Source organism: Gorilla gorilla, chromosome 6 (genome assembly GCF_029281585.2).
Source record: "Gorilla gorilla gorilla isolate KB3781 chromosome 6, NHGRI_mGorGor1-v2.1_pri, whole genome shotgun sequence".
Taxonomy (NCBI): Eukaryota; Metazoa; Chordata; class Mammalia; order Primates; family Hominidae; genus Gorilla; species Gorilla gorilla.
This window is the reverse complement of record NC_073230.2, coordinates 19,658,225-19,730,313: the sequence shown is the minus strand read 5'-3', so window position 1 is coordinate 19,730,313 and position 72,089 is coordinate 19,658,225. Positions and strand designations below refer to the sequence as shown.

Sequence of the window (72,089 nt, the reverse complement as noted above, 5' to 3'; positions counted from 1 at the left end):
TCTCCTTTACTGATTGATTGATTGAGATGGAGTTTTGCTCTTGTTGCCCAGGCTGGAGTGCAATGGTGCCATCTCGGCTCAACGCAATCTCTGCCTCCTGAGTTCAAGCAATTCTGCTTCAGCCCCCCTGAGTAGCTGGGATTACAGGCATGCACCACCATGCCTGGCTAATTTTGTATTTTTTAAGTAGAGACAGGGTTTCTCCAGGTTGGTCAGGCTGGTCTTGAACTCCCGACCTCAGGTGAGCCACCCACCTCAGCCTCCCAAAGTGCTGGGATTACAGGTGTGAGCCACCACACCCAGCCTCTCCTTTATTAATTAATAGATGTCAGTTTATCAGGACTACAATCATGATAATTCTGAGTTTACAGAATGCTCTCTCTCTATTTAAAGGGGGAAGAGGGGAATAAGAAAGTGTTAGAGAGGTGTAAAAGGACCATAAACTAGGACCTTCCCCTTCAAGTAAACAAAAAGATACTATGTGATTCGTTTTGCAATAAAATTATTATCACTATGGTTTTGAGGATTTATTGTCCTGTGAAATCATCTTCTTAAATACAATATATCCTGTATCAGTTACTTGTATTGTGAAAGTCACTCTAGTTTAATTGATATCATTGTAGGATAGAAAGTCTTTCCCTGAGATATTAAGAGGTTGGGTAGAGTACCATAGAGAGGAGTTACATTTCATTAAGGCCTTAAACTTCTCATAGTCTAATAAAACAGAAAATGTGGAAAGAGTTCAAAAGTGAGGAGGAAAAGGACTTACTTCACAACTTTGCCTTTGAACCTGCTAGAAAATGCAAGATAAGGTAAACAGCAATTTCCATTTTCAAATTTACAAAACTGTTTTCTTCCATAGATAGTTAATATAGTCTCATATTAAACTTGATTTTAGGAATTTACTTAACTGAGGTGTACCAGATAGATAGATGTACACATGCATGCATATATGCATGTGTGTTATGAATTTATTTTCTGAGAAAATAAGTCCAACTTGAAATGGTTATTAGGGGAGAAACAAACCCTATCACTGATGTGCTAGACAGTTTCTGTTTGCCCAACCAGAAACATTATTTATTTCCATCCTACACTGTGTTCTGGAAGACTGAACTTACATGAATTCCATCAACAAGCTCCCTTTCCTTTGGCATCCTGTTCATTTGGACCAAAAGGTAATCTCCAGCAGGAGAATAAACGAAGGGAAAAAAATGAGGTCTGAATGTGTTTTTTCGTTTCTGGCATGCTTTTCGTGGAAGAATGAATCTCCTGACGAAATATCTCAGTTCCTGTCAGGAATTCCTCTTAAAACAGCCCTCTCTATTTTTGTGCCACTTTTTACTAAGGGTGGTATTAGTGCTGTAATTTATTAGTCCAAGTATAGCACTAACTCTTGTAGTTTTTCGACACCATGTCTACCTACTTGTAAATAGCCCTTGTGTTAAACACTTCTCTAATTACCTAATTTAAATGTATCATTTTTTCTTTTTTCCTGGTAGGTCCCTGACTAGCTCGAACAATCTTATTAAGAACTTCATTGGTTTGGGATCAAGTATTCAGCATGTAGAATTAATCTTTCATAAGGAAACCTAGTTTTTAAAATGCTGCTTACTATAAATACCTTATACATCAGAGAAAACAGATATTCTGCACTATCATTAAAAAACTGTATTCTAGGTGGGCATGGTGGCTCATGCCTGTAATCCCAGCACTTTGAGAGGCTGAAATGGATAAATTTTATGAGCTCAGGAGTTCAAGACCAACCTGGGCAACATGGTGAAACCCCATCTCTACCAAAACATGCAAAAATTAGCCAGGTATGGTGGCATTTGCCTATAGTACCAGCTACTCAGGAGGCTGAGGTGGGAGGATCGCTTGAGCCTAAGAGGTGGAGGTTGCAGTGAGCCAAGATGACACCACCACACTCCGGCCTGGCCAAAACACAGAAACCCCGTTTTCAAAAAAAAAAAAAAAAAAGAATTAAAAAAAAGAAAGAAGGAATTAAAAAAAAAAACTGTTCTTATTTTCAATTCCATTTTATCTTACAGTCTTTTGGGAAAAAAGTTATAGAATAAAACAAAAAATTGCAAAAGTAGATAAAATATTCTACTGGTTAAAATACATATTAAAATACAATTTTTCTTGTAAAAATTACTTTAAAAATTTTAGGGTTGATTCTGGTTGTTTTGAAGTAGCTGGAAACAGATTTAAACTCGCTCACGTTGGGATACAATACAAGCTGGAAAAATATTTTAAATTTAAAAAGCAATAATTTGCAGGCACTAAGAGGCCACCATACAGAGTTATAATTCTTGAGATAAGGGAAGATGTGGTAAGTATCCACATTCACTGACTTTCTTGCTCAGGTGTTTTCTGTATAAAAACCGAGGAAAATAGAGCCCAATCAGATAGTGCAGTCTCAAGGAAATGAAGCCTACCAGAGAGTGCAGTTTCACTAGGTAAAAGAAAAAAAAAATCAAAGATCAGAGTTTAGAATTACATAGAAAACATTACTGACAGAGGTTAAAGACCTAATAAGCAGAGATACAGATGATATCCTGGATAGGAAGAAAATATTTTAACAGGTGAATCTTCCCTAAATTGGTCTATAGATTCAATATCATTTAAAAATTCTGCATTTTTTTAAGTGGAAATCAAGATTATTCTAAAATGTGTGTGAAGAGTAAAATGTATGCAGGGGAATAAGAAGAGTCCAGTAATGTTGAAGAAGAACACAGCTGTAAAAACACTAACAGATACAAAGACCTATTATAAAGAGACAGTAATTAAGACTGTAATATTGGTGCACGGAGAGTCAAATAAACCAATGAAAAGGATACATAGTTCAAGCCCGGTGCGGTGGCTCATGCCTGTAATCCCAGCACTTTGGGAGGCTGAGTTAGGAGTTCGAGACTAGCCTGGCCAACATGGTGAAACCCCGTCTCTACTAAAAATATAAAAATTAGCCAGGAATGGTGGTGGGCACCTGTAATCTCAGCTACTTGGGAGGCTGAGGCAGGAGAATTGCTTGAACTCGGGAGGTGGAGGTTGCAGTGAGCCAAGATGGTGCCACTGTACTCCAGCCTGGGTGACAGAGTGAGACTCCGTCTCAAAAAAAAAACAAACAAAAAAAAAACGTGTAGGTAGTCCAAAAATAGACCAATATAATAACATCTGCACCTGATTTATTTAGTCCAAAAGTAGACCAATATAATAACATGGGCACTCAATTGCAAGTCAAGGGAGACATAACCATCTTCTCAGTAATGGTGTTGGGTCATTTGTATTATGCATTTTTTTAAGGACATGGGCCTTTATACCACATAAAACTACTTTGAAGATGGGGCAAAGACTTGTATTTGAAAGCTAAAGTAGTCAACATTCTCCAAGAAAACGATAAAACATATCTGTATAATAACCATTAAACTATTGACTTTTATTTACATAAGACTTTTTGTTCATTAAATTATTCAGACAATGAAAGGTGAGTGCAAACTGAGAGAAAATATTTGCAGTGCATATATACCCAATAATGGGTTTATAGAGAACATATAATGAAGTACTTATATTAAATTTAAAAATTCATTTAAAAGGGGGTAAAAGATTTAAACACTTTCCAAAAGAGAATAGAAAAACAGCCAATGAATATATAAAAAGATCCTCAGAATATTAGTTATCAGATAAATGCCAGTTAAAGTCACTCCTTACCCATCAGAATGGCTAAAATGAAAATGACCAAAAGTATTAAGAATGAGTGAGGATGTGGAATAACTAGAACTTTTACTTTATTAATTTAGAAAAATAATTGATATTCATTACTAACGCTAAACCTACTTATACACGTCAACCTACCAATTCCTGCACAGCAGTGAGAAAGAACTGATTATTGATACACACAACAACATGCATGAATCTTACAGAGTTAATGTTGAGTGAAATAAGTGAGACACAACATAGTACCTGATGTAAGACTCTATTTACAGGAGGTTCCAAAAGAAACAAGACTAATATGGTGATATGGTTTGGCTCCATGTCCCCACCAAAATCTCACTTGAATTGTAATCCCCATAAGGGTGGGGCCAGGTGGAGGTAACTGGATCATGGTGTTGGTTTCTCCCATGCTGTTTTCATGATAGTGAGTCTCACAAGATCTGATGGTTTCGTAAGCATCTGGCATTTCCCCAGCTTGCACTCACTGTGTCTCCTGCCACCCTGTGAAAGGCGCCTTCCAACATAATTGTAAGTTTCCTGAGGCACCCCTAGCCATAAGGAACTGTGAGTCAATTAAACCTCTTTTCTTTATAAATTACCCAGTCTCGGGTATTTCTTCATAGCAGCGTGAGAATGGACCAATACATATGGTGACCAAAGTCAGAATTGTGTGGTGGGGTGGAGAGTATTGTCTGGATAAGGGCACAAGGGAATCTTCAAGGAAGGGGTCTGGAATGTCTTGTACTTTGATTTGGGAAGTGGTTACATGAATAAGTCAACATGTAAAAAATAATCGAGATATATATTTATGATTTAAACACTTTAAGTTACATTTGAATTTTTGAAAAGATACCTTTCTCATGCAAATAAAATCAATGTAGGTTTTATTTTCTCTAACATAATCCACTTTTAGTTGTGTTGCACAGACAAAATAGAAACGCATCAAAATATAATTTGTATTTGCTTAAAATTGTTAATGTAATTTTTATAACCATTTTTTCATTGTTCACATTTTTAAAAACTCAGTCAGACTTCTGCCGTGTATATACAAGACCATTTATACTCTAATGTTCTAGTCAAACACTGAGAAGTGGTGTTTTGATTGGTGATCCTGATCACAGATCTAAAACACCCATAATTTTAGGGTTGAATGAAGACTTCTCATGAATATTTCCCTCAAATGAAATGTATTATTCAGTGGTCCTTTCATTGTTTAGCCAAGGAGTCCTTAAATTAAGAGCTAAGGACCATAACTATTCAGTTAACCATTTATACATAGTTTTCCCTAGGTTTGCAGAATATTGGCTTAGTCAGTCAATTCCAGGTAAGCCATTAAGCAATAATCAAATAGCAAGCAATAATTAGCAATTCTTATATAACAAACCAGGAATGTAGAGAAGTGGGACTGGGGAATGTTTACATTAGTTCAACAGAAATAGTTGGAGAGCCATAGGTATTATTAAGTAGCTTTTTGGGTATTTTGTCTTAATGATGGATCCATTATTTGTGGCAGACTACAGCAAAAACTCCTTAAATTAGAAATCTAGTGCCATGCTAATTAATTATGGGGCCTCGGCTGAGGCTCTGGGTCTCAACTTTCTTACACATATAAAATGAATGGTTATTTCTAAAATTCTTCCATTCTATTGCCTAAGATAAAGTTCTACAACAATTTTTTAATATACTTCAATATAGGTTTCTACATAATAGCCACTTATCTATTCATACTTCTGATTACAAATTTAATCATTTTTCCATTTTATATATAGATCAGTGCTTTGCTCACAATGGAAAAAGAAGCACTTTAATATATGTTTCTTAAAGTACGATTTCAAGAAAACTTCATAGTCTGCATAATATTCCTCCATCTCTGATTCCCCTTTTGCATGGTAGCATGAAAATAAAAATATACTCGTTATAATCAGTAATTTTCTCTCACCCTTATACCAAATCTTATACCCAGGAAAGCCATGAGTGCGTCTTACATAATCAGATCCAGCCTGTCTAAATATAAAAAAGGAATAAAAAAGATAAACTGTTAAAAGTTTGTACATTTATACAAATGAATACAGCTTTATAAGAAAAAAGTTTTTAAAATATGTGTAAAGGAAGAGTAACATGAATAGCATAATTTCTGAATTTTGTTTCTGCCATAAACAGTGTGGGGGCAAGGTAGCTCAGTCAGGGAAGGGGAGAAATTTCTTGGTGGCTTTGAGGTTTGTCTTTACCTCACCCAGTCCATGCCTGGAATCCTCTGTCCACTTAGTGACCTCAGGCCCTATGTCCCAGGCTTTTCTTTAAACATCTTAGAAGGAGGCCGAGGCTAGGCTGGAAGGCAAGATTCTCATTTAGAATTTTCAGACCCTTTGGTCTGCAACTGAATGTGATGGTGGAAGCTGGTCCCCTACCTCTAGCTGTCTTCACTCCATCATCCACTTTTCTTCTGCTGCTTCTGACCATCCCAGCAGCATCCTGCATTTGAGGGGCTTCCAGTGCCCTCAGGACACCCTCACAACAAAGAACCATGGACATCTCTGCTAACGGCTGTTTCTTTTTTTTTTTTTTTTAATTATACTTTAAGCTTTAGGGTACATGTGCACAACGTGCAGGTTAGTTATATATGTATACATGTGCCATGTTGGTGTGCTACACCCATTAACTCATCATTTAACATTACGTATATCTCCTAATGCTATCCCTCCCCCCTCCCCCCCACCCCACCCAAAGGACTATAAATCATGCTGCTATAAAGACACATGCACATGTATGTTTATTGTGGCACTATTCACAATAGCAAAGACTTGGAACCAAGCCAAATGTCCAACAATGATAGACTGGATTAAGAAAATGTGGCACACATACACCATGGAATACTATGCAGCGATAAAAAATGATGAGTTCATGTCCTTTGTAGGGACATGGATGAAGCTGGAAACCATCATTCTCAGCAAACTCACAAGGACAAAAAACCAAACACTGCATGTTCTCACTCATAGGTGGGAATTGAACAATGAGAACACACGGCTGTTTCTTGACACCATTGTGGTTCACCCTGGACACACCCTGCCGGCAACTCAGCAGAAAGCGATACTTCAGGAAGGAGCCCCACAGAGCTGGGAAGTGGGCTTGGGGCTTTTGGAACAGCCATCCAGAGTCCCAGGTACCCATGTCATGGTCTACAAGGTGGAGCACAGGCTCTGAGTGGCCACATGTCCTTGGCCCTGTGGGGAGTATGTGGTGAAAGGCAGCTTTAGCAGCTGCTGAGGCACAGCCCCTTCTTGTCCAGGTCTGAGTTCTATTGATAACAATGCTACTGGAGGGACAAAATTTAGGGTGTTTGACACATAAAATACAATTAACTGTGCATGAAAGTTCTGGACCTTGACCCAGAATACTGAGAATAATATTCAGTAAATGGAAAATATGATCTTGGTACTGGAGGCATGTGACTTTGCTGCTTATTGCCAATCTCGTCTGCTCCTAGGAAGAATGGGAAGCATGTGGATTTAGTATTGATGTCTTCCCACCTCCCAACATCCCCTGTCCTGTCTCAGGAAGTGAAATCTGCTGAAAACTTGGTACAGAATTGTCACACCCAGAATTACTCTCCTTATGAAGAGATGACTGATTATTTTTTCTCTCCTCTCACCCTTACAAACTCCCTTTGTCTTGAGGAAAATGGTGTCAGCTAGGTAGAAGAAAAAAGGCGAGGGTGAGAAGAGCAGTCTCCTCAGTAGAATTCTTTCAGGGGATTTTCCATTTTAAAGGTTGATATTTTCTGACAAAAATGACTCTTTCATTGATGGAGATCCAGGTATTACACCAAAGTTTGTTGAAGAGATTTCTTGTGTCATTGTATCCTATGCTTAGCTACCTCAGTTGAAATTCAGGACAGTATAACAATTACAGTTGTGTGTTTTGGAAAATATGATAAACATATATAGGGTTGTGAGGATTTATTTTTAAACTAGGACATTAAAGTACTATCATAGCACAGAGATGCTATGGAGGAGAGGATAGAAAGGCAAGATGAAAGATACATAAAAATGTATAAAATTTTTATGAAGTTATAACTTAGACAGTGAAAGAATCATTAAAATTTCTTCAGTGTAAAAAATGCATCTAAAAACTTAGATGTCTCTTCCATAGGAAAAAAAATAGCAAGTGTTTTTTCAAACTCTTTATAGACATTTATATCTTAAGTATCTATTCCAGATTCTCATTTGCCTTCTTTACAATCGAGGAATGACTTTTTAGAGGTGCAATTAATGACCCCATTCTCTTTCACTAATATAAGAGTATAATTATTTCATTGGAAACCACTACTATATATTATATTTTATTTCTTTCATATTTTTGTTCATGTATTAGTCTCATACAGTGCCTGCCTTATAAGATATTGTAAGAAATTATCAAGATAAATTTAATGCAGAAATAACAATGGTATATAATGTCCCTACTTATTCATTTATGCTTACATAACATTGGAGGTGCTCAAAAGTTTCCACGAGTATTGAGTCATTAAAGCTTAGTACCCCTGTGAGGTATACTTGGTTATTATCATTATAGTTTATTAGACAGATCAAGCTTCCCCTGGAGTCCTGAAAGCTCTTACAGAAAGTGTTGGCTTTTTAATATTCTGCATCTGAGAAATACAACTCAGGTTTATGAAATTAACTCATTTTTCTTAGGATTGTCTCTTTTGAGTTATATGGTTTCACCTTCTTGTAGCATAGCAGAAATAGTGCACACCCAGCTTTTAGAAAACCTGTAGTTGAAAGGCTATTTCATCTCCTTCCAGAGATACAAAGAAGAGGCAAAATGTTTGAGGGATTATAAGTAACCAGTGGGTGACATGAAAATTATTGATATATTTGCTAATATTTATTGAAAAATATACAATGTGCCAAGATTGCGCTAAATCCATTCCAGAGACAAGAGGCTTTGAAAGTCTGCATAGTTTGCAAGTGTACAGCTCCGTAAGTGGAAGAGCTAGTCCAGAACTAGCCTTTTGACTTCTAGCCCGATGCCATAGCCTCCATCCCTGAATTTCCCCAAATTTGATATGCTTGTTACCAGTGAGATAGAACTTGATTTTTCTCTGTACACAAGTATACTTTAATAGTTATATATTTCACTGCATTTTAAAATAATATTATTTCCCCACTAAACTGTGGTGTGATAGATATCACTCCCTAGGAGAAAGCTAAATCAGGTAGAATTTGGGTTTAGTAAGTAAGTAGAAATGACAAAAATCACAAAGGTGGAACATTAAACTTTAAAGTCTGGAAGACCTACTATGTATCATATCACAGACTGAAGTGTATGAGGTAGTGTGAAGTGAGTGTAGTTTGAATAACAAGAAGAAAGAAATAGGCTTTTAGCTCTAGCTCTAGTTTCTGTTTATTTTTGAGGAGATGAAACTGTTGAAAAATGTTTTCTTGCTTTTGCTTCTGGATATGTAAAAACTATTAAGGAAAAAAAACTTTAAAATAAGCAGCTTATCCATCATGGGGCCTTTAGATTCAAACTGATTGGTTCTGAAACCACAGTACATCCACTTACTAGTTGTGTGACCTTAGGAAAGTTAATTAACCTCTCTGAACTTCAGATTCTTTATTTATGAATGGTGATGAATGGTGTGAATGGTGATGTTATTTGTGAATGAACAAACACAATGTCTACAGAGTGCTTAACTTGTATTAGAAGGCATTCAGCAAAATGTATCTACTGTTGTCATTTCTAGCACATTATTACCTCTTCTTTGAAACTTGCATCTTTGAAAGTATCATCAGTTACATCAGTCACTATAACTTTTAGCCCCTGACTCACTGTCATTCTCTTCTTTATTTCAGGTTTTGATGAGAACATGAATAGTCCTTGTAAAATGTGGGCGCCTCTGTTTCTTGAACTCCTCTCTTCCCCAAAGCTTGTCTTCCACCGTAATTCAACCACTCAGTCCCATGGTCACATCCTAGACCTTGACATTGTCAGTACCTGGCATCCTCCCCAACTATAATCTCATTATCTAGTCTCCTCATCACAAAAATTTCAACATCACCTTTTTCACGAATCTGTTTTTACTGACCCTTACCTTCTTGTTGTTCCATCTCCTTCGTTACTAGTCTGCTCAAGCTGCCATAACAAAGTGTGGTGGCTTAAATAACAGAAATGTATTTTCTCATGGTCCCAGTGGCTGGGAAGTCCAAGATCAAGAGCGCCAGCCAATTCAGGTTTTGGTGACAGCTGTCTCTTCCTGGATTGCAGGCAGCTGCCTTCTTGCTGTGTCCTCATGTGATCTTTCCTCAGTGCAAAGATCTTTTCTGGGTGCACTGATATTTTTGTTTTTTTTTTTTTGTTTTTTTTTTGGTTAAAGAGAGGAGAGGTCTCTCTCATACTCTATTTATAAGGCCACTAATCTCATCATGAGGGACCCACTTACATGACCCCATCTAGCTCTAATTATCTCCCTTAGGCCTTACCTCTAAATTCCATTGCACTGGGGGTTAGAGCTTCAACAAATGAATTGCGGCAGGATATATTCACTCTGTAACACTTCTGCCTCCTAACCCAGCTTAAATTTACCAATTATAACCTCTCCAGTGCACACACCCTTGACTCATATCTCTCTTCCTTCATCATTTTCACTTTCACTTCCAGCCACATTTGGCCTCATTTAAGCCCAGAGTAGTTGGAACAAAACACACAAATATTCTGATTAGTTTCACTTTTAGTTAACAACAATGAACTCCAGTAGATGTTTAATGCTGTTACGCACTCAGTACTTTCCTGATTCACTCAACTTTCTCATTTCTCATAGAACTTTGCTACTCCATGTGTAGCCCATGGGCCAACACTATTGATATTACCTAGATATTCTGAGAAATACAGATCTCAGACCCCATCCTAGACCTACTGAATACGAACCTGAGTTTTATCAAGATACTAGGAGATTCTTCTGCATAGTGTATTTAAGTTTGGGAAGCATCCCCTTAAAAGACTCTCTTCTCAAATCTCCAAATCTCCTCTATCATCACTCTTAGCCAATGGCCTTGCTTCCTATATTTCTTAAAAACCATAGCAATACATAAGTGGCATAGTCTTCCACCACGACTTGTACTCACTTACCACCATTCCCACTCACAACTTCTGCCTTCCCACTTGGGCCTATAAATGAGCCATCCATGTTCCCATTTGAAGCGATTGCTCCTCTGGGCTCTATATCACATCCCTCCCAGTTGGTCTAGGCTCTGCGTTAGCAATATTTCCTTCTCTTCCTTGATCATACCTACGGTCATGCAACAATGCTTTTATTTTTTTCTTTTAAAATACCTTCTAATCCCATTTCCTCTGTTGCTTTCTCCTTTTATTTATCACTTTTGCAACAAAATTATTTAAATGACTTGTGTAGATCCTCTTCTCCAAATCCTTTCTTCCCATTCTCTGTTAAACCTACTTCAAATGTGTTTTGGCTCCTTTCATGTCTCCTTTTTTTGTCAATAGTTATTAAAAACTGTTCTTTTCAAAGCAAGCAATGATCTTCACATTACTAGATCCAGTGGTTGGTTCTCAGTATTCATTATACTTGATACCATCAACTACATTAGAATAAGCTGATCACTTCCTCCTCTTTGACATGCTGCCAATATCAGATATATATTGAGCACATGTGTATTTTAAAAATTATTAATCTTCTTTGAAAGAAAATTTAGGATTCTATCAGATTCAGCTGCATATAACAGAAATGTCAAACATAATATTTGCTTAAATGTGATAGAAGTTTCTCTTTCTTAAAAAATGTCTGAAGCTAAGAAATCTAAAATCAGTAGAGAGGCTTCACTGTGTCACAAAGACTGGGAATTCTATCATGTGCTTCATCACTTTCAGTGTTGTTTCCAAGTTTATAATTACTTCACAGTCTGAAAAACCTGTTAGAGATCCCATCATTAAGTCTGGGTTCGAGGCAACAGAAAAGATGATTGACATAAGAGCAGGCCCTTTTTCTTTCATCACTACTCATGAATCTCATATTATGCTTCCGCCTGCATATTATTGACCTAGATTTAATCATATGCCATATCTAGCCACAAGATGAGCCGCTAAAGGTAAGCTTTGATTGGCAATAGGCCCACCTAAAACACAGGGTTCTAAGAAAGAAAAGGAGAATAGATGTTGTGAGACAACTAGAAGTTTCCATCCAAGGAAGTCATGACATTATCTTCATGAGGAAATGTGTTATTAGAATCATAAGAGAGTCCCAAATAGATGACTAATACATAAAGAAGCCATCACACGAAGGGCAGCTGATTTGTTAGTCATATAGCTGCTTTGTTCTTTGAGATCACATAAATCCAAACACTATATTTACCTTTAAAGTGTCAGTACAATTCACCTACATTACATTGTTGGTATATAATTCACAAATGATATATTTGTTTGAATGAGCATACTTCATGTAAAGATTAACAAAGCAATATCAACTTGATTTCCATAATCGTCAATCATCTAGCCAATATATGTAAGACTCTTATTCCATAAAAATCATTTACTACTATGGAGAATAAAACATTAAACTGTCTTCATATTAAAAATAGATATCATAATAGGAATGTTGTATTGTTATATTGCATTGAATAAAAGAAAACTGATTGTGGAACCTAACCTTTAAATGACTTATTAAATATCTCTATGCAAAACAAACATAGACTGCTTACATGATAAATATAGAAGTGAACATCACCAAGGCCTAAGCTGACACTGGGGTTAAGTTTTGAATTCAAAGATTGAAATTTTGATTTAAACTCAGATGAGATTTTATACCTGAAAAGATTGTTTTTAAAAATGAAAGGGCTTTTCACTTACTGATTTTTGTTTTAAAGAATACAACTCTTTGTCACATATGTTGCTAGTATTTTTTTCTCGGTTATTATTGCTACTTGATGTGATTTCACTTACGATACAGGTGAAATTACATGTGCAAGCAATAGAAACAAAGTACAAAGCAAAAAGCAAGGATGGGGGTGGTAAGTATAGGCACAGCTGACTTCTGATAAGGCTGAAACTAGAGAAGTGAACATTACCAGGACTACTTTTCCCCATATAACTCATACTAGATTGAAGCCTTTCAAGCATGTGTATTTTCTTTTAAGGCATAGCACAGTCTCGTACTTAGGAACACTAAAGAGCACTTGAGCATCATGCCTAGGGGGCATTTTTTAAATTATACTTTAAGTTCTAGGATACATGTGCAGAACGTGCAGGTTTGTTACATAGGTATATATGTGTCATGGTGGTTTGCTGCACTTATCAACCTGTCATTTACATTAGGTATTTCTACTAATGCTATCCCTCCCCTAGCACCCCACCCCCAACAGGCCCCAGTGTGTGGTGTTCCCCTCCCTTTGTCCATGTGTTCTCATTTTTCAGCTCCCACTTATGAATGAGAACATGTGCTGTTTGGTTTTCTGTTCCTGTGTTAGTTTGCTGAGAATGATGGTTTCCAGCCTCATCCATGTCCCTGCAAAGGACATGAACTCATTCTTTTTTATGGCTGCATAGTATTCCATGGTGTATATGTGCCACATTTTCTTTATCCAGTCTATCATTGATGGGCATTAGGGTTTGTTCCAAGACTTTCCTATTGTGAATAGTGCTTCAATAAACATACGTGTGCATGTATTTTTATAGTAGAATGATTTATAATCCTTTGGGTATACACCCAGTAATGGGATTGCTGGGTCAAATGGCATTTCTCTGGTTCTAGATCCTTGAGGAATCACCACACTGTCTTCCACGATGGTTGAACTAATTTACACTCCCACCAACAGTGTAAAAGCGTTCCTATTTCTCCGCATCCTCTCCAGCATCTGTTGTTTCCTGATTTTTTAATGATCGCCATTCTAACTGGTGTGAGATGGTATCACTTGTGGTTTTGACTTGCATTTCTCTAATGACCAGTGATGATGGGATTTTTTTCATATGTTTGTTGGCTGCATAAATGTCTTCTTTTGAGAAGTGTCTGTTCATATCCTTTGTCCCCTTTTTGATGTTGTTTTTTTTCTTGCAAATTTGTTTAAGTTCGTTATAGATTCTGGATATTAGCCCTTTGTCAGATAGATAGATGGCAAAAGTTTTCTCCCATTCTGCAGGTTGCCTGTTCACTCTGATGATAGTTTATTTTGCTGTGCAGAAGCTCTTTAGTTTAATTGGATCCCATTTGTCAATTTTGGCTTTTGTTGCCATTGCTTTGAGTGTTTGAGTCATGAAGTCTTTGCCCATGCCTATGTCCTGAATGGTATTGCCTAGGTTTTCTTCTAGGATTTTTATGGTTTTAGGTCTAACGTTTAAGTCTTTAATCCATCTTGAGTTAATTTTTGTATAAGGTGTAAGGAAGGGGTCCAGTTTCAGTTTTCTGCATATGGCTAGCCACTTTTCCCAACACCATATATTAAATAGATAATCCTTTCTCCATTGCTTGTTTTTGTCAGGTTTGTCAAAGATCAGATGGTTGTAGATGTGTGGCATTATTTCTGAGGCCTCGGTTCTGTTCCATTGGTCTATATATCTGTTTAGGTACCAGTACCGTGCTGTTTTGGTTACTGTAGCTTTGTAGTACAGTTTGAAGTCAGGTAGCATGATGCCTCCAGCTTTGTTCTTTTTGCTAAGCATTGTCTTGGCTATATGGGCTCTTTTTTGGTTCTATATGAAATTTAAATTAGTTTTTTCCAATTGTGTAAAGAAAGTCAGTGGTAGTTTAATGGGGATAGCATTGAATCTATAAATTACTTTGGGCAGTATGGCCACTTTCATGATATTGATTCTTCCTATCCATGAGTATGGAATATTTTTCCATTTGTTTATGTCCTATCTTATTTCCTTGAGTAGTGGTTTGTAGTTCTTCTTGAAGGGGTCCTTCACATCACTTGTAAGTTGTATTCCTAGGTATTTTATTCTCTTTGTAGCAATTGTGAATGGGAGTTCACTCATGATTTGGCTCTCTTTTTGTCTATTATTGGTGTATAGGAACACTTGTGATTTTTGCACATTTATTTTGTATCCTGAGACTTTGCTGAAGTTGCTTATCAGCTTAAGGAGATTTTGGGCTGAGATGATGGGGTTTTCTAAATATACAATCATGTCATCTGCAAACAGAGACAATTTGTCTCCCTCTCTTCCTACTTGAGTACCCTTTATTTCTTTCTCTTGCCTGATTGCCCTGGCCAGAACTTCCAATATTATTTTGAATAGGAATGGTGAGAGAGGGCATCCTTGTCTTGTGCCAGTTTTCAAAGGGAATGCTTCCAGCATTTGGCCATTCAGTATGATATTTGCTGTGGGTTTGTCATGAATAGGTCTAGTTATTTTGAGATACGTTCCATCAATACCTAGTTTATTGAGAATTTTTAGCATGAAGGGGTGTTTATTTTATCAAAGGCCTTTTCTGCATCTATTGAGATAATCATGTGGTTTTTGTCATTGGTTCTGTTTATGTGATGGGTTATGTTTACTGATTTGCATATGTTGAACCAGCTTTGTATCCCAGGGATGAGGCTTACTTGATTGTGGTGGATAAGCTTTTTGATGTGCTGCTGGATATGGTTTGCCAGAATTTTATTGAGGATTTTCACATCGATGTTCATCAGGGATATTGGCCCGAAATTTTCTTTTTTTGTTGTGTCTCTGCCAGGTTTTGGAATCAGGATGAAGCTGACCTCATAAAATGAGTTAGGGAGGAGTCCCTATTTTTCTATTGTTTGGAATACTTTCAGAAGGAATGGTACCAACTCCTCTTTGAATCTCTAGTAGAATTCAGCTGTGAATTTGTCTAGTCCTGGGCTTTTTTTAGTTGGTAGCCTATAAATTAGTGCCTCAATGTCAGAACTTGTTATTGGTCTATTCAGGGACTCGACTTCTTCCTGGTTTAGTCTTGGGAGGGTGTATGTGTCCAGGAACTTATCCATTTCTTCTAGATTTTCTAGTTTATTTGAGTAGAGGTGTTTATAATATTCTCTGATGGTAGTTTGTGTTTCCATGGAATCAGTGGTGATATCCCCTTTATCACTTTTTATTGTGGCTATTTGATTTTTCTCTGTTTTCTTCTTTATTATTCTGGCTAGCGATCTATTTTGTTAATCTTTTCAAAAAAACAGCTCCTGCATTCATTGATTTTTTGAAGGGTTTTTCATGTCTCTATCTCTTTCAGTTCTGCTCTGATCTTAGTTATTTCTTGTCTTCTGCCAGTTTTTGAATTTGTTTGCTCTTGCTTCTCTGGTTCTTTCAATTGTGATGTTATGGTGTCCATTTTAGATCTTTATTGCTTTCTCCTGTGGGCATTTAGTGCTATAAATTTCCCTCTAAACACTGCTTTAGCTGTGTCCCGGAGATTCTGGTACATTATGTCTTTGTTCTCATTGGTTTCGAAGAACTTATTTATTTCTGCCTTAAGTTTGTTATTTACCCAGAAGTCATTCAGGAGCAGGTTGTTCAGTTTCCATGTAGTTGTGCGGTTTTGAGTGAGTTTCTTAATCCTGAGTTCTAATTTGATTGCCCTGTGGTCTGAGAGACAATTTGTTATGAGTTCCGTTCTTTTGCATTTGCTAAGGAGTGTTTTACTTCCAATTATGTTTAGAATAAGTGCAATGTGGTGCTGAGAAGAATGTATCTTCTGTTGATTTGGGGTGGAGAGTTCTGTGGATGTCTATTAGGTCTGCTTGTTCCAGAGCTGAGTTCAAGTCCTGAATATCCTTCTTAATTTTCTGTCTTGTTGATCTGTCTAATATTGACAGTGGGGTGTTAAAGTCTCCCACTATTATTGTGTGGGAGTCTAAGTCTCTTTGTAGGTCTCTAAGAACTTACTCTATTAATCTGAGTTCTCCTGTATTGGTTGCATATATATTTAGGATATTTAGCTCTTCTTGTTCCATTGATCCCTTTACCATTATGTAATGCCCTTCTTTGTCTTTTTTGATCTTTGTTGATTTAAAGCCTGTTTTATCAGAGACTATGATTGCAAGCCCTGTGTTTTGGTTTTTTTTTTTTGCTTTCCATTTGCTTGGTAAATATTCCTCCATCCCTTTATTTTGAGCCTATGTGTGTCTTTGCATGTGAGATGGGTCTCCTGAATACAGCACACCAATGAATCTTTACTCTTTATCCAATTTGCCAGTCTGTGACTTTTTACTGGGGCATTTAGCCCATTTACATTTAAGGTTAATATTGTTATGTGTGAATTTGATGCTGTCATTATGATGTTAGCTGGTTATTTTGCCCATCAGTTGATGCAGTTTCTTCATAGTACTGATAGTCTTTACTATTTGGTATGTTTTTGCAGTGGTTGGTACTGGGTTTTCCTTTACATATTTAGTGCTTCCTTCAGGAACCCTTGTAGGGCAGGCCTGGTGGTGACAAAATCTCTCAGCATTTGCTTGTCTGTAAAGGATTTTATTTCTCCTTTGCTTATGAAGCTTAGTTTGGCTAGATATGAAATTCTGGGTTGAAAATTATTTTCTTTAAGAATGTTGAATATTGGCCCACTTAGGGTCATCTTAAACAGCAAAATCACCCCCCAAAAAGAACAAACATGTACTAAATAGACTGTGTAAAAAATGACACTTGTTTATGGATGAAGGCTGAAATGAGAAGGAAGAGCATTGCCTTTTTCCACTTTAGTTGGAAACCTGCTCATCTATTGGGTGCACCTTTTGCAGCCAATTTGGGTGCAAATTGTGTTTCACTCTGCTTATATTCAAAATGACTCAAGAAGCAATGCAAGTCTTGATCTGAGGGTAGCAAATAAATATTAGCAAAAAGACTAATTCGCAAATTTGCCCTCCACAAATAATGAGGATAGACTTTGTGTGGATGTGTGTATCACATATTTTTTTCTTTCCTATGTTGTCTTCTTATCATATAACAGAAGATGTGTTAATAATTAAGTTTATATCTCAGGAATTAAGTTATAGAATAGGAGAAGTTGTCTATCATGTTATGTGGAAGTTTAATTTTAATATGATATATATTTAGAGATTAAATACGGCTTAAGGAGGTATAAATGGGTACCAAATTGACAATTTATAGATTGTGATGGTTTCATTGCTGGATCAACTGGACTAGGCTACAGTCCCCAGTTATTTAATTAAACACTAATGTAGGTATTACATGAAGGTGTATGAAAAATGTAACTAAAGCCCCAAATCAGTTGATTTTAAGGAAGAAACATAATACTGGATAATCTTGGTGGGCCTGAGTGAATCTGTTAAAAGGTCTTAAAAGCTGGGCCAAGATATTCTCAGGAGCAGAAACTCCAGCTATAAACAGCAGTTCAATCTGTGCCTGTTGAGTTCAAGTCATTTATGGTTGTCCTTTCCTCATTGTCTCTTTTATGGACCTGCTTATACAATCATGTAAGCCAAGTCCTTGAAATACATACATACAGACACACATAGTCAATCAATCTTACTGGTTCTATAATACTTTTCTTGATCTCATTCCTCCTTCCTGGGTTTCAAACAAAAACTGCTGTTCATGTTCAGTAATGGGAAGGAAAACTGGAAAAGGAAGAATGGAAAAACTGGATAAAAATGTGGTTGAGGCTTTATCCACACTAATGGACATCTATTGCCCATAATCTTCCCTTATAAACTTCCTCCTAGGAAAGACTTGGAAAAAGTGGTTTTTATTGTTTGTTTGTTTTTAATATTTTCTGATACTCCAGGTCCTTTCAATTTGAGAACCTTCTGCTTAGGAAAAATTCGGGCTTTTATTATTTCAGATACTTTATCTGTTCCTTCTCTCTGCCACTGATTTACTCCTAATCTTTTTTCATGTCCTAACTAGTACTTGGATCACATTGTGCCCATCTGACACTTCATTCTGGCATGGACCTGTGGTCTTGTTGTTTCTTCAGCTGTGCACATTGTTGAGCTTATCGGTGGCTAGCCACTACAATTCTAGCAGTTGGTCCTAAGATTAGCTGTATATGGAGCAGAGTTCTTGGCTCCATTATGTGATTACCTTCCTAGCTTTTTAGGTAGTTTGCTGGAGGTGTTTGACTGAGTTTTTTCTAGTGGAATGTGGGCAGAAATGGTGTGTGCTAGTCTGAAAATGGAACCTAAAAATCCTCCCACAAGATCCTTCATGCTCTCTAGCAGAGGAGGTAGGCCAGGACTTCATGGTCTTAAGAAATGGTAAAATCTTGCACCCCTAAGAGACTATGATGCAAAAGAGCAATCAGCTTAGGACGAGGACACAAGTGAGAAGTAAACTTTTACTGTGATAAACCACTGATGCCAGGATTACTTGATACAGTCGTTAGCCTACCATAACTAATAACAACTAGTATATTCACAAGTCATAAAAAATTCATTGTTATTTTCTCTACCCCTTTTAAAATGCCTTATGGTAATTCTTTAATGCGTACATCAAGTGTTGGACAAGTTTTTTTCTTAAAGTGCCAAACAGTAAATACTTCAGGATTTGCAGTACGTATGGTCTTCATTGTGTTACAATTCAGCTCTGCTGCCGTTGCATGAAAGGTGAAATAGACAATACATAAACAAATGGGGATGGTTGTGTTCTAATAAAACTTTATTTACAAAAATGGGCAGCCAGCCCATGAGTCAAAGTGTCTGACCCCTAATTTAGATAATTAATCTCTCTGGATTTGTTTTCATTAAAAAATGTGAGGCGGCATAAATTTAACTTTTTCTGCCAAATGAATAGTGAATTCTGATACCATTTATTAAATAGTAGGTCTTTTTAAAGGTATAGACTGAATATATGCCTCCAAAATTCTTACGGAGGGATTTATGCCAGTTTTAAAGGCCAGTTTTAAAGTAATGAGATGGTTTATAAATCTGTATTCAGTCCCTAAAAACTATTTTTCTATTTCTTGGTCAATAGTAGGCTGTTTTGATCTCTATAGCTTTAAAATATGATCTAGTACCTTGTATTGCAAAACTATAATTTTGGCTTATTTTTCAAAATTTCTTGGCTAGTCTTGTACCTTATTCTTTGAAGTTTCAGAATCAGCTTGTCATAAAATTTCCATAAGAATTTTTTGTTAGAATTTTTATTGGGATACCACTGAATGTTTAAGCCTGTTTTGGAAAGAGACTTTACTGTATTGAATCTTCTCATTCATAATCAAGGTATATGTCTTAGCTTGGGCTGTGATAATAAAATACCATAAACTGAATGGTTTATAACACAACAAACATTTATTTCTCACAATTCTGGAGGCTGAGAAGTCCCACATCAAAGTACTGGCAGATCTAGTGTCTAGTGAAGACATGCTTCCTGGTTCATAGCCCATCATCTTCTTGTTGAGTCCTCATGTCAGAAGGGATGAGGGAGCTCTCTGCAGTCTCTTTTATAAGGGCACTAATCCCATTTCGTAGAGCTCTGACCTTATGATCTAATTACCCGCCAAGGGCCCCACATCCTAATATATCACTTTAGGGTTAGGGTTTCAACATAGGAAATTTGGAGGGATATATTCAGTCTATACCAGTCTATTTCTCTATGTATTCACATCTTTATATTTCACAGTTGACTATTATTGATTTCTCTATAAGTTATATACATTTATATGCATTTCTTTTTTTTTTTTTTCTCGAGATGGAGTCTCGCTCTGTCACCCAGGCCGGAGTGCAGTGGCGTGATGTCAGCTCACTGCAAGCTCTGCCTCCCAGGTTCATGCCATTCTCCTGCCTCAGCCTCCCCAGTAGCTGGGATTACAGGCGCCCACCACCACGCCTGACTAATTTTTTGTATTTTTTAGTAGAGATGGGGTTTCACTGTGTTAGCCAGGATGGTCTTGATCTCCTGACCTCGTGATACACTCGCCTCGGCCTCCCCAAGTGCTGGGATTACAGGCGTGAGCCACCACACCCGGCCATTTATATGCATTTCTTATTTGATTTATTTTGAAATACTTTACTACTGCTACTATAGTGAACTTTTTGGTATTTTATTATAATTGGTTATTAATGTAATATCGGAAAGTTACTTTTGTGTGCTAATATTCAATTCAGATACTTTATGAACTGTTTGAACAGTTTTTCAGTTGTTCCTCTTGAAATACTATATGTGTAAACAAAGGAGAGGTACCCTTTCTTCCTTCCCATTCTTTGTCCTTATAATCCATATCTGTGGCCACCCATTCCCTACCCAGAAATCCTCTCAGATGGGACTGTGGAGAACAATAAAGTGAGACTTTCTCAGAGAGTAGAACTAGAACTGTCAACTTGACTAAACAAAGAACACAATTCACTTCTAGGGTAAGGATTCCATGTAGTTCTGGCCCAGTAATACTTGATATGTGCCATGCAATAGTAATTTTGTGTAATTCCCATCTCTCCCCTGTTACATGGTGCATTATTGCAGCCATCTTTATTTGCTTGTGTTGAGAGAAAATAATTGTTCATTAGCATATAGGTCACCAGAAAATGAGAAGCTAATTCTGGACCTCATGGAAAGGACTCCCTAATCCCTAAAGAGCCTAGGCTTTAAACTGCATGCTGAAATTGAATGAGGCTTTGGAACTACCTGGGGTTTATTTAATTTTATTCTCACCTATTCATTCCCCCACCTTCACCATTTTCGTGAAAGTATGAATAATTTATTTTTTCTGTTTGTGGTCTTTTGGCTGTGATACATGACATACTTTCTTTGATATGTAACCTTCTTGGTCATTTGAATCTAAGTGATATACGGTCTTCAAAGGTTTCTCTCTCACCAGCCTAGCTGTATGCGTATATTGAATTTTTTCTAGTGTTTTTAGGGTTTCCATGCTGAGAAGGTCTTTCTAGACATCTACGCCACCACAATGCTAGAAAAAGAAGTCCTGATTTTTGGAATCGAATTTTAGTAATCTTTGCTTTATTATCATAGGCTTTTCTCTATTGTCAGATTTTGCTGGGGACAATTTTCTGTTTTGTGGGACAATTTTGTTGCTTTTTAAAATTTTTCTAGTTTTGTGAGTTGAAATATAGATTAGATATTTTCAATCTCTCTCATTTTCTAACTAATGCATTTAGGCTATATTTTTTCCTGTCTGTCACTTGGCTATATCTGAAGTTTTTGAAATGTAATGACCTGAATTAGTTCTAAATGAACTATTTTAATGTCCTCTTTGTCTTGAGTTACAAACCTTTTAAATTTCTAGCTTTATGCAATGTTATTATTATTCCTAGTTGTATTACATTCAAGTGAGTGGAAGTTACTTATGCAATAGTATATAGTAATATAGTTTATATTAGTATGTATATTTATATTAACATATGTTAGCAAGATATAGTAATATAACAGTATACAGCAATGGTCTGACAAAATTGTATGTGTATTTGAAAAGAACGTGCACTCTGGTTTGGGTTCAACATCTCCATACATAACTAATGGATCAAAGATCATTAAATTTTGTACTTAAATCTTCAATATTCTGACCTTTTTGCTTCAGAGGAACAAGTAAATCTCCTATTAACACGGTTTACTTATCATTTTCTGTTTGTAATATCACTTTTTGCCTTCTATATTTTGGAGTTATTTTGTTTGCTATAGCTCCTGTCGTTTTGCCCAGAGATGATCCCACTGTGGCATTTCCCATGGACTCTCTCCTCCTCCCAGCCCCACCCTTACAGGCATGTAGCCTCGTTTCTATCTTTTAGAATACTGTTGTCCGATGTATTACCTTCTCTCTTTAATATAATCCTGTTTTTTTCTTTTTTCAGTTGCTAGTCAATTGGAAATTCCTCTTGTTGTTTTAGGGTAGAGGTATTCCTTTTTTTAAAAAAAATAGTTTGAGTAAAGAATATATACTGTAGTATATGTTCAATCTAATATGTTAAAATTTGAAATGCCTACTTATTTATTCATGCAAATATTTCAGATAAAAAATTCCTAAAAAGAGGTGTTTGGTTGAGGCATGTACATTTGAAATTGAGAGATAATGAAAAATTATTCTCCAGTGAGGATATAGTCAGCCTTCTACCAAAAGAGTACACAGTTGAGACCATTTCCACACATTTGTCATTAGTGATTGATATAAATCTTTTACATATTTTCTAATCTCAAAAAAATTGCATTTTATTTGCATTAATTTTGAGTTCAAGTATAAATTCCTACTTGAACACTTTGATTAAAAGTGATATCTGGTTGGGCACAGTGGCTAATGCCTATAATCTGAGCACTTTAGGAGGCTGAGGCAGGAGGACCACTGGAGCCCTGCAGCTTGAGATGCGGTAACATAGTGAAACCCCATCTCTACAAAGAAAAAAAAAAATTAGCTGGGAATGGTGGCATGTACCTGTAGTCCCAGCTACTTGGGAAACTGAAGTGGGAGGACTGCTTGAGTCTGGGAGTTTGAGGCTGCAGTAAGCTGTGATTGTGTCACTGTACTCCAATCTAGGTGACAGAGCAAGACCCTATCTCAAAAATAAAAGTTTAAAAATTGATCTCTAAAATAAACGGATTGAATTACAAAGGGTGAGTTTGTGTTAGTCTTTTCTTTTAAAAAACTTAATCATAAGATCATAAACTTATGAGTAAGCTAAAAATCAAGTGGGCCAAATAATCAGATGATTACATTACCTATGACATGAAATAGAAGATACTGCTCATAAAAAGAATAAACAGAAATGTTTACTGGGCTGCCTTAATGTTTCAACTTTTCAGCCACAAAATAACTTAGACTTTCAAAATAAAGAAAGATATATCTGTTATATTTACACTAGTCTGAGTCCCAGTTAATTCTGGATACAGCCAACTGGACTGGGTAAATGTCTCTTCAAGTCAACTGGAATACTCTTAGAATGAACTGTCTAAACATTTAAATAGGTAGTTTGCAAAAAAATTGAAAGTGGCAGGTTGCTGCCAGTATTTTATCTACAGCTCTAGATAAAGTAAATAAAAAACGCTTACCACTGAGAGCAGGTGTCCTTGAATACTGTACTGCTACAATTGAGAAGTGAAAAAAGGATTTGAACAATGCTTCCAGCACCTAAAATCATGCTGCTTTAAAAACGCTCCCTATCTGAAGTCATTTTGGCTTTCCTGTAAATCACTATGCCTGTATACTCATAACTGGTATATAAGATGACCGTTCAGGCAAGTCAGTTTTATCTTACTATTGTTTGAATTAAGATAAATATTTATGTTTTAAAAATTATATACCTTCAATAAGTCATAAAAGGATAAAAGCAGATCTAAGTTAAAACCTGGATTTGACTTGAAAAATTAAGTAAATAATAGTATAGTCTATTCCAATGAAAGCTTGGGAAATATGTCACAAAGTACTTTCTGTCAGAGTTAATAGGATTAACAAAGAGAAATTATTTTATCACCTCCTTAGAGTACAGGGCTTCCCAACATTTGTCCTCATGCCATTCACAGAAAACATTTGCTCAGCCCATTAGGACAAACCAACGAGGAAGCTCCCAGTCTGAGATGACCAGCCACTCCAGGACTTATGTGGCCACCAGAGGGCTGGCACGCCTGCAACCCATTGTAGTACAATGACTGGAAAGTTCTGCTCAGACTCTTCATGATCTTCCTTACCCTGTATCCCGTTCTCCCAGCCCCTCAAAATGCTATAGTTGTACTGCAGCTCTGTTCTCCATTGTAGTACTGTAACAGATAATGAAAAATAGAAGAGGGTAATGTGTAGGCGAGATAAAGGGGATGAAACAGTGTATTTTTGGCCAGTAAACTGTCTTATTTTGAGTTTGAGACTGTATACTTTCATCATTGTATCCCCTACAATCAAACACAATGCCGTGTGTATAGTTGTTGCTTATAGTTGACTGGATTGAAACTTTGGGTACCCATCACCACACCATTTTGAGTTCTTGCAATTCTAAGTGTCATAATTAGATCTTTAAATATACTTGGAAAAAGATAATAATTTCATAAAGGGAGATTGTGGTACTACTTACATAATACTTTTGCCTTTAATAAGTCTTATGATGATAAAATCCAGCCTAAGTTAAAACCTAAGTAGTGTGGATCAAAAATAAAACAATGTACCATTTTCCCAACATTGTTAATGAGTTAGTTTTTAGATTGAAAGAGCAAGTCAAAGTTTAAACCCCAAGTTGAGCTAAGCCTCAGTTTTTAAACTGTAAAAAGGAAAATAGCAACAATAGTACAATAGTACATACCTCGTAAGGCTGTACATATTATAAAAAATAATGCCTAAAGAATGCTTGTTATAGTGCCTGACATGGAGAAAACTCTTAACATTTTATCTATTACTTAGTACATCAACTTTATTCCATTGAACACATTAGCTCCTGAAATAACTTTTCAGTTTGTTATATCTCTTAACAGGTATTAAATAACTTCAAAGATTATAGAGTACTACAGAGTTTTAAAAAAATATGTCAATGTATGGCTTTGTGTGAGCTGAACAAATTTTCCCTGATATAAATAGCACAACATGCTTTTCAAATTATCTTTTATTTCCATGAGAATGATACATTTCTTCTTAAAAATTAGTATCAAAATACATACTATTTAAATGAATTAATGTGATCGTTCATACAATCTTCTTCATACATTAAAATGTGAGGTTGACTTATAGTAGTCATATATATTAAGCCTGAACTGACTTTTTAATACAACAGTAATGTAATGGCCTCCTCTTCTTGAATCATGTGACAATGCCACTACTGAAATCACTAATGGTAAAGTAACAATATTTATATAAATAAAAAACCTTGAAAATATTAAAGCTTTTTTAAAGATTCTGTAAAAATCTGATGATGTTATATGAAGTTCTTTTCAAGAACAAATGTTTGAGTGATAAGTAGTTGAGTCCTGCAGGAATTAATAACCAAGATTCCCTGTTCTCATGTTTACTATGTTCTAGTATAGGTACATAGACAATAAATAAATCAGTAGATATGTATAATATTTTACATAGTGATAGGTCCTATGGAAAAGTTAAAAGTTATGAAAAGAATACACAATTCTATGGTTCATAAGTATTGAAAATATTTGCTTCTTTTTTTTAAACCAGATACAGGCTTACAAAATAGCCAGCTATTAACAGTATTTTAGGAAGGAAAAGAAGATACTCGTTGAAGAAGGTTATGTTTTGAAAGTATGTGTGACAAATGACATAAATATTCAAATAAGCATTTTTAGGAAATCCTTTAACTTGAAAAATACACAAGTTACCCAGTAAGGACACAATTAGATAATATCAGATGCATAAAAGTTTATATTTCAGTAAAACACTCTCTGTGAAAAATGTGATTTAACCTTAATCTTAACTTTACATAGGTTGTTACAGATATCAGTGTGGTCTCTGTTTAGATTTATTCTAAAATAAAAAAATGTTAACAAGTTATCAATAAGGCAGAAAACTTGAAACTTGATTTTGTTAAAGAAGGGTATTTTTTTTTAATTTAAGAATTAAGTACCTTACACTTCTCAAAAGAAGACATTTATGCAGCCAACAAACATGAAAAAAAGCTCATCATCACTGGTCATTAGAGAAATGCAAATCAAAACCACAATGAGAAACCATCTCACGCCAGTTAGAATGGCGATCATTAAGTCAGGAAACAACAGATGCTGGAGAGAATGTAGAGAAATAGGAAGCTTTTACACACTGTTGGTGGGAGTGTAAATTATTTCAACCATTGTGGAAGACAGTGTGGTGATTCCTCAAGGATCTAGAACCAGAAATACCATTTGACCAAGCAATCCCATTACTGGGTGTATACCCAAAAGATTATAAATCATTCTGCTGTAAAGACACATACACACATATGTTTATTGCAGCACTGTTCACAATAGTAAAGACTTGGAACCAACCCAAATGTCCATCAGTGATAGACTGGATAAAGAAAATGTGGCATATATACACCATGGAATACTATGCAGCCATAAAAAAGGATGAGTTCATGTCCTTTTCAGGGATATGGATGAAGCTGGAAACCATCATTCTCAGCAAACACACGCAGGAACAGAAAACCAAACAGCACATGTTCTCACTCATAAGTGGGAGTTGAACAATGAGAACACATGGACACAGGGAGGGGAACATCACACACTGGGGCCTTTTGTGGGGTAGGGGGCTAGGGGAGGGATAGCATTAGTAGAAATACCTAATGCAGATGACGGGTTGATGGGTGCAGCAAACCAACATGGCATGCGTATACCTATGTAACAAACCTGCACGTTCTGCACATGTATCCTAGAACTTAAAGTATAAAAAATAAAAAAAAAAAGAGTTAAGTGTCTGAAATAGATTTGGGATTAAAATTATTTGTATTTCATCTTTTTGGGGCAACTTAAAAAAATGCTATTATCAATATATTCCATTCATGAATCTGAAATTCATGAAATGAAAATAAGAAATCAATGGTTTCCAATATATCTTTTTTAAGGATTCCCTTTGAAGACAAAACATTTAAAATGTATGTTAAAATGGAAAATCATTTCTTAAAAATCAGAAATTACATTTGTCTATTGTCATTTTCAGTGCTATTTAGAAAATATAAATTTAAGCTGACATTTGCCTAGTTATAAATTATGTTTCACCCATAAACCAAAGCAGTTTTGTTGAATCACACTCAGTAAGTTATCACTGAAGAAGTGACTGTACACTACCCTCTAGGCCAATGTTCAGGGGTCCCTGGAAAGGTGAGCAGTCAGGGGCTGCAGGTCTTCTGCTCTGAAATCAAAGCATCTGTTTTGTCACATATCAAGGTTCCTCATAAGATGCTATTTACAAATAAGTATTTCACAAGCTTTAAAAAATTCTGAAAAACCACTGATCAAGGAAACAGAAATCTACCAGAAAAAAAAAAAAAAGCCTCATAAACTTATTAATGATTCTTCTCCCTTGAGAAACTGGCTAGGAGGAGCACATTCAGGTAATACATCTTTTCATTTTCGTTTTTCCATATTATTCTACAGAGATAATTTTGGGCACATTCCATCTAATTTCAAATCATACTAACTCATACAAGATTTTAAAAATAGTAATTAAAACACAACCTCTAAGCTGACAAAAATTGTTTGAAAAAAGTTGATGAAAACAAAAGTTTAAAACAAGTTTAAAACAAAAAAACTTGACTCAAACTTTGTGACTGGGCAACTCCTTTAAAAGTAAACATTCAGAAAAAACATTCAGAAAAAGTTCACCAAGTGTTTGAGTAAGTTTAGAGGGAGACAAGTAGAGAGGGGTTGGACACGAAGTGGGCATTGAAAAAGATAGAATTGGGGGATAAAAAACATGGGCAAATAATTATTTCTAAGAAAAAAGGAACAGAATGAGCAAAGGGATAAAGGAATAAACTGTTTCCAATGAGAAAGAACTCGATTTGGTCAGGACATAGTTGAAGGGCAATAAGAAATGACTGTGAACTGAGATTGTAGCCAGCTAATGAAAGGTTCTCAACACCGGAGTAAGAACTTGGGCTTTTTTCAGTAAAAAAGAAGGAAGTGCAGATATACCTCCTTTTATTGTGCATCACCTTATTGCGTTTTGCAGATATTGTGGTTTTGATAAATTGGTTTCTTTCAATCCTGTGTCCAGCAAGTCTATGAGTGCCATTTTTTTTCAACAGCATGTTCTCATTTCATGTCTCTGTCGCATTTTGGTAATTTTTGCAATATTTCAAATGTTTCCATTATTATTAAACCTATTTTAATGATCTGTAATCAGTGATCTTTGATGTTTTTGTAAGTATTTGGAGGCAGCATGAACCATACCCATGTAAGGCAGTGAACGTAATAAAAAAAAGTGTGTGTTCGGACTGCTCTACTAACCAGCTGTTCCCACATCCCTCTCTCCTTGAGACAAAATAACATTGAAATTAGGCCAATTAATAATCCTACAATAGCCTCTAACTGTTCAAGTAAAAGGAAGAGTCACATATCTCTCACTTTCAATCAAAAGCTAGAAATAATTATACCTAGTCATCAAGCATTTCTCACTAAGGACAATCTTGGAAAGTCAAGATAGGCTGAAAGCTAGGTCTCTTGCACAAGTTGTGAATGCAAAGGAAAAGTTCTTGAAGGAAATTAAAAGTGCTATTTCCTTACTGTAAGTAATTGAAAAGTGTTCCAGAAAACATGAATGATAAGAAAATCAAACAGCCTTATTGCCAATATGGGAATGTTTTAGTGGTTTCAATAGATCAAACCAGCCACAACATTGCCTTAAGCGAAAGCCTAATCCTGAACAAAGCCCTAACATGCTTCAATTCTATGAAGGCTGAGAGAGATGAGGAAGCTATTGAAGAAAAGTTGGAAGCTACCAAGAGGTTGGTTAATGATGTTTAAGGAGATAAGTTGTTTCCATAATATAAAAGTGCAAGGTGAAGCAGTAAGTGCTGATGGAGAACCTGCAGTAAGTTATCCAGAATATCTAGCTAAGATCATTGATGAAAGTGATTACAATGAACAACATATTTTTCAATGTAGATAAAACAACCTTCTTTTACAAAAAGGTGCCATCTAAAACTTTCATAGCTAAAGAGAAGTCAATGCTTCCCTTTAAAGCTTTAAAGGACAGGCTGACTCTCTTTAGTGGTGAATGTAGCTGGTGACTTTAAGTTGAAGCCAATGCTCATTTGCCATCCTGAAAATCCTAGGACCCTTAAAACTTTTACCTACTCTGCCTGTGTTCAATAAATGGAACAGTCTGGATAATAGGACATCTGTTTACAACACGGTTCACTGAATATTTTAAGCCCATTGTTGAGACCTGCATGGAAAAAAAAATTCCTTTCAAAGTATTACTACTCATTGACAATGTACCTGGTCACCCAACAGCTCTGATGATGTACAAATAGATTAATGTTGTTTTCATGCCTCTTAACACAACATGCATTCTGCAGCCATGGATCAGGGAGTAAATTTGACTTTTGAATCTTACTATATAAGAAATACATTTTGTAAGACCATAGCTGTCATAGGTAGTGATTCCTCTGATGGATCTGGGCAAAGTAAATTGAAACCTTCCAGAAAGGATTTGCCATTCTAGATGCCATTAACAACATTTGCGATTCAGGGGAAGAGGTCTAAATATGAACATTAACAGGAGTTTGAAAGAAGTTGATTTCAACTCTGATGGATAATTTTGAGGGGTTCATGACTTCAGTGAAGGAAGTCACAGCAGATGTGGAAATAGCAAGACAACTAAAATGTAGCAATGGAGTCTGTAGATGTGACTGAATTGCTACAACTTGATGCCAAAACTTGAACAGATGAGGAATTGTTTCTTATGAATGAGCTAAGAAAGTGGTTTCTTGAGTTGGAATCTACTCCTGGTGAAGATGCTGAGACCATTGCTGAAATGACTATAAAGAATTTAGAAAATTATTTAAACATGGTTGATAAAGCAGAGGCAGGGTTTGAGAGGACTGGCTCCAATTTTGAAAAAAGACCTACCATTGGTAAAATGCTATCAAAACAGCATCACATGCTAGAGACATCTTTCATGAAAGGACAAGGCAATAGATGTGATAAACTTCATTGTTGTCTTAAGAAATTGCCATAGCCACCCCAACTTTAGTAACCACTACATGGATCTATCAGCAAACAACATCCAGACAAGATCCTCTGCCGGCAAAAGGAGTACAAACTTCTGAACATTCAGATGATAGTTAACATTTTTTAGCAATAGTGTGTGTGTGTGTATGTATATATTTTATATGGGGTCTCGCCATGTTGACCAATTTGGTCTTGAACTTCTGGGCTCAGGTGATCCTCCCACCTTGGCCTCCGAAAGTGCTGGGATTACAGGTGTGAGCCACTGCACACAGCCTATTTTTTATTAAGGCATATATATTGTTTTTCGACATAATGCTATTGCACACTTAATAGACTACAGTATGATGTAAACATAACTTTCATATGCACTGGGAAACCAAAAAAAAGTGTGTAACTTGCTTGATTATATCACTTTATCGATATGGTGTAGAACCAAACCTGCAATATATCCAAGGTATGTCTATAATATCAAGGGAAATTTCACGTATGAGATAAATTCCAGAGACATTACAGAGGTAGAATGGATAAAGCTTGAGTACTGATTGGAAGTTAAGTGAATGAAAAAAAGAAATCAAAGATAATGCTAGAGTAGAGTTCAGGTAAGGACTATAAGGATGAAAAGGATTAAAGGTAAAAGATTTTGAATATCTACACTGATTTGTTTATGTCAAGGAAATTTCAAAAGCATAGCCAAAATACATGAGTGATAAAATTTTATTTTTCATGCTGAAATTTTTTTACAAATTTTATTGCATCATACACAACTACAAGAGTAACAGTTACAACTGAATTAAAAAAATAGCATTTTGGGGGCATTTCTATTTGTTTGCTACTATCATAAGCATGTTTTGTTACATGAACAGCAATAATAATTACAATTACAGAACTGCTCAATTCATAAATGTAGTAAGTGTGTCATGATGGAGGCTACTACATAATATAAACAGTAAATGCCCAAACATATTTTCATATTCTATATTATTTATTATATAACTAGAATCAAGGACTAGAATCTAGGTAATACCATCATTCAAATATCTGACCAAGTCAATCAAGTGAGCAAGCACGTCAAATCATTTTCCAAAATCTGTTATAGTTTAGTTCTAAAGAAAAATATAAGATGAAACATATAAGGCATGGCTTGTTAATAATTTATGCCTAAAACCATTATATAATAAAAATATGCATATTTTGCAACTTGGCATTTGTTTCATCTGACACAATAATAAAAAAGATGAATAGTACTATCAGCACTTGGAATTACCCAACTACAGCTGATATAGTACCTCCCAGACTTCTAGTTTCTAAAATTCTGGGTGAAGTGGGACAATTTGAACTATAACAGTCTACATGGTAGTAATATTACCTTTTGGCCACTGGCTCAATACTAATCCTTTTTTGTTTTTTAATATATAAAATATGCTGAAATTGTATCTCTTAAAACACATTTCAATTAATGTAACTAAAAACAGAAGGGTAACAGCTTCCTTTTAGAAGACTTAAGATTTAGTTATGAAAAATCTGCCATATTTGTTAAATTAATGCAACATTTTTAGGGTCAAATATAGATCATACTATATTTTTCAATTTAGAGTCTGTGATAAATACTTGTACAAATAACTATAAACACAACCAAATTACTTTTAAAAATGGAAATTACCATTTTTATCTCTTTAGTAACTTTAATCACTTGATTTTATCCAATTTAAGGACAAACTTCAAAAATTCACTGTGAAATTTGTATTCTGACTAAGCACAAAAATACACAAACGTTAGTTCTAGTCAGAAATTTAAGCTGACAAGTGAAAATCTCACTTTGAAAGTAGATCTGGGACACAGAAGTTAAATTTTTGATCTAAACACATCATAAATATATTGTTGTAATGTAAAAATAATTTTTTAAAAGAAATGTTTAACAGTCTTTTTACTCCACCATCTCAAACATGTAAAATTTTTCCCTAAAATAGTCTAAGATAAACATCTCATCTGAAACCCGATTTTATAAAAAAGAGAGAATAAAACTAATTACTCTTATATGTACTTGAGCCAAGTAGTTGCTGCTTCCAGATGTGAGCTAAAAATCGTGACCTAATGACATTATGGTAAGCAACCTTTTGCTTATAACCCTAGTAACTTGAAATTCAATTCCTATTGCTTATCAAAGACCCATATGTATTTGTAAATTTAAAAATTTACATCTTTTAAAAAGTACCTAACAAACTATTTTCTTAAATAAAATATAATTATTATATAAAGAACTGTTTATTGTAAGAACTTTAAAAGACAAACAAAATGGGGTGCGGGAGAGTTGGGCACATGCCCTCCAAGAAAATATCTAGAATTATATCACAATAATAAGGCTAAGAACCATGAAGGATTTATTAGGCTGAAGTTTCAAGTCTCCTAATATGTTACTTTAATTGTGTTTCTGATGGTCTCCTACCTATTTGAACATTGCGGTGTCCTTTCCAAACTGTAAATCAGACAATCTGAAGTGTGTTATATTTTATTGTCATTTTCTTAGAGAAAATAATTGCTTCACTGGCCTAACAAGGCACAGAAAAACTGTACACAAATAAAATATAGCCATTTAAATGTTCCATACTTAAGATGGTTATTCAGTAATTTCAAACAATTTATGTGGTATCTAATACTTTCATACTATTCTTATTTCAAATCTCAAATAAATTAATCTCTATTATTTATAAATAATTTCCTTAAACAATGGATCAGTCTTATCTTTATTGGAATGATGAAGGGGTACTAAATTTTAACAGAAAATTAAGCTAAAGATTATGTTCCAAAGCATTTTATAAGTGTTCATTCTCCATTTAAAATATTTTAGAAAACAATGCTACCAAAATCTTAGTCCAGCAGTATTAGTTTGATTGTCACTACTAACTATTTGAACTTTCCTCTCATTTTTAATCATACCAATCTGAGTCAGCAGGGATTTCCAATATATATTTTAAACGATAGAACACAGATATGGGAGACAGAGATACTTGGTCTTGCTCCAGTTGTACTATTTAGTAAGTACGTGATCTTCAGCCAGTCCCTCAACTTCTTCATGCCTTTCCTTCCTCTTCTAAAAGATAAGGAGCCTATCACTCTCCTTGTTGGACTCATGGAACTGTGGGAAATCATGTAAGAAAAACATAGGAAAGAACTCTAAAAAGGGCCAATGTGCTATCAACATACAGAGGTTTGTTATAGTACTGGATTTTATTAGAATGACCAGTCTACTAGGGTGTAACTTAAAGTTATTCCAGGAAATATCAGAAAAATTTCTCTAACATATCTTTACCATGTCCTCTGGATAAGGTCTGAGAGCAGTTTAGAAAAGCGTATTAATACCTATCCTATTCCCATGGAAAAAAGCACATTGGACATTGACCTAAGAAAAGCTAAAAGCCTCATTCACTCTTTCTAGATGTTTTATGGCTATACTTCTGCTTCACCTGAATGTGTGTTTGTAGTTTTATTAATTTACAGCCTGTTTTGTTCCAGGCTTATTCTGACAGTAACTTAACTCTCTCTGAAAGTAGTCACATACCATCTTTATTTCTCTTCTATCTTTTTACTTGTTTCAAATTCTTGTTTTTTTCTGACTCAAACTCCACTAAAAGTAGATATAGTAAAAAAAAATTAATTCAAAAGATGAAGAAAAAAGATTCAAAATTAAGTGACTAAAAGCAAATGCTTCTACTTTCCATCCTTTTTAGGAGATACTATCATGCACTCTAATAGTATATAAGAAGCACAGATCATCAGAAAAATCTGTTTAATTTACACAATGTAATTTTCCAAGGTTAAAAGACACAAGCAAGAAAACAAGGATTGATTTTTGTATGAGCGTATCTAAAAGATAATTTTGAAGAAATGAATGGTAATAATAAAGTAAATGGGACATGAGGACAGGATGGGAACATAATAGAAAGGATATGACAAAATAACTTTTTTTTGATTTTACACAGTCACTAAATGTGTAAAATTTACACATTTTAGTAAATTTGAAATGTGAAAGCAGACAGGTGACTGGTCACATATGGAGAAGCAGATTTGGAAGCCCTACTAGAGATATAGGTGATTTTTGAAGTCACATAATTAAAAATTTTGAGACAAAAGGGGACCTATATCATATATAGACATAGATCATGTCAAATGAGAAAATGAGAATGATATAAAAAATACAAACAGAATCTGTATCAGAGAAGTATGCAGTAGTAGTCAGGAAATGTAGCAGAAAATGAAAGTGATTTTTTTTTTTAAAAATACTAGAAAGGCCATAATGAACTTAACGGACTGATTTGGGTTTAATAGTAAGGATGGCTTGAGTTAGCAATGAATTAAGGGAAGACTAGTGTTAAAACAAAAACAAAACAAAACAAAAAAAAACAAAAACCACATTCAACGAATTTAAGATACTCAGGAAAACTTGCAGAAAATAATATGAAAATTAAGGGGAAACCTGAGTGTGTTTAAAGGCAGAATTAAATAAAGCTTATGTTTTATGGTTGAGAGAGTCAGACTAATAAACAGGCTGTTTCAGACCTAAGTTAGGCACTTAGGGGTGGGGAAAGGGAAACCTGATTTCTGTCATGAGAAAACAGAACGAAATTAATCTCAACCCAGCTACATTTTTTGGTATCATAACCACTCCTACACTAGTACATATTTTAAATGTCCCTAGAACTTGGTAAGTGAAAAGACAAAAAAAAAAACAAATGAAAAATGATGCTGAAAATATAAAACAGCAAAGTTGAATAAGTCAATAATCTATATTTGAAAACAATTTTAAATAAAATTAAAACCAAAAGTAGAAAACTATAAAAAAGTAACTACTAGAGGCATCATATTCCAAGTGATGTGCAAAGTGATTAAATTTCTAAATAGGTTTTATTTTGGCCACCATCATTTAATGACATTTAATTAAGGATTTCTTGAACAATTTCTATCAAAAAAATAATTTCCTCCTCTAAAACATTGATAAAATTGATAACTGGGTACCTAACAGTTGCAAAACATGTCTACACCATTCTTTAGTATGAAAAGCAACATAAAAAAATGGAGCATCAAAATACTTTATTTCAAATTTATTTTATGCCAGATCCAAGATGTAATTGGAACCTATTCCCAGTCGATGGGTTTCTGAATTTCATTTTCCTATTTATTGTATTTTTATGAGAAACTTGTTGTAATGAGTCTGTACCACTTTATTTGACATTTACTAAAGCTGTATAAAAGCCATGCACAGTTTATTTACAGTATTGTACATTAAATGATAATGTTTGAAGATCACACAAAGATTTCACAAAACTATAACTAACACAGAAAGATGTGTGAAAACATTAGGGGCTTTCAAAATTTTAGGTATGGAATTTTGCAAAGATTATTTTGGCTTATAAGTGTTAGGCAATCACTAACCTGAAATAAGTGACAAAAACATGCAGATGATTACCGTTTCAACAAATGAAAAGCTATAAATGTCTAGCTAAAAGCTAAAATATTGTGTAGCTGAAATACTACCATATAACAATGGGAATTTATAAAATAGGAAAAAAGGTTATTCTTTAAAAGTCTTCCATGAGTAATAGACTTTCAGTAATTTTCTATAAAAACATTCAGAAATTAAGTTTCTCAAATTATGTTTATCACCAAAATTATGTTTTCAGTAGTGACTGGAGCTATGACTTTTAAATAATTATTTATTGTACTATAGGGGAAGTATCAGCTTTTCCTTGTAGGGGATAGGCTGGAGAAGGAAATCAACCAGTAAATTTAGATTCAAGTAAAAGATCCTAGTACAAATATATCATTAACACAGAGTGGAGAGTTACAAGAACTGCAGGTCCACATACTTTTAACTGTACTCTTAGAAGTGTAAACTTTAGGTTTGTTCAATTTAAGGTCTCCTATTAGGAAATACCTCTTCATTGAGAGTATAGGAAATATCAATAGATATTTCTTCTTTAAATCCATCTCTTCCAGTTTTTACTGTTGTGGCTGAAGTACATTTAAATATTCAGACTGCCCCAACTGATAAGTTGTGTTTCTTCCACAGTCGACATACTGATACCTCTCCTGGGATATCTGTTCAGAGTGGCCAAAGTATGTTGTTGTCACAGTAACTCTAAAAATAACGTAAGTGAGGAGAGACATTTAATAGTTATATTAGAAGTTTTTCCATAGTGAGACTACTTTAACACATAAAAATTATCTCCCAGAAGAGAATATTTGATTAATGATAACTTAATATTGTGCACACAATCCTCTTAAGGAGTATTTCCCCAACAGACAACAAAAATGGATAGCTGAGTGAGCCCTGTCGACATAATTACACATAATAAGTGTAATATTTTAAAACAATTATCTTCTGTTGAAAATATAAAGTTCATTATATGCTTAAAAGTGACCATGGTTCTCTTATCATAGAAAAAAAGGTTAATCAAATGTCAGCTAATGGTCAAAACACCAAACCTATAATCAACAATGTTTTATTGGCTTAGATAACACCCAATTTACAAACCAATAATATTCTTATTACTGTTAATGACTATTTGTCAAGGGAGTAAGGAATTGGATGTGGGGCTCAGTTCCCTGTATCCTTTCCATTTTCCTGAACTCTTGTGACATCCAGATTCACTACTTAGCAGTCACGTAGTCTTTCACTACTTCTCTGAACAACCATTTCGTAATTTTTAAAGTGGGTGATATTTACTCATAGCACTCTTGTAAGGCTTAAAACCCAACTGAGGTGGCATTTATAAAGATGTTGTGTATATTATAAGCCAATGTTATAAATCTAAAATGTTAACAAGCAATATCTCTTTCAAAAAAGATTTGTACTTACTGCATCATGAGTACTATGTTATGCACTTTGATGGATATCAGAGTACAGAAATCACTGTTAAAGAAATTAAAATGGGAACAAATGCAAGTTACTACATTATAAATTAAAAATTCTCCTTCCTATGTTAAAGCTAACAGAGATGCTAAGAAATATAATAAGCATTTGTTGGTTGAGAATTTTCTATACTTCAAACAATGACTGATATATTCATGACTTCTTACTCGAAAAACATGTATGTATTCATGCCACTGCAGTTGCAGGGTTGTTTAAATGCAGGCTATAAATTACTTATATATTTTGCTCATCTTCTGAAATTTCGATAACTAGGTTGTTATTTACCCTAAAAGTCTGTATCTACGCTTATTCAAAAGATGATGAAAATTTATAATTATTTTAACATAGTAACAAGTTTAACACAGTAACATAGTAATGAAAAATAAAGTGACATGGTATAACCCTAATTCTGAAAAATAAATAAAAAACCAAATTTTATGTGTATATATACATGAATATTATACATGTTGAAAAAGAGGAACAGAGAGGACCAGAAGCCAGAGTACTACATAATGTACTCTTTTTGACTGATAACGGAAATTAAAAAATATGTATACTCTTTATACTTTATTTTATACACTTCATTATTTGATAATAAAAAGTTATTATAAATCAGAACTTACTACATATAACTCATTTCCTCTGCTATAACGGTAGGTACTGTGTAATCAATCTGAAAGGCAAAAGGAGAAAATCGATAGAGAACAGGATCAAAACATCAAACATTTCAGATATACTTCATAACTTCAAATAATTAGAAATTTTTCTCCTTTTACAAGCTTGATTCTCAAAGATTTCATCTTGTATGTGTATAAGACACATTTCTTTTTCTTTTTTTTCTTTTTTGAGACAGGATCTCACTGTCACCCAGTTTGGAGTACGGCGGTGTGATCACGGCTCGCGAGCCTCGACCTACTGGGCTCAAGTGATCCTCCCACCTCAGCCTCCCCAGTAGGTGGGATGAGAGGTGCACACTACCACACTCAGCACATTTTTGTATTTTTCTGTAGAGATGAGGTTTCACCATGTTGCCCAGGCTGGTCTCGAATTCCTGGGCTCAAGCAGTCCACTGAGCTCAGCCTCCCAAGGTGCTGGGATCACAGGCATGAGCCACTGTACCCAGCAGAGACACATTTCTAAATCAAGTTTTTGAGGAAATCCCCCACCTACTTCAAGTTATATGATATACAAAGCTGACATTCATTTAACTCTTACAAAGTATTTCATGATTGATTCTTACTTGTTTCATATCAAGTGGACCAATAATGGTTATGTTGTTTAAGCGTGCCTTTCCAATAACTGTTTTTGAAAATTGAACTTGGGCAGTGATGTTTTCAACTTCGACAGAGTAATAGTTATTGTTTGTTATATTTAGTGTGTTCTACAAAAAAAGGAGACAGAAAATGTACAAGTTAGCTAAAAATAAACATACAAATATGTATTTAAAATTAAAGTAACTTCAGCTGTAGCTATGCTTCATTTATTAAGAAAAAGAAAGTAATACCAAAATGTCAAAGAAAATTTAACCAATTATTTGGTTTTATGCATGAGTACTATGTATGTAATATGCCAAGAATAAAAACCTAATTCAATATTTAAAAAAACAAAATGTATAGCTTCAGAATATGGACATTAGTAAGCTGTTTCCTATTCTATTAAATACAAAGATGACCATTTAAAATGTTCAACAGTACCTAAAATAATCTTTTTTGTTTAAAAGAAATTGCTATTTCAACTTGTACACTAGTAGAGATTTACAACAGCTCACTATGAAGAAGAAATGGGCTAGATTCAAGTCTGGTTGGTTGAGGAGAAATGTGGTTGCATCATTCACATGCTTAAGTAACAACTAACAGCTGGGATCACCTTCTACATTTCTAATTTACAACTATTGTCTCAAATTACTGTAGAAAACAGTCATTAAAAAATTTAAAAATGTTAAATAAAAAATAACAGATATATAAAAGATCTATAACAGTCATACCAAAAGGTATCATAAACAAAATCCATAGACACTAAATGATAAATAAAAGAAATATTTGTAAGCATCGGTTATAATCTATAACATGCAAAGAGCCCTTACAAATTGAAAAGAAAAAGACAAAACTCTAACAGGAAATGAAAAAAGAACAAAGGATATACATAAACAAATCAAAAAGGTACAAAGCTAAATAGCCAAAAATATTTTACAATGCTCAAATTCATTTATAGTTAGGAAAAAGTTAATTTAAGTAAAAATGGAATATTGCTTTAAATTCCTCAAACTAGTACAATTTATAGAAAGCACCAAATTCTATTCCTGGCACAGATATGGGAAAAGGGTATATTTTCATACTGCTAGCAAATATGTGAAGTGTTACAGCCATTTCATCAGTAATTTAGTTATATACATTAAAATTAGAATTATGTATAGACTTTGATCTGGCAATCCTACTTCTGAGCACCTATTCCACAGAAATAAAAACATTAGGATGCTAATGACAGTGTTATTTGGAATGGGAAAAAAAATCCTGACAATAAAATGAATTCTATTCATAAAAAGAAAGAATAAATTATATTAAGTCCTTATATGGAATATTATGAAGCCATCAAAAAGAATCAATTAAGTCAGATAATTAGGAAAGATTTTTACAAGGTATTAACGAATGTGAAAACCAAGATGCACATAAATAAGTACTAAATATTTTTTAAAAATACTGATTTTATAAAGCTGAATATGTGAGTGTATACATAAATGTTAATAGGAATATGTAGAAAGATATGAAAAGATGCAATATGGGATGAGTTGAAGGAGAGAAAATAGTTTTAGTAAAAAAAAGGATGAAAGAATATGCTAGAGTCAGCAATTATATGATTACATTTATGGAGTCATTTACATTGGTATAGTCACAAATGTAAAGAAATTTCAAAAATGTTCTCAAACACAGTAAAAATAATCTTTAAATATATAAACATTTTATCTATTTGGCTCTTAATGTTCATGTCAATTTCATTTCTAGACATGATAGGAAAGAGATAGTTAATTTGAGGTCAATGGATCTTCTGATAAGACCAAGGATTGAAATTTAGAAGAATCTTGGAAGTCTTTGTATATGCAAAATTATGCTGGTACATGTCTTTTTCTGTACTGTCCATAGTTTCATTAGAATATTTAAGGGATCAATGATGTAATACAGGTTGAGAATACAAATGCTTATGAGAATTAAGACAAAGAAAAAATAAGACAGAATAAATAAAAATTTAGTAATAAAGGTTAGACATTTGTTGCTCAGAGTAGTGAGAATCCATTTAATTTAAAAGATGAAAAGAGATCACCATAATTGTTAACAAAGACCCTAAACTACCTATGATCTTTAATTGGCAAATGTACTTTCAGGAATTTATCCTAAAGAAATAACCTGAAATGGAAACAAAGTTTAAGCACAAAGATGTTTTCTTAATATTTGTAATAGTAAAATTAAACATCCATTAAGAAAATGGTTGAATTAATTATAATATGATCATGTAAAAGACTACACAAGACCATTTAACATGGGAAAATGTACTGTGACCTCAGTTGAAATGTGCATTTGTATATATGTGAATGAATGTGTGTATCCTTTACACATGAGAATGATTACATTTGTAAATGTATATGCATTGTTCATAAATATATGTATATGGTAATAGTTCGACCTAGGTAGCAGAAGTAAAAATCTTTATATGTTATAGTTCTCAAATGTCTTATAATGACAAATATTGTCATAAGTAGAAAGACAAATGTTACTAAAAAGTAGTACTACTAATATATACTAATCATTTTAAGAAAGCAAAGCAGTTCCATTTTCAACATACTTATAATGTACAGAAAATTCAGCCGCTTATCTCATTGTCATCTAGTTAATGTTCATCCAAATAATCTTATTTTTCATTTAATGTTCAGTCTGTCTCAGTTTAAGTGGCAGTATTCCAAAATGTGAGAATTTCTGCATAATTATTTAAAATAGAGTATGATATTCACATTTAAATATACTTGCTGGTACTTAAAAGAAAACATCACAGGGTTTTTTATTATTTATTAGTACATATTTATGTTATTTGACATGAAAAAAGTCTTTGGAGGTAGGCCAAAAAAAGTCTGGCCAATGTTTTAAACAGTGTATAAAAAAGAAAATATGTTCCTTGTTCCAAAGGGCTAAGTGAGAAAATACCCAACAATTCCCCAGTTGTATAAAACAATTTACAATTAGCATTGTGTTACAAACGTTTTATTCACATATATGTATATTTTCCTATATTGTTGTTTTTAAAGAAAAAGCCCTTAAACCGGCAACTTTTGACAGAAAGCAGTAAGAATAAATGGATCCACGGGATCCATTTTTTCTCTGTAATTAAGTAGTGATTCCACTTTAACATACCATTCCATTTCACTCACTGTCCCGACAAACCTCCCTCTTTCCAACCACCACCACAGACATCTCTACCTCAACCTTAACCACACCATTAACCTCTGCAAGAAAAAACAACTATCACTCTTCCTGGCAGATCACTGTCACTCAGATATATCTCATGGCTGGCCAATAAATATTATCCCTTTTCCTAATTCAATAGTTAGCAAACCGTGCTCTTTTCAAACAAACGTTAACATGTAAAACAGGTAGAAAACCTCTCTAAGGTTTTTGTTTGTTTTGTTTTCATGAGTGGCAAGGCTACACTGTCCTTTCAAAAACAATGTCCTAAGAAACACACATTGTTTGCAAAAAGAACAAAGCTGCAGGCATCACTTCAAACTATACTACAAGGCTACAGTAACCAAAACAGCATGGTACTGGTACCAAAACAGAGATACAGACCAATGGAACAGAACACAGCCCTCAGAAATAATACCACACATCTACAACCATCTGATCTTTGACAAACCTGACAAAAACAAGAAATGGGGAAAGGATTCCCTATTTAATAAATGGTCCTGGGAAAACTGGCTTGTCATAAGTAGAAAGCTGAAACTGGATCCCTTCCTTACACCTTGTACAAAAATTAACTCAAGATGGAGTAAAGACTTAAATGTTAGACCTAATATTTAAAAAACCTAAAACCATAAAAACCCTAGAAGAAAACCTAGGCAATACCATTCAGGATGTAGGCATGGGCAAGGACTTCATGACTAAAACACCAAAAGCAATGGCAACAAAAGCCAAAATTGACAAATGTGATCTAATTAAAGTAAAAAGCTTCTGCATAGCAAAAGAAACTATCATCAGAGTGAACAGGCAACCTAAAGAATGGGAGAAAATTTTTGCTATCTACCCATCTGACAAATGGCTAATATCCAGGATCTACAAAGAACTTAAAAAAATCAAACAACCCCATCAAAAAGTGGGCGAAGGATATGAACGGACACTTCTCAAAAGAAGACATTTATGCAGCCAACAGACACATGAAAAAATGCTCATCATCAATGGCCATCAGAAAAATGCAAATCAAAACCACAATGAGATATCATCTCACACCAGTTAGAATGGCGATTATTAAAAAGTTCAGGAAACAACAGATGGTAGAGAGGATGTGGAGAAATAGGAACACTTTTACACTGTTGGAGGGACTGTAAACTAGTTCAACCATTGTGGAAGACAGTGTGGTGATTCCTCAAGGATCTAGAACTAGAAATACCATTTGACCCAGCAATCCCATTACTGGGTATATACCCAAAGGATTATAAATCAAGCTGCTATAAAGACACATTAACACGTTATGTTTATTGCAGCACTATTCACAATAGTAAAGACTTGGAAACAACCGAAATGTCCATCAATTATAGAATGGATTAAGAAAATGTGGCACATATACACCATGGAATACTATACAGCCATAAAAAAGGATGAGTTCATGTCCTTTGTAGGGACGCGGATGAAGCTGGAAACCATCATTCTAAGCAAACTATCACAAGCACAGAAAACCAAACACCACATGTTCTCACTCATAGGTGGGAATTGAACAATGAGAATACTTGGATACAGGGAGGGGAACATCACACACCGGGGCCTGTAGTGAGGTGGAGGGATGGGGGAGGGATAGCATTAGGAGAAATACCTAAAGTAAATGATGAGTTAATGGGTGCAGCACACCAACATGGCACCTGTATACATATGTAACAAACCTGCACGCTGTGCACATGTACCCTAAAACTTAATAATTAAAAAAAAAAAAAAACACAGAGGGCATTTTCACATATGCTAATTTACAAAAGAGAAACCAGTCACTTGTATTTCATCTTTAAAGCTGATAAAGGAATGGTCTATTAAAGGTGGCAAAAACTGTATTTCCCAAATACAATGAAATCAAAATGTTACATTTACAAAATCTATCAAATCAACTATGTCAACACTTTCCTAGAAGTTATTCAGAGTCTTATGTTGAAAAGTAAATTGTAATACCTTTTTCCTTTTTTTAGTTTATTTTACCCTCCTAAAGACATTTTCAAATGCTAAATGATTCTGTATATACAGAATTGCCAGTATTTATTATTGCTATTTTTAGCAGAACCAGAAATGGTAGAGAAGGTCAATACAGAAAAGACATACAGAAAGCACACTGACCAGTGTCACATTTAACAAACATCTCTTCTCAATGGGGACAAAGGTGCTGCTTAATAGGATAAAAGAATGAAGTTAAACATTTTTCATATAAATTTATACTCACTGTGATATTTAAATAAATTGTACGCTTCTGAACATCATAACTGACATAGGCTGATTTTACACCAATGTATTTCACGTCGATAGAGCGAGGGAAAAGGAAAAACACAGCCAATCCAGAAAGGAGTAGACAGACAAACACAGAAGCCATCACATACAGCTTTCTGAAAAGGAAAAGAGGGTATTTAAGTACATGTGCATCAGAAATTATATAATGCAACATTAGAGAAGGTATGTTCAATTTCCCCCATATATCAGCAGCAACATATATAAGATGCTAAATGTTACCAAATTTTCACATCTGAAAGTATTGGGTATGGTTGAGTCTGAGTCTATTAAGTGTTAAGATGTTCTCTTTAAAAGATGAAATCGGTGGGATGCGGTGGCTCACGCCTGTAATCCCAGCACTTTGAGAGGCTGAGGCAGGCGTATCAAGAGGTCAGGAGTTCGAGACCAGCCTGACCAACACGGTGAAAAACCATCTCTACTAAAAACACAAAAATTAGCCAGGTGTGGTGGTGTGCGCCTGTAATCCCAGCTACTCAGGAGGCTGAGGCAGGAGAATAGTTTGAACCTGGGAGGCAGAGGTTGGAGTGAACTGAGATCGCACCACCGCACTCCTGCCTGGATGAGAGAGCGAGACTCCATACCAAAAAAAAAAAAAGGAATCACATTTTTGGACACTGAAATTTTGGGCTTAAAAACAATAGAACATTTACTTTTTTGACTGCCAGAGCAGTTTTCACATTAGATTCAAGCTGACGAGCTTCATACAAACACACATTTCAAAACTCCCTCTGAATTCACTGAAGCAGAATTTTCACATGTAAGTTTTGCCATTACATGATCCCCTAAAGTGACTGCTCATCAGAACCATCTTAGAAATAATAATGATGGGGAAAGGAGAGCATTAGGAAAAATAGCTAATCATGCTGAGCTTAATACCTAGGGGATGGGTTGATGGGTACAATAAACCACCATGGCACACATTTACCTATGTAACAAACCTGCACATCCTCCATATTTTTAAAATTAAAAAAAATGACACAACCACATGCCTCATCAATGATTCTTACTATAATTAGTCTTTTTTTGAGTATTCTCATCTCAAAGTACTTACATACTCAGTTTTTAAGATTTTTTTACATTGATCAACTCTGCTTTGAAGGTGTTGTTACATTTCTTTTTCTAATCAAGAAAAGATATTTTATGCAGGTATAAGACAAGGAAAAATTTGTAGGTAAAAACTTCCTCTTTTCAAGGTTAACCTCAAAACCAGAGTTCAAATAACTATTTCCTGTTCTCTCTAACATACAAGTCCTCTATTGGATGCCCACAACATCCTTTTTTTGTTTCTGAGTCTTGCATGACAATTACTTATTTTCCTTACAATCTACTTATACAAAAATTTTCCATTTTATTGTTTCTTCCACTCTCTGCCACCATTTCCTTTCTAAATGCTCTGATGGATTTAATCTTTGTATGTATTACAAGAGCAATTAAAGTGCCTCCTGCAGATATTTTATAAATATTTCTTAGTGTTTTAAGTTGCCCAAGTTAAGAACAGAGCAAACTGGTTTATTAAAAAACAAAATAATACAAGCAAACACAAATTTGCTAAGTCACTGCTACTAAGTCCATGCTGTTGTCTTGAGCAAACAAAGCAGTTCCCACTCACTCATTCTGGACTCTCTCAACCTGAGTAGGGGTAGTGATCCCCACTGGATTACCTAATAGGAAATTTAAACACGTTTATAGTATCTATAATACACCAAAATACATAAAAAGGCATAAGAAGAGTTTAACATCATCATAATAAAATCTGAACTTTGTTGGATTTTCTACACTTCAGCGTTTTATTTTTAATTACTTATGGGTGGGCGAATCCATCATAATCTAGTCCTTAGGGCTTATAAGTCAGTCCTAGTTGTGAATAAATGAATCATTTTCTAAATTACTCTGTATACCATGTCTGTAGCCATAACGAACATTACTGAACCTGGTGGGACAATAAAACAACATTCCATCTAGTATTTCATTCCAAATTGAAAAGTTGGCTAGTTTACTGACAAAATATATGTCTCCATTACAAAATTAATTAGTAATGATTTTTCTTATGGCTCTAGTGATAGCAACCAAATCCTGGGAGTTATAAGGTGCTAATGAAGTTATGAAAGTTGTGTGGTATATCTGCAATCAAGTTAGAATTCCATTTTTGCCATTTCCTACCTGCAGTATTTAATGCAATTTACTTTTCTTCCGCTTTAAAATCCATGTTTGAGGATTAAATGACATAGCTAAAGTATACAGACAAAAGCAATTGAGAAATATAATTTTCTAATAATCTCACCACAACTCACTCAATTTGTAAAGAAATAAAGACCCAAAGTTGTTCCCAAAATATTATAATTTTATTACAAATTGAGAAACAACAACTGTTCTTGGCCTTGTGTGAGCTCTGAGGACTATTCCCTTTGCTCCTATTGGGTGGTCTTTCCTCAGCCTCAGGTATGTTCCTCACACATATATGTTGATCAGGACACAGCTGCAGGCTTAAGAGCACCCTCTCCAGCTCTCTACCTTCTGGTACTCTGCCCTGCTAACTCTAGTCATTTTGGCTTTCTGGACACCCAGTTCCATCTCCTCCATTGAGGAAGACCACTGAGCTCTGCCTGGGTTGGTTCCTTCCTTGTGCTGCAGGCTGGAACCTTTCTCAGACAGTAAGCTGGTACAATCACAGGGCTTGCTGGTGCAATCATAGGGCTTATCTCCTTTGTTTTTGCTTTCTCAGGAATCACTGCCCTGTGCTGGCTGATGTCCAATGTCTGAAAATATTGTTTACTATATTTGTCCAGTTTTACAGTGATTTCAGGTGGGGTATTTCAGGCATTATTCTATTTGGGTCGAAAGTGGAAAATTCAATTTCTTTGATTTTGTATCTCTTTGGTCTTATTGCTAAAACTCTTGCTCCCTAAGGCATTTACATAATAACTTATTTAAGTATAAAATTTCCAAACTACATCAAAGGTACTCCTAACAATGCAACTATTAAGTAGAGTTTAAAATTTGTTGTGATTCTCTTTGCCATTTGGAACACAACCCCCGACATTTATAGTCGCAGCACAATGTTTTCAAGTCACTTAAAATAATTATTTCAGTTTTGTTAGTGTCACCAACTTCATATACAGTTAGAATAATGTTTCCTTTTGTCTCAATTTTTGGCAGTTACTTTTGATTTCATCTTTTAAGTTATGTAAAAAAAATGTACACAGATACAGACACACACACACACACTTTACTTGCTTATCCACTCCCTCTTCCAAGTTCCTTCCCAAACTCAGAGATGAACCAATTGTATTAGATTTGGTTTATCATCCCATTGTTTGTCTCTTTGTGTGTATATGTGTGGGTTTGAGTGTGTGGTGTTTTCAAAGAAAAACATATTGTCAATATCACACTGTAGTAAAATATCGTTCTCCTTCCATTTTACCACTGTGTACACGTAGTATCTTATTCCATCAGTCCTCTATTATTGGTATTTACATTGTTTCCAGTTGTTTGCTTCTGCAAACATTGGCACAATAAATAATTTGTGCAAATACCATTTACTATATTTGACAACTATCCTGAGAATAAATTTTTCAAAGTAGGATTTCTGAGCCAAAAAGTAAATGCAGATGTAATTTGGCAAATAATGCCAAATTTTCATTCACTAGCAAGGAATGAATATACTTGTTTTCAGTCACTACTGCCAATAAAGTATGTTGTCAACATTTTGGATTTTTGCCAATGTGATAGAAATGGCATCTAAGTGTAGCTTTAATTTGCATTTCTATTATGAGCAAGATTGGACATCTTTTCAAATGTTTAAAGGTCATTTGCATTTCTTTTTTGTGAACTAGCTGCTCATAGCTTCTATTTTGCTTTGGAGGTTGGCCTTTTTCTTCTCAAATTCTGAAGCTCTTTATAGAGTAAGGATATTGGCCCTCTGTCTGTGATATGATGTGTAAACTTTACTACTTAGTTTGCTATTTGTATTTTGACTTCAGTTAAGGTTTTGTCTTCATCCTGTAAAAGTTTATCTGTCAAATTTATCTTTTCTGCATTGAAAATCATAGTTTAAAAAGTTCTCCCACTTTTAGGTTATAAAGGGATTAATACTAATTTCCTTCATATTCATATCTGTCTATACATTTTGTAATAAAAGGTCAGACTGTTTATAAAATCCTTGGTTCGTTTTATTTTCCTGATTTAAATATGTCACACCATTGCTTATCTGTTTGAGGCACTGTAGTCAAGAAGCAGCATGTCAATCTGATTTTCTAACATTTATAAATTAACTGATCCTTTTGCCTAGGTATTTAGGAGTTTTGTTGTTTTCTTAAAGTTCAAGAATTTCACTAACCTGGGTTGATTTTTTTCAGGATTGTGGTGTCTTTTCAATATGCAGGTCCCTGTGTTCTTGATTTAATGTTCTGCATTTGTTCAGTTCTATTCCTTTGGTTTTCTTCTTCAGATGCTCCAATTACATACATGTTTAGTTTTCTTTATGTGACTTTTAGACATTTTCTCTCAAATCCTTTACATCAATTTGTTGTTTATATTTTCATTCCTCCCGTTTATGTTCTATTTCCCTGACTGTATTTCCAATGTATTTGTACTTGTGTTCTTCCAGTTTTGTGGAAATGTTTTTCTTCTAATTCTTTCCAGAGGTTTGTAAATTCTCTTTGCACATACTCTCATTGTTTAGTTATCTCATTTCTGAGCTTCTCAATTTCTGCCTTATGCTGTCCTGTTATAGCTTTTATAGTATTAAGTTAAAGTGTTCATCTGCTCTTTTCACATGCCTTTATTAAAGTGTCAGTATTTTGCTTAGCTTACTTTCTTCAACTTCTTAAAAAGTATATTTGTATAATGCTTTGTTGCAATCCTTTCCAGGTGCTCATGTTTAAATGAAAAGAGCTTTTGTACTTTCAAGAAAAGGTTTCATTTGCGGTGATGGAATATGCCAGCGTTGCTTTGCTAGCTTCACTGTTCAAGGGCTCCATCCTCTGTTGATATACAAAGTATTTGAAAATATGGCCTCCATGTATATTTATCTCCACAGTTTTGAGATGATCTCCCTAATATGTGAATCAGTTCTCTCCTTCCTTCCTAACTCCTGTCCTGTAAACATTGGATTCTACTCAACTTTTTTCTTGAGGATATGTATTTGTATCCTTCTGCAATAATTTTTGCTTCCACATTTCCTAAGGTCTCTGAGGATTTAGGATGGTCCAGTTCCTTCTGATCTCGAAGATACTTAGCAGGTGTCTGTGGTCTTTTTGCACTTTCTCCAAGCTAGAGCATGCAAATCTTGTCATTTTTACAGATTATTCTTGGAAATATTTGCTGGGTGTCCTCTTCTTTTGGGACAAAGTATTTGCTTTGTGTATCAGGGCTCATATGATCCTTAGTAACTCTTTTTGCTTTCCTTCACAACCTCCACACAGCTGCTAAGGCCGTTGGGGTCCCTGCTGTCACCATGTTTAAATACCAATTTTTATCCTGGGGTTGTGGAGTACACCTTATCATCCAATTTTTAATGAAAATTTTATGTGTGTGTGTGTGTTTGTACTGCTATTCTAGATCTATTTCCATAGATTTGAGAAGATAAAGATACCATACTGCTTTCAAGACCTTACCCCAACCAGAAAATCCTTTCTTGTCTGTTTAAGGATACAAAGCATATGATGACATAATTTAACTACGTGACAGCATTTTTTCTTTTAATAGTTTTAACTAGTTATTATACATAATTTGAAAAAATACAAAAAACAAAAATAAAACATAAAACACTGCCATATTCTTAGAATCACTTACGTTCTTCTTGGCCTTAATCTCTGATCACTATATGGAATCAATGCCACCAGTTGGTTTTCTTGCCCTAAATGTGAAAGAAGTAAGTTCAGAAATTACTATGATTAGTTAAAAATATAATGGCTCCCCATCACAATCTGGTTTGGAAAGACCAGAATATCATCTGGCACTCATCGCTTTCCTTTAGCAAATTGCTAAGTCTTCAGAAAGTACCCAGCAGAAGTTCTAGAGAAGACAACGTATTTTTTCACACGTAAATGTCTAGCTAAAAAAAAAAAAAAAAAAAAAAGTATAACAAATGAGGGCTTACTTTTTCTTCCACTAAAAAAAATCTAAGTCCTAGCTTTCAGAAGAGCTAAATTTACCAGGCCTTCCTTCAGCTTCACTGGTGTCCATTAAGACTCTGATTTGGTTGTCTGGATGATAGAAGAAGAAACATATTGGTATCGCCCTTTCCTGAAACCTCTATCATCTCTATCACTGCAGAGTTTCTGACATTGTCCCCCTTGAAAACCAAAACCGGCCTCTGAAGTAGAAGTCTCAAGCTTTAAGAGCCCCCTACATAATGAGCCTTCCAGGGCCCTTTCAGGTCTCACCCCAATCCACGTTAAAGTCACTTCAAAATCCATGATTTCTTTCTTGGGTTGAGCTATATCCATAAGTTTAAAGGATAAATGGACCTTTAAATGCCAATTTTATAATCTTATTAGAAGTTGGCTTATCATATTAACTATTAAGGTATCAGATAGTCAAGTTCTCTTTAAAAGCTTTCTAAAATGCTTCTGTTATTTCCCCCGACACATCTATACTCTTCCTCTCATCTGTGCTCCCCCATCACACCCATATATAATTATACAAATACATATAACATGGATATCTGTATCTTTGTGTGTTTACATATCTCACCTTGTTTAGTGGTATTCATCTGGCTAAAACTACAACCCTGGTTAAAACCAACCCTCTGGCTCCTATGCATGTATCAACACAGCTAAACATGGACACAGAAAAACACACAACTACACTCACTGGTTTCATTTTTGATCACTCATGTCAAGTAGCACTTAATGATGTCAACAATCATACTACATTTCCCAAGTTCATACTCTCAAGCTGACTCTCCAAGACCACAATTTTATAACTTCACCTCTCTTCAAATCTTTAATATCTTCTTCGCTATCCTCATTCTTAGTTCATTATGTGATAAATGGAAGATAATTTCTACAAGCTTCTATTATCAGATCTATCCACCTACCTGCTTCTGTGTCCATACTTTACCTTCTCTTTTATTACCAAGAATAAACCACCTGTGCTTATAACTTACCTTTTATAGAAAAAAAGAGCAGCTCTTTGTTCTTGTGCAGTAGATCTGCCCTTCTGTCTATTCAAGAACATTGCTCCAATAATTCTCTTATCTCCCGAATTACCAATGTTTTCTCTACAGATAATTCTCATCAGTATACAACTGTCTATTATTCACTCTATCTTACAAAGAAAAAAAAAATCCCTCTCCTGACCTCACAGCCCCTTCTAATGACTACCTCTCTTCTCTCTGCTATGGAGCCAAACCCCTCAGAAAATCTATTTTCTCTCTATGTAACATCTCCTATGCACTCTTGAGCCTACTCTATACATGCTACACATGCCTTTACCAAAACTGCTCTTTTAAACTCTTTTGTGGCCTCCATATAACCAAATCCAATGGCCAGTTCTCAGTCTTCACACTACCCAATCTATCAGTAGCATATGACAGTTGGTCACTCTTTCCTCCTTGGTACACTTTCTTCACTTATCTTCCATGATACCAGACACAATGATTTCCTCCTCTCATTCTAACTTTTCTTTCTCAGGGTCCTTTGTTAATTCTTTCACTGACCTTGATATGCTACAGTGTCTCAGGATTCAGTGCTAGGGTCTCATTTTTGCCATCTGCACTGACTAGTTTGCTGCTGTCATCCAGCTGAGCTTTAAGTGTCATCTATACATTGGTAACTTGAGGCTGGGCCCTGCAATTGAATTCCTGACCCTTATGATAACTAACTGCCTAATGAACATATCCACTTCCATGTCAAATAGGCATCTCCAAATATCCATGTCTAAACTTGAGCTCCTGAACTCTCCTGTGACATATACACTCAAATAATCTTTTTTTTCAATTTTAATAAATTGCTACTACATTGTTTCAGTTGCTCAAACAAACCCCCCCAAAAAAACTCTGGAGTCATCCTTGATTTCCTACTTTCCATAATCTGTATCCAGGCGGCCAAAAAAGTTTACTGGTCATACCTCAAAAATGTAACCAGACTGCTAAAACAGTACTCCCCTAACCCCTGAGCCTGGTGCATTAATCCCTTCAACTACAATAATTATTTTATTCTTAAATAGCTACTATCCTTGTGAAAATAAAACCATCATACTCAAAGGCCAACGCAAATGTAAACTTCAGTTCAAACCCACAGCATTTTAAGATACATTTTAAGCATCTTAAAAATGTATACAAAGTATACTTTATACTTTGACCTTCTTCCCTCTGGGTATCTCCAGGGTCACACATCAACTTTCACCAAGAAGATAATGAGAACAGCATAAAGTATCTTTATTATTTCTACTTATTGCCACTGTTCCTAAAGTAGCTTACAAGCAGCACATAGGGGATTATTTCCTTCTAACGTCCCCTATGATATATCACAAACAGTTTTTTTTTTCAATTTGGCTCATTTTCACATACCATCCCTCTTCACAGAGTTTCTTTAACTCATTAGGGCACAGCCAGCTTATTATTCTTCTTTAGATAATGAATTAAAAATATTAGGTTGGCCAGGCGTGGTGGCTCACAGCTGTAATTCTAACACTTTGGGAGGCCAAGGCTGGATGATCGCTTGAGCCCAAGAATTCGACATCAGCCTGGGAAACATGGGGAAACTCCATCCTTATTATTAAAAATAATAAAATTTTAAAAATAACATGAAAGAATAAGCTTCCTTACACATTAATTCTGGCTGGGCATGGTGGCTTACTGCTATAATACTAGCACTCTAGGAAGCCGAGGTGGGAGGATTGCTTGAGGACAGGAGTTCAAGACCAGCCTGGCCAACAATTGCGAGATCTCATCTCTTAAAAAAAAAAAAAAATAGGTCAACAAATTACTTAAATTGCTTCTAACATCTGATATAGCAAAGTAGCAAGTAACTATGATGTCATCTCTACAGATGCCAAATAGGACTAAAAGTTTTCATTTACAAGACAGTGAATATCTGCTATAATAGCAGGTGGGAATGAAAAAATACTGGAGGTAGTGAGGTGGTTTTCTTTACTGCTTTAGGAACCTTAATTAATACTTTATTTGTTTCTTTTGCATCTTTTTGACTGAAGGTAACTGATATGATGTTTCAACTTTAATTCTAAGAGTCCTCTAAAACAGGTGGTTCCTGAGACCCACAGTTTTTATAATACTTGAGCAAATACCTAAAATCATTTAAAGGGAAAACAATACAATAACACATACCCCTAGGAATTCTTCCTGTTCCCTGACAAGTAGGGCAGGTGACACTATCTCTTCCTGTAAATTCCACATATGGAAACTGAGAAACATCTCCATTTCTTCCATCTTCATTATGGACTTCACTATTAACCAGTCCATTCCTCATGTTTTCAGATGTGACTCCATCATAAGCATCTTCTTTGCTTGAATGCAAAGGCAAATGAGAAAGAGACTTTCCCATGTCTAAAGAAAAATAAAAATCTTACAGTAAACTTCAGGGAAAAAAGTACATTCAAGAACACTATGAGATATTTACACTAATTAATTTAGAACAGTCAAGGAACAGTCAAACTCTGTAAAATATTTGAAGGGATTTATTCTGAGCCAAAAATGAGTGAACAAGGCCTGACGCACAGTCTCAACAGGTCCTGAGAAAATGTCCTCAAGGTAGTTGGGTTACAGCTTGATTATACATTTTGGAGACAGAAATTACAGGCAGAGGCATAAATCAATAGATGTAAGGTATACATTAATTCAGCCCAGAAAAGCAGGACATTTTGAAGCAGGGGTGGAAGGCTGGGGGGTGTCCAGGTCATAGGTGCATAGGTGGATTTAAAGATTTCCTAATGGCAATTGGTTGAAACGGTTAAACTCTACCTGAGGAGTTGAAGTCAGCAGAAAGAAATGTTTGTAGTTAAGACAAAGGAGGAGGATATGGAAGCCAAGGTTCTTATTATCTAGATGATGCCTCCAGGTAGCAGGCTTCAGAGAGAATAGTTTGTAAATGTCTCTTATTACTCCTTATAATATTCCAGGCTCTTGGTTAAATCGCTGCTGAATTAGGAAAAGATCTGGAAAGGAAAGGGGATTCTGTACAGAATGTGGATCTTCCCCACGAGAGACAGCTTTGCAAGGCCATTTCAAAGAAATATATTTTGGGGTAAGATATTTCAATTTCTCTCAGGGCCTGCTATCTGTCAAGTGATTCTATATTAGAGTCAGGTTGGGATTTGATATCTTATTGCTACAAAGAGACTCTTGTTAGTCTTCAAATCTCTGTTTTAATTGATGCTGGTCAGTTGTGCCTGAATTCCAAAGAGAGGAAGGTACAACGAGGCATGTTCAATCCCCTCCTCCCACCTTTTCATCATGGCCTGAACTACGTTTTTAGGTTTACTTTGGAATGCCCTTGACAGAGAAGCGGGGTCCACTTAGTTGGGGGGCTCAGAATTTTATTTTTGGTTTACAGAACAAACATTAAGAGAATGTTCAAACTACCTTTTGGATTATACCTTTTGGATTAGGATTATATCCAATCAAAATAATGTCTGAAACAAAGGAGCCATTTACTAGAGTCCAGAAGTGTTTTTTTAAACAAATAATGTGAAATGATGTCCTATCATGCTTATGATGAGAATGGGCTTTCAAACATTAACATTTGACAAAAGTCTACACCTGCAGGTTCTCTGAAAAGAAACATGCAGGTTTCATTTTTCTTAGAATAAAATAAAAATACATTCTACCTTTTAACTAGTTGGCACTAAAGGCAAAAATTGCTTTGGGTAGACGATAACTAGGTATTTGATGTATATCACCAAGTAACTTCAAAGTAGTACGTTTCAGCCTCTGAAAATTCACGCACCTTTGTGATAAATACAATCACCACTCTTTTCCATCCTTAAATTTCTTGCTTTAAACATTTAAACACTCGCAACAACAATAAAAAGCCCCAAAATTCCAAAATCACAGTTTTTTCCATTCAACAGTTGACAGAGTTAAAATTATGAAGCCAATGTTCCAAAATATTAAATATAAGTTACCAATACATAGCAGCAAAATTTAGAACACTAACTTCAAAAATTTTAGGATAAGAGTATCAAAATAACAATACAAATGTAAAAATCTAAGTAGAAATAAATAATTAGCACTAGTGCCTACACAAAAATAACTTCTGCAGGTAGATAATGAAGTAACTTTATACTTAAGGTCATACCCTTTTAAAGCTGAAAAGAACTTAATAGTCATATAATACACCCTGCTGGTATTTTCCTGCTTATATCCTGAGAAAAAATAAAGTGAAAAAGTAAAACTGAAAAATAACATAATTATACTCCTTCTAAATTTGATATGTCTTTTATCGGTTCCTAAAAATAGATTACATACATTCAGACAGATAGTATTTCTTTCAAAAATTCTCACTTATTTGATTAAACAAAACAGACATTCCAAGTAAGTCAGTTTATCCTAGAGTATGAAGAAAATTTTACTTTCTAGAACTGGCATGCCTGATAGGAGACTGCTTGGTGGGTACAATGTGTGTTGCTCCAGTGCTGGATGCACTAAGGGCTCTGACTTCACCAGGATGTTGTGTATCAATGTAGCAAATGGCACTTGTACTCCATGAATATACACAAAATAAATACAAAGATAAAAAAATAAATAAAATTCGCATGCCATCCACTTGTTGCTGTCACTCAAACAGAATTTAAAAAACTATACAAATGGTATGCAAACAAATGTAAAATGAGATTTTCACTCTTTCAAAAAAAAAACTATGTATTTATAAAAATCACTGCCCACATAAAAAATACAAATGATTTATGACTTCTAAAAAATCATTGTCTTAATCAACACCTGTCAGCCACAGGTAGGATAGGGAAGATTTAACATCACTGTCCCCACACACTGTAACCTTGGGGTCTATGCGGAACACTAGATGAATTGGGATCATTGGGCCTTATCAGCAAGGCCTTAAGGGCACTCTTTCTGGGATCTCAGTCAACACAGCCAGGCTGTAAGCTGCATCTTAACTGAAGCGCGTTGAGAAAAAAGACACAGAAAGGCAAACTCAAGTGGCTCTCCGTTTGAGCCTGTTTTCTGTCCTAATCTAATAGCTGCCATGATCGATTCTGCTTTAGGTAGGTGTTTGGACAAGTGCCAGACTGTGTGAGAAAATGGGAATCCCTTGCCTTCTCTACTAGATTTTCCTTAGAGAACTGACAAGTTTAACCACTTTTATTCTTGGGAGACTCAATGGTTTAAAAAAGGGGTGCTAGACCCTCTTCTGCAACCTCTCTGGGCTCAGTGTTATTATAGCGGTTCCTTACTTTACTGAAAGTCAACATGGATATCAGACTCAGTTTGGAGAGAAAAAATATATCACAGCACTCCAATTTAAATGGCTCCTGATCTTCTGTGTAGACACTGGTTTTAGTTCTAAAAGGGCTTGAGAACTAAGGAAACCAGCGCCTTTGAAAAGCTCCATAAACAACACCTAGCACAAAGCCTACTCTGTAAAGCTGCAAAATAAGATCCCGGCACCACGGCAAGAACATTCATCAACAGCAAAAGGAAGAGGGCCACCTGGCGCTCAAGGTGTGAGGGCCTAGAGGCAACCCAGAGGTCGGGCTTGGGCCGAAGTCGAGTGTTCCCTGGCTGGGCCTCATTAGAGGCGACACAGCAACTCGATCACCAGCCCTGACCGCCGCCGTACCTGCGGCTGGCCCAGCACCCCAGCGGCCTCCCCTCCTTGTCAGGCCCGGCTCAAGCCGCGGCGCAGCCGCTCAGCCTCGCTCCGGAAGGGGACCTGGGGACTGCACGTCCGGGGTCGCTCACCGGCACGCGGGGCGCTGCGCAGTCCCGGGCTGCTTCGGCGCGGACAGGGCCGAGGACAGGGTCGTGGAGTCCACAGTCCCGGGAGCCGGGGGGTGGAGCGACCGGCCTGGAGCGCGCGGCCGCCGCAGAGCTGGGACGGGGGAGGGGTAGGACAACGACAGCATCAGCAGAGGCCAAGCGCTGCTGTAACCTGCGTCCGCGCCTGCGCAGAGCGCTCCCGGAGGGGCACCCCTGGCGTCCGCGTGACGCATGCGTCCTTCTTCCTCCTGTTTGAGCCCAGAGGCGTCGATCGTGTGAGATTGTGCGCTCTTCAGGTTTCATTACCTTCGTGTCTCCCAGACTTCAAAGTAAAGTGTCCACTCTAGCCACGAATTACCTAGGAACAGTCGCTCCTCCTTTTTCCCATATCAGACCATTTCCTTTTGCAAAGGGTATAAATGTGCACCACCTGCCTCAGCTTTCAGCTGAGCAGCCACCTCGCTCACGCAATGCGAGTTGTCGCTGACAGTCTGGTCCTTAGGAATGGAATAAACTGGTCCGTACACACGCCGCTGACAGCAGCAAAGCTACTTCTATTTTAATTTAGAAACTGGCCAACTAGAAGGAGACAGCAAGCGGCAAGTCCGTAGTTTTTGTTTTTGCTCGGTTTCGTTTTGCTTTGCCCACGCTGCCCCTCCCCACCCCTTAACTCTGGTGCTAGTTACAGGTGTGTGAAATCCCGTCTCGGATCCCAGTACTTAAGCTCTTCGCTGTGGGTTGGGGCTGCCCTCCCCCAACGTCTAGGTCATTTCACTTAGAAGATAAGAACAACGACAAAGAGTCGTTTTGAGGGATCAATGAGATGCCGGTAATAATATTAAGGGCACTCTAGTCTCATTCCTGCGGAGAGTTTAACGTTTAATGAATGGTAAGGCATTCTTATAGTCACAGGAGCAAGGAAGTGAGAGTCATATATTTCTCTCTTCTAACAGGATCAGTGTGATCCTGTTAAAATCAGGGAATTCTAACAGGAATTGGGAAATGAAGCTATGTAAAAGTAGGAAATACAAGTCAGAACGATATACAATTTAATGTTTAAGAGGATTACTGTAGATCCATATGTGAGATAATGAGCTTTCTCATACAATGTTGTCGGAGATTTAAAACTCCTAAGTTTTCTGGCAGACAGTCAATATGTATCAAGACTATTAAAATGTTCACATTGTTTGGTCCAGCAATTCCAGCCTTTCAGAAGTATCCTAAACCTAATGAGAACTCTAAAAAGATTTGGGTATGAAGTGTGTCCATTTAAATAAACTGAATGTCCAACAAGGGACATTGATAAAATCATTATTTTTCAACCCCTTTTATTTAGCCCATATTTTCCAAAGGGGAGGGTCAAGGTGTCTTCCATTAACATTGTTTGAAATTTCAAAATTAATAGGTTGGTTAAAACACATCAGAATCATGGGGGAAAATTTTTCTCAAAATTATTGACAGTCCACCTGTGGAGGTATGATGTTCCCCTTGGAATTACTGAGTTTTTGAAATTATGGAATAGCCATCTATTGAGTTTTTATAAAGCCAGTAAAAACCATCTTATAAGGCTGTTATACGCAGAGTGATATAAAATTAAAATCAGGATGCAAAGTATAGGATATGAGGTATTATAATAGGATATAAAGTATATTCACATATAGATATAAATGTATATTACATATCTGCCTTGAAATGGAAAGAAATATACAAAATATAAACAGTTGCCTGTAGTTTGAGAGCATGGATGTTTTTTCTTTATTATTGTTAAATTGGCAAATGGTTCTATAATGTAATATGTATTATTCTTAAGTGAAAAAGTTACTTTTTTCTTTAATTCTTAAGGGAGTATTTAGTATTTTCTCAACCTTATCATTTAACTTAAAACGTGCTGGCCATATAGCACAGTTCCTTATCCAAATTCCTGGAATTCACATAGGAATAAGTCTTCCTAGGAGAATGTTGCTGTAAGAAGCAGTTCAGTAGCAGGGTTGGGAACACAGCCTTGGGAGCCATATGGCCTGAAAATGAGCCTAGCCTGACAGAGATACACAAAATCTCTGTAAGATTGGGCAAAATACTTAGCCTTCTTTATAGCTAATTTTTATTATCTGCAAAATGAAGATAGTAATAATGTTTATCTCAAAGGGTTATAGATGGGAGCTGATACCTGCAGAGCAATCAGTAAATATTAGATATTATGATTACAAATTTATCATCCATATAACAAGGAAGTACTTTAAAGACAGATATTGAATGTTTGGTACATTTGTTCCTATGCCTTATTTTTCATTGAAGCACATTTTGAAAGGAAAATTTTCTGAAAAGCTTCCAATTATTTGATTAACAGTGATTTCTTGAGTTCCGAGTTCAGTAGTGGTCTAGGTGCTATCAGATATAAAGGCCAGTAATTTTAACAGTCTGGGATAAGTTTGAATAGAAGAACATTCTTTCTTAATGATTTCTGGTTATATTTAGTATGATGCTGAAGCTAAGGGATTTCTCTAGGTTGTACTAAATCTTGAAAACAGCCTTATCTCTCATTTCAATTCTCTTTTATCTCTTTTAATGGTAAATCACCCAAATCCTAATAGCAGTCAGCCATAACTAAAAATTTTGCAAAAGTTACTTTTCTAGAAATTAGCTGTCAAAAATTATAAGCAGAAAAGGAACATAATTATTTTGAAACATATAATTTGTCAAATGTTAATATATAAGTCTCAGCTCACCCCCTTCCACTGTTATGCTGGTCAGATTATGTTAGAAACCTGGATAGGTTACATTGGAAACCAGGGATTGAAAAGATTGAAGTTTGTCTGGCTGATTTTCAGAGATAGTGCCCCAGATACATAGCAAAACTACCATTAGCAAAACTACCATTTCCCGCTGTGCCACCTGACTTACATTCACAGGCAGTAAACTCCTGACTCTATTGACACAACTTTGTCATTCCATTTATTTTAAAAGCAGAGGTCTTTATTAAATTCTGCAAATGACTTACCTATCTGAAACTCTTGGTTATGTCTCTGTACTCCTTCTTAGACAGGATCTTCTATATTTCCTCTGTCTCATTCATCTTGCTTCACACCTGCATGGAGCTAATCTTTCCCATGTGTTAAAACTTTCTTTCCCAAATATTCAAGTCATCTTTTGTAGGGTTTTTGTCATAATCATAATTTCTAGTGAGAATAATTTTAGGAGTTCAATAACACTTGGCCAATGAATGAATTTGTTGTGCCAGGCATTGTGTAAAGTAGTTTATATCATCTAATTTTTATAGAAATGCTATGGATTAGGTTCTCTTATTATCCCATATCTTATTTCAAACAATGGAAATAGAGGATCCTAGGTATTATGACTTGCACATGACCACACAGCTAGCAACTAGAACTCGGATATTTTGACTGCAGAGCTACAGCTATTAACCACTGTGGCATGAATATCTGTATTAAATTTGGAAGAGTGAATTTTGTCCTCAACTTTTACTACACAAAGATAAGTGATGACGGTGAGTAAAGTTAACTGGTTAGGGGGGGAAAAGAGGGTATTTTCACTCTTTTGCTAAGTGATCATCACTGCTGCTGAAAAGAGGAGAATTGGGTCCAGAAATCCTTGAGGAGGTGTTCCGAATATAAAATAAGAAAAACGCAGAGTCCAATTAGGATTTATGTTATAAAAGACTGTTTCTTCACAACAAACACAAGCTAGAGAAGGTTTTTTTTTTTTTTAGAAAAACATTTTAAAAAAACTTATCAAAGAAATGACGCAAATTTAAGTAAACTTAAATCCAAAAGATAAGGAGAGCTTCCTAAGAGAGAATAGAATTATAGTTGCTTTAATCACCTACAAAACAGTGGGAGAAGAAGGAATGCACCATAAACAGGGCCGAAGGGAGACCTGCCGAATGACACCCCTGTGTGTGGACCAGGATGATAGATTACAATCTCATGTCATTCCAGTGATAGAATGAGTGTGCACTCGCTCTCCAATTCTCTCCTAAAGGTCTTCGTTAAGTGCTCAAATGTCATATGTTAAAGGCATGGGGTAGGGCATGATTGCTGAAGAAATTTCTTTGCAGATTCTAGGCCTTTAACCAGTATACTGCAGCAGCTTTGTGAAGGCTGGAGGCAGGGTGGCAGGCTGCCCAGGATTCTCCTGAGGCACAGAAATGACAGGCAAGACTGGAGAGTAAACAGAACAACCTGGAGAGATATTGGAAGCTAGGTGTTTGAGCTAAGAAAGTATTGAATAGTTTGGTGGTATGAGCTAGTAGGTGCACATTAATCTTGAGATTTTGCCAGTGCCAAGAACTCAAGCATATTTGAAAGCAGTAGTAAATAAACTGAATCAAAACTTCAACAAAACCCAGAATGTGGGTTTTTGACTCACTGTTGAAAGATTTGATTCAGCCTTCCAAACAATAATCTTGATAGAAAAAATGGCAAGATGTTTTTTGAGGTATATGTTATTTACTGTTTTCTTTTATACAATATCTAGCATATAATAAAGATTATGAGACATGAAGGAGCAAGAAAATGTGAGCCATGGTCAAGAGAGAAAATGATTAATAGGGGAAAATACAGAAATGGCCCAGATTTGGTATTATCTGGCAGAGACTTTAAAATCACTTCGATAAATATGTTAAAGCATCTGTATAAAAAATGGAAAACATGCATGAACAGACAGGGAATTTTAGCAAAAAGATGGGAACTATTTATAAAAAGCAAGTTGAAATATTAGAAATAAATATTAGAAGTAAAAAGTTCACTTTTTAGCATTATCACCAAATTGGACATAACAGAGGGAAAAAAACCTGTAAACTTGAGACGGTCAGTAGAAATTATATAAACTGAATATAAAGAGCAAAATCAAGGACAAATGGGAGGGAGCATCTGATATCTTTAGGATAATATCAAATCATTTAGCATATATGTACTTGGAATCCAAGGAGCAGAAAGGGGATAGAAGAAATATTGAAAAGATAAAAACTTAGAAATCTCCAAAACTGACTGAATATGTAAATCCATATATTCAATAAATTCAGTGAATCCTAAAAACAAAACAAAACAAAAAACAAATTTAAAGAACACTAAACCTAGGGAAGCAGCAAATAAAAAAAACCTTAAAATTAGTCTTAAGAAAGATATACATTACATACTGGGAAACAATAATAATATCACTACTAATTTCTATATCAAAAGTGATGGAGGCCATAGAAAATGGAATAGCATATTTGAAGTGTCTAAGAATATAAAATATATCAATTTAAATTCAATGTCTAGCAAAAAAAAATTGAAAGCAAAAGAAAGCTATTTTCATACAGACAGAAGCTGAGCAAATTTATTCCAGAACACCTCCAGCAGAATGTCTAGAAACTCTTTACGCTAATGTGAAATGACACCAGATGGAAGTCCTGATATATAAATAAACATACAGAAACATTTTGTATTGTCTTCATTCTATGTGTATCCCATATATCATATCTCTACATATTTATCTATAGAGATGTATATATTTAAAAGATTGTTGACTAAAGTGAACCAATAACTGTATATTTTGGGTTTAGAACATATCTAGAAGTAAAATACATGCCAATGAAGCCATATTGTATAGGAGAGAGTGTAAATAGAATTATAGTGTTGCAGCCTTCTTACATTTTTAAGTAGTAATTTGTTATTGAAGGCAAACTTTTTTTTTTTTCCTGAGATGGGATTTTACTCTGTCGTCCAGGCTGGAGTACAGTGGCACAAATATGGCTTACTGCACCTTAGATCTCCCTGGGCTCAGGTGATCCTCCCACCTCAGCCTCTCAAGTACTTGGGACTACAGGCACATGTCACTATGCCAAGTTAATTATTTTAGTTTTTGTAGAAACAGGACTTCTTTATTTTGCCCAGGCTGACTGAAGGCAAACATTTAAAAAAATGCATAAAATAAAAGGATGGGGAAAATATACCATGAAAACAATAAGCATAGGAAAGACATGACCATATTAATATCAGAAAAGTAAGACCTCAAGACACATAGTATTACCAGAGATATGAAGCACATTCATAATGATAAAAGTCTTCATTATTTAAGAATATGTAACAATTATAAAACACAAAGAAATACTTAACAGAATTAAATGGGGGAAATAGTCAAGTCTATAATAAGTAATTGATAGAATAATAAAAATCAGGTAAATTTAGAAGATTTCATTAGCACTATCCACTAACTTGACATAATTGAGTTAATAGAATATGATATCCATCAACTAAAAAGCACAATTTTTTTTCAACTGCACGAAGAACACCCAACAAGATAAACTAATCAGATGATAGCACACAAAAAAGAAGTCTCAATGAATTTCAAAAGATCAGAATCATAGAGTATATGATCCATGGCCAAAAATAAAAATCAGTGGCAGAAAATTATCTAGAAAATACCAAAATATATAGACATTAAGTATTTTGCTTCTGAGTAATCCATGAGTCACAGAAATCACAAGTAAAATGAAAAATATTTTGAACTCTATGATAAGAAGTCTATCAAAATTTGTTGGATGCACCCAAATTACCAGTAAAATGGAGATTTATAACATTAAATGCCTAGAATAAAAAATGAAGGTTTACAGTGGACTAGTTAAGTGTCTACATTAAGAAACAGAAGACAAAATAAAATCCAACTTGAAGAAATGAAATAATAAATATAAAAGCAGAAATTAATGAAATAAAAGTTAGAGAAATTAAAGTCAAAAGTCAGTTCTTTGAAAAGATTAACAAACCTGTAACAAAGAAATAGTGGAGAAAATACAAATTACTAATATCATTTTAAGAAAAGGAGACATCATTACAAATCTTACAAACATTAAAGACATAACAAGGGGATATTATGAATAACTTTATGACATTAGCTCTCAAATGGGGGTAATTTTTCCCAGGGGGGAAATTTGGCAATATCTGGAAATAGTTTCGTTGTCACAACCCGGGAGGAAAGTTACTACACAACTTGTGGACACAGGCCAAGGAAGCTGCTAAACATCCTGTAATACACACTATCCTATCATAACAAAGACCTACCTGGCCCCAAATGCCAATAATGTTGAGGCGGAGAAGCTCTGTTTTGTGTAAGTAAATTCATTAGCTTAGATAAAAATGAATGAATATCTTGAAAAATATAGCTTGCCCAATTAACAAAGGAATAGAAAAATCTGCACAACCCTGTTTTTATTAAGGAGATTGAACTCGTGATTGTAACTTTCTCACAAAGAAAACTCAATCTCAGATGGCTTTACCAGTGAATTATATCAAACATTAAGTGAAGAAGTATAATAAAACCAATCTTAAATAAATGAATAACTCCTTTTAAAAATAGAGGAGGGAACATTTCCTAACTTATTCTATGAAGCAGCATAACCCTGAAATCATAACCTGATAAATATATTATCAGAAAAGAAAATGGAGGTGCAAATATGTTAATAAAATATTAGCAAATTCAATGCATACACACAACTCACAGAAACTGAGAGTAATGAGGGTCTGTCAAAGGGACACAGGAGACAATGGAAAGAACTCCCAATAGCCAAAACTGGTATACTTTGAGCAATAATATTGATATAAATAAAATGGCATTGGATGATAACCCAAATTATAAAATACACATCCTTGAGTTCTTACTGATATGAATAAATGAGTGAGGAAATGAGTGGGGGAAAATAGACAAATCTCCTATGTAGGAGAATTCCAAATATATATATATATATATATATATATATATATATATATATATATATATATACTTTTTTTTTGAGACAAGATCTCATTCTGTCACCCAGGCTGTAGTGCAGTGGCAAGATCACGGCTCACTGCAACCTTGACCTCCTGGGCTCATGTAATCCTCTCACCTCAGCCTCTGGAGTAGCTAGGACCACAGGTGTGTGTCACCACACCTGGCTAATTTTTTAAAAAAATTATTTTTGTATGTGTGGAGATGAGGTCTCACTGTGTTGCACAGGCCAGTCTCAAACTTCTGGTCTCAAGTGATCCTCCCACCTTAGCCTCCCAAATTGCTGGAATTACAGGCATGAGCCACTGCACCTGGCCCCAAATAATTTATTGTAAATATAACATCCTCAAGGAGGCAGAACATAACTCCCTACTTCCTAAGTGCGGGCTGCATATGGTGATTTCCTTCCAAAGAGCGCAGTATAGAAAGGGGGGAAATGGTAAACACAGTTTAGAAATTGACCCATACTACCTCAGCCAGGTAATCAAGGTTGACAACAGGGATAAGTCATGTTTATATTATGTACCGTAGATATAGTGTGATGAGAATGACACTTTTTTTTCCTGAGTCTTCCTCCCCAAGACTGGTTAGGATTCTCCCCAAGATTTCTGAGTCTTCCTCCCTAAGATTGGTTAGGATTCTCCAGAGAAATAGACCAATAGAATGTGTGTGTCTGTGTGTGTGTGTGTGTGTGTGTGTGTGTGTGTGTGTGTGTGTGTGTGTGTGTCTGTGTCTGTGTATGAGAGATAGAGAGAGAGGTTTCTATTAAGAAATTGGCTCACATGATTATGGAGGCTTGGTGAGTCCAAAATCTGAAGGGGGAGGCTGGTAGGCTGGAGATTCAGTAAAGAGTAGCAGTTCCAGTACAAAGGCAGTCAGGATGGGAAGCTCAGAGCCAATGTTACAGTTGAAGTCCAAAAACCATCTGTTAGCAGAATTCCCTGTTGCTGTGGGGTGCAGACTTCTGTTCTATTCAGACCTTCTACTGATTGCATGAAGCCCATCCACATTATTGGAGGGCAGTCTGCTTTACTCAAAGTCCACTGATTTAAATATAAGCTTCATCCAAGCAACACCACACAGAAACATCCAGAATAATGTTTGATTATACGTTTGGGCACCATGACTCACCCAAGTTGACATATAAAATTAACCATCACACCCAATCTAGTCATGAGGAAAACATTAGACAAATCCCAAGTGAGGAACATTTTACAAAATACCAAATTATTTTACAAAATAACCAGTACTCTTCAAAACTGTGAGGGTCGTCAAAAAGAGTGGAAGAGTGGAAGTCTGAGAAACTGTCACTGTTTCATGGCTAAGGAGACATGACAATTAAATGTAATAATTCTTGGATGGAATCCTGAAACAGGAAGAGTATATTAAGTACAGACTAAGGGAACAAGATTAAAGTATGGCCAATTTATCGGTATTGATTCAGTAATTGTAACAAATGTACCATGCTAATATAAGCTGTTATAGGGAAACTGGGCATGGGGTACATGGAAATTTCATTGATAAACGTGTGGAATAATTTAAAATGCTCACGTATTGCTAGTGGGATGTAAAAATCAATTCTTTAGAGAACCGGCAATTTCTTTTTTTTTTTTTCTTTCTTTTTTTGAGATGGAGTTTTGCTCTTATTACCCAGGCTGGAATGCAGTGGCGTGATCTTGGCTCACTGCAACCTCCGCCTCCTGGGTTCAAGCAATTCTCCTGCCTCAGGCTCCTGAGTAGTACCATGCCTGGCTATTTTTTTTGTATTTTTTAGTAGAGACAGGGTTTCACCATGTTGGCCAGGCTGGTCTCGAACTCCTGATCTGAGGTGATCCACCTGTCTCAGCCTCCCAAAGTGCTGGGATTATAGGCATGAGCCACCACACCTGGCTGAGAACTGGCAGTTTCTTATAAACACATGCATTCTAGACCCAGAGATCTACAAGGACATCAAACATGTCCACAAAAAGATTTGTACATGAGTACTCATAGCAGCCTTATACTTAGCCATAACTTGGAGAAAAAAAGACACCAAATATCCATCAACGGGATAAGCAAGGTGACATACATTTGCACATTCGTAATTTATATAATGGAATGCTATTCATCAATAAAAAGGAGCTACTGGTATAAGCAACATGGACAAATCTCAAGAACATTTTGTCGTGCAAACAAATCTAGATGCCAAAGAATTCATATAATGTGATTCTGTTTATACAAATTCCCAGAAAAGGCAAAATAAATACTTCGTTATAGAAAGCAGAAAGTGGTTTCCTCAGGTAGAGGTAGAAATTGACAGGAAAATGAGCATAAGCGAAATTTCTGGGATTGTATAAGTATTCTTCATTTTGTTTTGGGTGACAGTTACAGGGTTGCGGGCAATTGCTCAAACTCATTGAATTGATCACTTAAAATACATAGTTCATTATATGTAAGTTACACTTCAATAAACTATTTAAAATTTGTTCTTAGATAAAGTATTAGAATCTATTTTTTTCTCTTTATCTTACATTGTCTTTCAGCATGGAGGTTCTGATTTGTCTTGGCTTTTCATTTATGAGGCTCAAAACTCTTTACTTTCTTTTCCTCAAACAATAAAGGTACAAATCCAATTCATTAGTTCAGGGCCCTATTTGATGTTGGTATCCTATAATTCCCATTAATATTCAGACTTGGGTTCTAAATTTTAATCGTGTACAAGATTTGCCTTTGGTTGGCCTATGTTGCCTAGGTTTTTTACTTTCTTTTCTGATCTCTGTTGCCCAAACAGTTTTCCTGGAATTTGTGCCTATTGCCTCTTCTGTTCTTGAGTACCTGGGTAAATTTTAAAGCCCCTTTTTGTGTCTTTATCATTCATTGCAGTATCTTCACAATATCGTTTCATAAAATAGAGAAATGATATGTTGGCTTTGAAATACATGTTAATATTACTATAATTTGAAATAAATCACTTTTATGAAAAATAGAGGGGTGAATAATTAATGGAACTTGACTCTTTGACTCTATATTTGGGTAGCTGTATTTTCTCCTGTATACCTGGCTTGATCTGATCATAAATAATTTTGATATCACTTTTAAATAGAATACATGTAGTAAATATCATGAAAATGTTGTTGTCTGTCTTAAATTCTCTTTCATGTTTACTATTAGTCATTTTCTGATTTATTTTAAGAATAATTGGACAAAGAGACTCAGAAGACAGAAAATGGGCATGTGTGATATCCAAAATTTTGAAACAGATAGTAGACACAGACTGATTCCTAGGAACCAACAGACAAAGTTGCAGTAGCTTTAAAGAGCTGATATCAGATGATAATAGCAGTTATGACATACTTGAAAGAAGGAATTTGAGAATGCTGTTAGACACTAGAAAAAAAAATGAGAATTGTGTCCTGCAGACTTGGTGGATTAATTCCACACAAGTGTACCCTTTTGTTTAGCTGGTCACATCTGTTGTAGGTTTTACCCCTTCACTGCCTGACCCTAGGCATATGGGCCAGAGTTTTGCCGAAATGGCCATTTATGTGGGTACTGATGTCTTCTGCAAGAGAATCCAGCTGTAAACACTTTGCCAGGATTCTGCAATCCTTGTTCTTCTTCAGACTTTCCTGGCTTGTTCTTCCTGCCATTTTGGTTCCTTTCTGCTCTACCTTTTGCTCGGAATGTGCTCATCGTGCAGATTGGTGTTTTGTGTATTTTTACTGGCTAATCATTTTCCCATAGCTAATGTTAAGTATATAGTATATCATCAGTGTCTTACTTTTATTATCCTCATTATTAAGAATTAATGATCTACATGGAAGTACATTTTTCCCCACTCGTTTATAGATTTATTTGAACTTTTTCCTTAATATAATCATTCCTATTGCATTTGCAAACCTATTTTTATTGAAATATTTTGAAAAGCTCATAGAATACTTGGCAGTAGTATTTTGAGTCACAAATACAAAAGTAAGTAACATTAGGGGACATTTGAACAGACTTTGGCACCAGCTAGGTAAACCGATCAAAAGACACTCTCTGCTGCTTGAATCTGCTAACTGATGACTAATGGAAAATTACAGAGCCTCCCTTCTAACCTTGACATTCCTATAAGGCTTTAGTTTCACAAGAGATCAGGCATGCATATGTAATAAGTAGAGCACCCAAACAAAAATAAGCCTTGTTAAAAACAATAGCCTGTGAGAAGTATCTGCTTATTTTGTCTTCCTACTCCTGGCACCAGAATTTGGCTAGAATAATAACACAGGGGTCATCATTGCAAATACGCCTGGGAAGATTATTTTATTAGGAATCTATAAAGAATTATGTTTATGTTTAGTCATTATGGAATGAAAACTATAAATTTTACTTTGCAATCAACTGAACATAATTATGTGTAACAGTGGGTTTGCAGATTCCCTTTTTACTAAGAAATTGCTGTAAAACTTGTTCTAGTATATGTAGGGATGTTGCCTTCTTTTTGACCAATTCTGGGTTTATTTCTTGTGATTTCCAAATGCATTAGCTGTTCTGTTGTGTCTCTCAATGTTTGTGTCCTATATTGCTTTTAAAAATTTTCGTAATTCTTAGTCTACGTGGTTTTTTGTAATTCTTCAGTTTGTTTTAAGCATTGTCTTTATTGGATATATTTCTAAAAAGGCTGATGTCTTTCTTATATTCCTTATAAAATATTTAGTGCCAGTTTTATAGTTCCAGGTATAGCTATTTTTTTTTGAGAGAGTATTGTACCTATCTCTTTTTCTGTTATGGATTCTCTGGTATTCTCTGGGTAACTGCCATTTGATCTACTCAAATTAAGGCAAAAAGAAGAGTACAGAGTTTTACTAATTTTGGGAAAAAGAATCCAAGTTGAAAAGAGCATAAATGCATTCATCATCTTACTTTTTGCGTAAGACCACAAAATTGCCCCTGGAGTATTGATTATAAACTAACTTATGCTGATATTAAACTAATAATTCTGAACATAGTATTAAGATTACTGAACCAAAACATTGTTAATCACAGTATCTGAAAGAAAGTTGTTTAAAATAGTAAAAATAAACAACCAAAAATTATTGAAGTGTTTCTTCTTAAGCATTAAGGCCTAGGTGCCAACAGATGAAATGATGTGTAATAATTGTTATAATCTTTGTTTTCATATTATATTATTTTTGCAGTAAAGACAATTTTTTTTCTTCTTGGTAAAAATTATTCCAAATTTCCACTCATGTGTTTTTCATATTGGAACCTCACATAGAAACTAGATGAGAAATTACAATACTTTCAACTACTTCCCCAATTAATATTTTCTTACATAATAATTAGTAAATATAGATCTTGTTTTGAAAAAATGCCTCAGGAAAGAATTTTGATCCCTATGGTGGTTGTAGATCTTTGAAATTGTTAACGTGATATGTAAATAGCCTAGGCATCTCTCAGGTGTGGCAAATGGGCTGAGCAGGTGTTCTTTCAAAGAGAAAATGTAGCCCTGTAGGAATGCTTCTCTGTCTGATTTCCAAAGTAAAACATTTGAATTCAAAGTTCCTTCGTGTATTTTTAAGTTACATGGGTGTTTTTTTATTACAACGTTCCATCCACCTTTTATACATTTTTCAAAAATTGAACTCACAAGATACTAAGTACAAAAAGCAGAGGAGGCTGGTGGGAGAAGGGCATGAGCAGGGGAGTTCCAGGATGCAGTAAGCTGTGATCACACCATTGCACTCACTAGGCAACAGTATAAGACCCCGTTTCCAAAAAAAAAGCAAAAGAGCTAAAATTCATGTTTATCAGGATGTTTGGAAGTCCTAAAATTCATGTTTATCAGAAAGTTTGAAAAGTAAGTTTATCCGAGATCACAATGCCTGAAATACCATAGGTAAACAATAAATAGTTGTTGAATAAATGCATCTTAAACAGACTAAAATATTTTACTGTCGTTTGAACCATGTATATTTTCTCCAGCTAAATGGTGCTAAAGCCTGAAATAGGGAAAATTAATGAACTCCACTCATCCTGTAGTCATTATTTCATCTTTCATTGTTACTAATTATCTCTATTTGTGTTTGCTCACTTGGCTACTGCCTCCTCACCAACATCAATTCTTTGTTCCTTTCCACACACACACACACATATTTATTGCATGGAATTCTCATAAGCATTTGAACTTCTCTGTAAAGCTCATGAATCATACTCTAGAAAGGAAGGAAGACTTTCTTAAAGAATATCTTGCTAATCAAAGCCACTCAGGAGAGCACTCATTAAACTGGACCACAGGGTTTGACAATAGTGATGGGTAACACCTCTACTCTAGAGGCAGAAAAGAAGAGCACTATTATCTTCTTCTCATTAGGAGTGCCCAGTAACTCGTAAACATTTTTCCTCCTCCATTTCTTGCACTTCCTAGTGGAAAAGAGAACGTTTTCTACAGTTTGCTGTTTCAAGAACATTGATTTTAAGATTAAAAATTCACGTGATTGTGATTTAACTTTCTTGGTTTTCTACTGCTCTTCTCATCCATGTACTTCCACCTCACCAGTCTCTTCTCTCTAAAGCCTCTTAGCTTCTTGTTTTGCTATAGCTCACTGACTATAAATCAGCATGCTTATATAGATTGAACTTAAGGGTTCTCTTAAAACATTTTAGTTTACATTAACAAATTACAAATTTATGTTAGCAAAAACCCACCACCGTTGTGGTACAGTAGAAATGCCTGAAAATGGCCTCCTTGTAATGACTTACCTTAGACATTTGCAAATGCTGTAATCAGTAGTAATGATGGCATAGCAAAATAGTATTTGATTAATCACATTAACATCAAAATAAAATTTTGTGTAAATAAATTTTGGGTAAGTAAAAATTAGACATAGTAAATGCTAAATAATTTTATTAGGAAAAGGCAGTGGTATAATCATGAAATATTAATATCATGACATATGTGTTTTAACTTTGAGGAGAGAAATGAGATGCCTGAATAATGGCCAAGCATCAGTCTTTAAATATGAGATTGCGTGCTTGAAACAGATATGCTCTCCATTTGTCACACAATGTAGCTATTGTAATGTGAACAGTGTAGCAGTCATTGATGATAGTTATGTAACATTCTGCAGAGAAATTTTAACAGGATCAAAATTCTACAGAGCAGCACTATCTATGTTGTTTTACTGTTTTATCTGAGCTTTCTGCATGGATTCACTCTACCTATCAAATTTGGTTTCTTAATAATTTCCAAAATGGAAAAGAATGTTTTGTTTTACTGTAGCTGCTCTATGATACACATATGATGCTTTTATTATATCAAGTTAGTAAGATGCCTTGCAGTTTAGTGACTTTTTTTTTTTTTTTGAGGCCACAGGACAGCAATCGAATAAGTAGGTTTAATTCCTGGAATCAGCACTGGTAAATTTGCTGAAAAGACTTACCAAAATTATTTTATCAATTATAGAATTGTACATGATATAATGGAGACCATAATAGACTTTAGATTTAGAGAATGTTGTGACTTAATTAACAAGCAATATGGTTAAATGTCATTTTCAAATAAACAGTACTATCAATCCAGTGTAAGAAACAC

General features: G+C 35.2%; 1 protein-coding gene across 1 annotated transcript; it reads right to left on the bottom strand.

Moving 5' to 3' along the window:
* Positions 1-30,915: 30,915 nt before the first annotated feature.
* On the bottom strand, positions 30,916-56,885 carry TMEM106B (transmembrane protein 106B). The gene is made up of 8 exons (XM_004045114.5): positions 56,753-56,885; positions 53,162-53,380; positions 49,663-49,726; positions 43,805-43,964; positions 38,367-38,507; positions 37,750-37,799; positions 37,073-37,126; positions 30,916-36,352 (listed from the first exon to the last, which is right to left on the bottom strand). The coding sequence occupies exons 2-8, from the start codon at positions 53,376-53,378 to the stop codon at positions 36,214-36,216; spliced, it is 825 nt and encodes a 274-aa protein (XP_004045162.1). The 5' UTR covers positions 53,379-53,380; positions 56,753-56,885; the 3' UTR covers positions 30,916-36,213.
* Between the last annotated feature and the right edge of the window lie 15,204 nt (positions 56,886-72,089).

What these genes read in the sequence shown, in the direction of transcription:
- TMEM106B (XM_004045114.5), bottom strand. Translation starts at nt 53,378, where the DNA reads ATGGGAAAGTCTCTTTCTCATTTGCCTTTGCATTCAAGCAAAGAAGAT. An exon ending in AGATTAAGGCCAAGAAGAAC is followed by an intron (nt 43,965 to 49,662) that starts GTAAGTGATTCT and finishes TTTCCTTTTCAG; the next exon opens with AAAGCTGTATGTGATGGCTT. An exon ending in AACATAGTACTCATGATGCA is followed by an intron (nt 36,353 to 37,072) that starts GTAAGTACAAAT and finishes CGTTATTTTTAG; the next exon opens with AGTTACTGTGACAACAACAT.